Source organism: Arachis stenosperma, chromosome 10 (genome assembly GCF_014773155.1).
Source record: "Arachis stenosperma cultivar V10309 chromosome 10, arast.V10309.gnm1.PFL2, whole genome shotgun sequence".
Lineage (NCBI taxonomy): Eukaryota > Viridiplantae > Streptophyta > Magnoliopsida > Fabales > Fabaceae > Arachis > Arachis stenosperma.
This window is the reverse complement of record NC_080386.1, coordinates 11,582,963-11,655,051: the sequence shown is the minus strand read 5'-3', so window position 1 is coordinate 11,655,051 and position 72,089 is coordinate 11,582,963. Positions and strand designations below refer to the sequence as shown.

Here is a 72,089-nt window from a genome sequence, read left to right as displayed (position 1 = left end):
TTGCAATATTCGAGATCTAATCATAATTAATCAAGAAATTAATATTTGTTCGTGGCTTATTAAAAAAAGAGGCAAAGATAGAAGACAATATAACCTACCATTTATTGATGAGGTTACATGTTTAGTTGCTGGAGATTTTGATTTAAATGAAAAGAAAGAGATATTATTGTGGAAACAAAATCTTGCCAACTTCAATGAATTTCAGAACTCAATCTATCATATTTAATATTATAATATCTTTTACTATTTCCTTATAGTGAACACAGTTGGAGAGACAAACCTCATTGGACGAATTGCCAAAAAATTCCAAAGACGAAACCTCTTACGTTAGCATGGGGGATTTTTTGTTTTTGCATTTAGAATTTAGCATAGACCAAGTTGTGAAGGTGTTCTATTATATTATTGACGACTTTTTTAACAGTTTTTAGTTGATGCATTCTTAATGGTTGAAGCTGCTAGACTTAAATATGTATATTCAAAGCAAAGACAATTTAGAGCTGAAATTTATAAAAGTCTAAAAGATGCAATTCTGACTTATGAAACTGAGGCATCATCACTTAGCAATTGCATTATTTTACCTTTAATATTCATAGGGGAACCATGATATATGATTCAAAACTACTAATATGCAATCTCAATTTTTAGGTCAATTGATTATCCAGATTTGTTTATAATAGCTCCCAACAACCCGCCAATGGGAAGAATTGAAGCATTATTGTAAGGAAACTAACTTAAAACCTGAAGATAAACCAAACATGGTTTGTAGATTCAAGGCAAAGTTGGACAAACTCATAAAAAATATCCAAAAGAATAGAATTTTTGGTAATCAAGGGCAAATAATACTTTGAACTTGCACTTTCATAGAAAAATATTTACTAATTCAATCGATTATAATGCAATTATACTAAATGAATATCTTTTATTACAGTTATATATACTATTGAGTTCTACAAGCATAGATTACCGCATGCACATATGCTAGTATTTCTCACATAAGAGTGTAAGTTTCCTGGTCCTGAGGACATAGACAATATTATCTCAGTGAAAATTCTAGATGAGAATATGGATTCATAATACTATCAGACAGTTAAAGCTTTGATGATACACAAACCCTGTGGAATTGCAAAAAAAGCCACCTTGCATGGAGAATGGTGTTTGCATTTGACATTTTCTTAAAAAATTCATAGTTTATCACCATTGATCAAAATGGATATCCAGTTTTTAGACGTCAAAATAATAGCCAAACTATTCAGGTATCAAGTATTTGGATAATCGGTATGGTGTGCCGCATAATAAGTTCTTATTGACGAAATATGATGCTCATATCAATGTTAAATAGTGTAATCAATCAAGATTGATAAAGTATCTTTTTAATTATGTTAATAAGGGAAGTGACTGAATCACAACTTTTTGTTCAAGTTGAATGCTTTCTAATTCTAGTTCGATTATAAATGAAGTAAAAATGTATTATGTTTGTCGGTATATCTCTCCTTGTGAATCTGCTTGGCAAATGTTTACATTTGATATTCACGATAAAAGACATTCAGTTGAACAGTTAAGCTTTCACTTGCCTGACAAACAAACAATTATTTTTGAAGATCAAGACACTTTGTAAAACACTGTTGAGAAAGCAACAATTAAGTTATTCATGTTCATAGCTTGGTTTCAAGCAAATGCAGAATATGAAGCGCTAGACAATTAACTTATAATGATTTCCTAAGTCAATTTGTTTGGAAACACATCCTTAGAATATGGAACCTTAGGAAAATAAGCACTGTTGTTGGTAGATTATTCTTTATCTCTCCATCACAGGTGAATTATACTACCTAAGAATGTTACTCAATGTTGTTAAAGGGCCCAGAAGTTATGAAGAACTTTGGTCTTTCAATGGTGTTGTTTATCCTACATTCAGAGATGTATGTTGCATGCGTGGGTTACTAGATGATGATCAATAATACATTGATACTATTGAAGAAGCAAGTCACTGGAGTTCTGGACATTATTTGAGAAAGCTATTCGCAACTCTTTTGTGGTTAAATTCAATGATTCAACTTGAAGTTGTTCGGCAAAAATGTTGGACTCTGCTATAAAATGGAATACTACATAACCTATAACCATGTTCAATTTACTAAATTTGAACTAATTTATTCAATTATGTATTTTTTATTTTGCTAAAAGTTTCTTCATCAAATATCCATATGATACCATTTTTACATTTCATAATAATATAAAGGTTGTCCAAACTTTTTAAATATAAATGTCACTGTCTATATTTAAATATCTTAATATTTTATATTATTATTATTTTAATATTAATTTTTAATCATAATTGTAAATTTGGTTTTTATCAGATGATGAATTATCAGAGCTTACTCTAACAGAGATTGAGCTAATACGTAACAGTAATGGCAAAATACTTTGAGAATTTGCAACAATGCCATTTCCTTACATGGATAACATTCACAGTATATGGCGTGGCTCTTTGTAAAATAAATTAATATTGGATGAATTCTGATATAACTGAGTTATGTTGGTTGAGCAACACAAGCAATATTTATCACAAATGACAACAGAACAATATATATATATATATATATATATATATATATATATATATATATATATATATATGACCAAATCCTTTAGGCGGTCAATTCAGATTGGGTGATTGCTCTCATACCCCAATATTTGTGATAAAACTCATACCCTGTATATGTGGACCAATACAATATAGACATGTGGCATCATTAATCCCAATCAATTAATAATTAAATAATTTTAAAAACTTAAAATTTAATGTATTTCAAAAGTATATTAAATATCATTTGTAAACAAATACAAATACATATATACTTTAATCATATATGATTAACTATGGTTAAGTATTTTTGTTTATTAAAATTAATACAAAATTAAAATAAAAAACCTCTTTCCTTTCCCATTAGTGTTCTCTTTCCAAAATACTAGTTATTGTCTTTTGTTCTAAGTCAGACTCCTGAACACCCAACCCCTCAGATCTGAACCTCTCCCACCATCGCCGTTCACCGCCGTCGTTCACCACCGCTCACCGACACCGCCAGATCCCTTTTATCTCTCATGCCTTCGTCTATCTCTATCTCCATCACCGTCTATGCCGTCGTTATCCTCCATGACCCCAATTATAGTTTCCCCTGTTTCTGCCTCCAACAGCAGTGTCGCTGCCGTCTCTCACGTCCTGAGGCTCCGTGACCCTTGTGTTCACCGCCTCCGATCCACCAATGTAGCCGCGTTCTCTATCACCGTCTCTAATGTCCACACTCTTGACATTAGGTTAGGTGTTCACCCTCTGTTCAAACAATGAATTTCATTTTTTTTGTTATCTGGGCTTATTTCAATGGTTGCATGTTAAAACTGTGAGTTTCATTTTGTTGATTTCTTTATGGATCAAATTTGCTACCATGAATACAATTTTTTGAGCTGTATATCTACTATATAGATTGATCCTTTAGATTAATTGCACTATATGTTATGATTGATTCTGAGATCTGAAGTAATCGCTCGCTGTTCCGAGGGCTACCTGAAATTGTAGGTCGATCTAAGATGGGATCGTCTGTGTTGGTCGGAACCGACGTGTCCGGCAGGTGGGTATCGGCCGGAGCTGGTGTGTCCGACTTGTTGGACTTGGAGGTGGTGCTGATCCTTCGTCCCCGGAGGGTGGGGGGTACCTGCAAGAGACTTCGATGCTTAAGTTAGCAAGGGTACTAAGCAGGTATTGAGTAGAATCAGAGTATGAGTTATACCTGGGTGCTCTAGTGTATTTATAATGGTGAGATGTGGCCTCCTGCGGATAAGATAAGTTAGTTATCTTATCTTATCTTTATCTTATCTTTAAGTGAGGTCATCTTTAAGGGAACCGCCTTTATCTCTATGGGCTTGAGCTGCCCTTGGATTTTGGGGCGCGTTCCTCCATTTGGGCCCTTTGTTTGGGCTTTTCTGTGACTTGGCCGAGCTCTCAAAGAAGAGGTCGGGTTGTCCTGACCTGAAGAGGTCGGTCGCTTTGTCTGTAGAACATCCCGGGTCGGACAGCTTGACCCAGGGTATGAACAGTGTCCCTGCTTGAGCTCGGTCTGAGGTCGAGTCCTTGACTTCGGTCCTTCTTTAGTGAAGCCGAACTCAAGCATGTTGTCGATTCCTTTGTAGAAGCTTTTGGATGTAGAACGTTTTTCTTCTTAAGCGCGCGCTTTTATATCGGCGCTTTTGAAACGTGTGAGGGTTTTAATGTCTACATTAATTTTAACATTAATTGCCCCGTTTCCCTTTATTTTGATTTTGAAAACCCAGAAACGGTTTCTCTCCTTCGCCCTTTTCGTAACTTCTTCGCGTTTCTCTCGCTTTCAACTTTTTTCGTGTTGCGGCGTTGTTTGATTTTTCTGAAGCCTCTGCCTGCAGTTCTGCGTTTCAGCCCAGCGACACTGCTTTTGCTCGTGTCTTCCCTTTTACTTTTGAGAGAGCAATTCCAGATTTTCGCCTTTCCTCTTCAACTTCCTCAAAGCCTGCTGCTTTTTCAGGTTGGTACTAACTTTCTTGCTTTCTTCACGGCTTTACTCTTAGTTTTTTGGTGGAGTTTTGATTTTGCATGTTTGAAAGTTTGAACCTTTTCATGATCTTGCGTTTGTTCGTCGCTGTAGACGTGTTTTCCTTGGCTTTCTTTCGTGCGCTCTTTTGACATTTTCCTCGAGGCTTTCTAGGGTTTTGTTGTTGCTTCCGATAGAGAATCTGCATCTTGTTCTTTGCTTTACTTGATCGTTTTTGTTTTTGATTTTGAGAAAGTTCGTACCTTTAGCAATTTCTACTTGGCACGTTTTGACGTTTTGGGAATGCTTTTTTGTTTGGTAAACTGTGATGACTTATGCTTCTGAAAATGCTTGCTTGTTTGAGGTCTTCTTCTTGTTTGAAAAATGCTGGGATGCGAACTTCACACTATTTTTCAGGAAACCTTGCCTTGTTACTGCCTCCAAAGGATGCCCCAGGACTTTGGTTTGAGTCTTGGGGTTTTCCTTTTCTTGCTTTTCATTGCCTGAGAAGTATTGACCGAGTTGTTTTCTCCTTTGTCCGAGATGTTTGTAGTAACCTCATTTTCTTTTCTTACTTGTAGGATTTAGTTGGCCTCATGTCTTCTCGCAATAACATTGTAGAGATGTCTTCCAGAGTTCCCGAGGGGATGTCCGATTGGCTGGACTCCGTTGTTTTGTTGTGTGTTTCCGTTGTGGACGCTGAATTTTACACAGAGCTGAGGAAGCATCATAGGATTTGTGGTAACAATGCTCGCGAGGGGGATTACGAGCTTGTTGCTCCTGATTCCGATGAGAGGGTTTGCTTTCCGACTTCCATTGAGAGGGAGCGTCCCTTCTTTTATGCCTATGAATACTTTTTCAGCCAGTTGAATGTTACTTTTCCTTTTACTGCTTTTGAAACCGACCTGTTGTGGTCGTGTAATATTGCTCCATCCCAGCTTCACCCCAATTCCTGGGGTTTTATTAAAATTTTTCAACTTCTCTGCCGTGAACTAAATGTAACACCTTCCCAGACTCTGTTTCTTTACTTGTTTGTTTCTGCCAAGCCTGGCGGTTCTTCAAAAAAGAAGGCTTCCTGGGTTTCCTTCAGGTCCGCCCAGGGCCACAAAGTTTTTGCTATGTATGATGAGTCTTTTAAGGATTTCAAGAATTACTTCTTTAAGGTTCGTGCTGTCGAGGGGGCCCACCCCTTTTTTCTTGACGAAAATGATGAGCCTTCTTTCCCTCTAGAGTGGCAGAGGGATGTGAGAGTGTCTCGTTACACTTGGGAGATGCTTGATGATGTTGAGCATGCTTTTGTTGTTGTTCTTGAGGATCTATGGGGGAAACCGCCCCATCTTGATACAAAAAGGTTTTTGAATGACCCATCCTTGGTTCGGACTGTTTTGGGTATTTGTCTGACTTGTTTCTATACTTATTTCCTTTTTCTTCCTCTTTTGTAACTCTTTGTCGTGACTGTTTTTGTGTTTTGTAGAGATGTCAAAGAATAACGACTCTATGGAGGCCTTCAAGAGGGCAAAGAAGGCAACTGCTGCTCTGAACATCTCGGCCAAGGTGGCCGGCGAGGGATCTTCACAGGTTCCTCTGAAGCCCCCTGTGCCGAGTTCCCTTGGGCCGAGGAAAGTAATTCCTACTCCCCAGTTTCATCAGGTCGATCCTCCCCAAACTTCTGCTGCTGCTTCTGGTGCCCCACCTTTGAAAAAGCAAAAAACATCTGAACCCTTTAACTTGGATGCTCCGGACTTTGATGCCATTGAATTTGTTGACCAGCAAATTGCCCCCTATGATGGGCTTTCCATGGACGATGTCTCTCTTTTAAAGCATTTGTATTTTATTACCCAAAATAGTATGAAGATGGCCTACATGGGTGCGGCTATTTTTCGAACAATTCAGGGGATTCCGGTTCATGCTACCAAATCTTTTATGGAGGAGGCCAAGTCAGAATTTGATCGAATCAAGGGTCTGAAGGAGGAGTTGGAGGTGAAGTTGGCCAAGGTGGAGAAGGAACTGGAGGGTGAGAAGGCCAGCTCTATTGCCCTTGCTGCTTCTCTGAAGCTGGTCGAAGACATAGCTTTGAAACATAAGGATAGCTATGTCTCGGCTTATAGGAAATTGATGCGTCTTCGGGAGGAGTTGGAAACAGCTCGGGTTAATTATGGTGAGCTTTAGGGTCACCTTGTGGGTAGCGTAACTGCTGCCTCCGAGAACCTGATGGAGCAGTTCCGGGTTGTTGCTCCTGATGCCGACTTGACTCTCATCAGCCTGGATAATGTCGTGAGAGATGGTAAGATTGTCCCTGATGACCAGGATGATGAAGAGACTGATCCTCCCCCTGTGCCTTCCCTTAAGGTGTCGACCTCCTCTGTTCCTCCCGTTACGTCTGATCCGGATTGCTAGATTCTGAACCGGGATGATGGAACCGTAGATGCCGTGCCCCTTCAGACTCGTCCTCCTTCTCCTCATACTGATGCTGCCGGGAAAGCTCCCGATCCTTAGCTGATCTTTTTCTGGATATTTTTGTGTAAATAGCCCGGTTTATGGGCTTTTGAACTTTGTTTTGTTTGACACTTCTAGTTGTCTGTCTTGCAACTCTTTTTGAAAAACAAAAAGTAGCTTCTGAGGTTGGTTTTGTGGTGACCTCTTGAAGCTTTTATCGTATTATGCATGATATCTGTTGAAATTTTGCTGTTCTGGCCTTTTTAGATTGTTTGCGTGCTTTATCGTTTGTAGCTTGGATCCTTTTGAGGCCATGCCTGTGGGAGGGTCTGACTTGTTTCTCGGTTTCCTTACTCTTGTTTGTATTTTTAGCGCCTTATGACCGATTTCTTTATGTTGGTCCCCCTCAAAAGTTATTTTGTGATCCCCTTTTCTGGGCCTTTGCTCGGTCTCTTTCAGGGATTATGTTGATAACTTTTTAGTGGTAGGAGTCCGACTTGGTTATGTCGGTTTTCTTTAAGTTATTTTTCGTAGTCCTCTTTTTTGGATCTTTGTCAGATCTCTTTCAGGGACTACTTGTATAACTTTTTTAATGGTAGAAGTCCAACTTGGTTATGTCGGTCTCCTTTAAGTTATTTTTTGTAGTCCTCTTTTTTGGATCTTTGTTAGATCTCTTTCAGGGACTACTTGTATAACTTTTTTAATGGTAGAAGTCCGACTTGGTTATGTCGGTCTCCTTTAAGTTATTTTTCGTAGTTCTCTTTTTTGGATCTTTGTTAGATCTCTTTCAGGGACTACTTGTATAACGTTTTAATGGTAGAAGTCCGACTTGGTTATGTCGGTCTCCTTTAAGTTATTTCTGTAATCCTCTTTCTTGGATCTTTGTCAGATCTCTTTCAGGGACTACTTTGATAACATTTTAATTTTGGGCTGACTTTGTTATGTCAGGCCCTTCTAAGTTAAAGTAATCCTCTTTAATAGGGTTGGCCAGACCTCTTTCCAGGGTTTACTTATAACTTGGGTTGACTTGGTCCGACTTCTAGTCGTCGGCCATTCTTTAAGTTATTATATTAGCTATCCGTAAGACCTCGTCAGGTTCTTTTTTTTGGATTGCTTTCAATAACTTCTTACATTATTCTGTGTTCATCTTTGCCGATTTGTAGGAAATGGTTGGCGTCTTTAGACCGTCCTTTGGGTGAATCGCGTTTTCACCTTTATCGGACAATTGTCTTTATCGTGGTCGCGCAGTGAATTTATTTTTCACTTTCTGCCGACCTGTTGCTTTATAATCGGACGATGAATACTTTAGATTAATGCGTCTTGGAATCTTTGTAGAATATCTAAATAAACTTTATTCAAAGAAAAAATGCAAATATATACATGTGGGAATTCCCTTGTTCCTAGGTCTCGACATGGTGCCTCATTAAAAAATCTTTTCAGGAAAAAGAGCGCATCCATTTAGTGAGATCCTTTACCTTTTCTAACTGTAGTACCTTCTTAGGTTGCAGGCATGCCATGATCGAGGAAGCTCCCGTCCATCTAGCTCGGACAGTCTGTAGTAGCCCTTCCCCAGTACTTCAATGACTCGGTAAGGTCCTTTCCAGTTTGCTGCCAGCTTTCCTTCTCCGGGTCGAGTTGTTCCAATGTCATTTCTGATTAGGATGAGATCATTCTCTGCGAAACTTCTCGGTACTACCTTTTGATTATATCTGGAGGCCATTCGTCGCTTTAGAGCTTCTTCCCTGACCCGAGCTCTTTCTTGGATTTCGGGTAACAAGTCGAGCTCTTCTCTCTGAAGTTGGGAGTTTGCTTGTTCATTGTAGTGGACTACTCGGGGAGATCCTTCTTCGATTTCTATTGGAATCATTGCCTCCACTCCGTATGCTAGTCGGAATGGTGATTCGTTTGTAGTAGAATGGGGTGTTGTTCGGTATGCCCATAGAACTTGTGGTAGTTCCTCGGCCCAAGCTCCCTTTGCTTTTTGTAGCCTCCGCTTTAATCCGGCCAATATGACTTTGTTGGCCGCTTCGGCTTGTCCGTTGGCTTGGGGATGTTCGACAGAGGTGAACTGGTGTTTTATGTTCAAGTCGGCCACCAGTTTTCTGAAGCCTGCCTCTGTAAATTGGGTACCATTGTCCGTGGTGATGGAGTATGGTACCCCGAATCTCGTAATAATGTTCCTATATAGGAATTTTCAACTTCTTTGAGCGGTGGCATTGGCCAGGGGTTCTGCCTCGATCCATTTTGTGAAATAGTCTATTCCTACTATGAGAAATTTTACTTGTCCCGATCCCTGTGGGAAGGGTCTGAGTAGGTCGAGTCCCCATTTCGCAAATGGCCAGGGTGAGGTCACGCTGATGAGCTTTTCTGGTGGGGCAATGTGAAAGTTGGCATGCTTCTAGCATGGTGGACATGTCTTTACAAATTCTGTAGCCTCCTTTTGTAGAGTTGGCCAATAGAATCCTGCTTGGAGTACCTTTTTGGTGAGAGTTTGTGCTCCGAGATGATTTCCACAAATGCCACTGTGTACTTCCTCCAAGACTTCCTTTGTATTGGAAGTTGGTACGCATTTTAGTAAAGGTGTTGATATCCCCCTTTTGTACAGCGTGTTGTTTATGATAGTGTAGTACTGTGCCTCCCTTTTCAGCCTCTTTGCCTCCTTTTCATCTGTAGGGAGTTCTTCTGTTTTGAGGTAGTTTATTATGGGGGTCATCCATCCTTGATCCCGACCTATTATGGCTAGGATTCTTTCTTCTTTCGCTATTGATGGGTTATGTAATACCTCTTGGATGAGGCTTCTGTTGTTGCCCCCTGGTTTGGTGCTGGCTAATTTTGAAAGGGCGTCAGCTCGGGCATTTTGCTCACGAGGTATGTGGTGGATCCTATATTCCCCGAGTTGTCCGAGCTGTTCTTTGGTTTTATCCAAATATTTTTTCATGGTCGGATCTTTGGCTTGGTAGTTTCCTGTTATTTATGAGATAATGACTTGTGAGTCACTGTAGATGTTGAGCTTCCGGGCTCCAACCTCCCTAGCCAGCTTTAGACCAGCTAATAGTGCTTCGTATTCTGCCTGGTTATTTGAGGCCGGGAATCCGAATTTAAGGGAGAGCTCAAGTGGAGTTCCTTGGATGCTTTCAATTATCACACCCGCACCACTTCCTGTTTTATTCGAGGATCCGTCTACGTATATGTTCCATTCTATGGGGATTTCCGGGATGTCTGTAAATTCTGCGATGAAGTCGGCCAGGTGTTGCGATTTGATTGCTGTACGCGCCTCGTATTGGAGATCGAATTTGGACAACTCGATTGCCCATTGCAGGATTCTTCCTGCTAGATCTATTTTCTGCAATATTCCTTTTATGGGTTGGTTGGTTTGAACTTTAATGGTATGCGCTTGGAAATATAGGCGAAGCCGCCGGGATGTGAGGATCAGAGCGTAGGCAAACTTTTCTATTTTCTGGTAGTTCAGTTCGGATCCCTGTAGTGCTTTGCTAATGAAGTAGACGGGTTTTTGTCCATGTTCGTCTTCTCTGACTAGTGCTGAGGCTATTGCCCGGCTCCCTACTGCGAGATATAATATGAGCGGTTCTCCTTCTCGTGGCCGAGATAGGATAGGTGGCCGTCCTAAGAACTCTTTGAAGTCTAGGAAGGCTTGCTCACATTCTGTTGTCCATTCAAACTGTTTTCCCTTTCTTAAAGTAGCATAGAAGGGAAGAGATCTTATCGCAGCTCCTGCTAAGAATCGAGATAGAGCGGCCAACCTCCCGTTGAGTTGTTGTACTTCTTTGATACAGGTTGGGCTCTTCATGTTGAGTATGGCTTGACACTTGTCTGGATTTGCTTCAATCCCCCTTTGTGTGAGTATGAAGCCCAAGAATTTGCCGGCTTCTACTGCGAAGGTGCATTTTGCGGGATTGAGCCGCATGTTGTGTTTCCTGATAGTAGAAAACACTTGAGTCAGGTCGGATAACAATGTATCTTCGCTTTGTGTCTTTATCAACATATCGTCTACATAAACTTCCATGACTTTTCCGATGTGATCTGCGAAAACTTTATTCATTAGCCTTTGATAAGTAGCTCCTGCGTTCTTGAGACCAAAAGGCATCACGATGTAACAGTAGTTTGCTTTCGGTGTTAGGAACGAGGTTTTTTCTTGATCTGGTGGATACATGGGGATTTGGTTGTACCCTGAATATGCGTCCATGAATGAGAGATACTTATATCCTGATGAAGCATCCACTAGAGCGTCGATGCTTGGGAGTGGATAGGGGTCTTTTGGGCAGGCTTTGTTGAGGTCGGTGTAGTCGGTGCACATTCGCCACTTCCCATTTGACTTTTTCACTAAGACGACGTTTGCTAGCCCTAGCGGATATTTGACTTCCCTTATGAACCCGGCCTCAAGTAGCGCTTGTACTTGCTCTTCTACAGCCTGAGTTCGTTCTGGCCCAAGTTTTCTTCGTCTTTGTTGTACCGGCCGGGATCCCGGATAGACTGCCAATTTGTGGCTCATTAGTTCGGATCAATACCTGGCATGTCGGCAGCTTTCCATGCGAAGAGATCAACATTATCTCGTAGGAACCGTATTAGCGATTCCTTTACGTCTCCTTTCAGGATCGTGCCAATATTAGTTGTTTTATCCGAGGTGTCTCCGATCTGGATTCTTTCTATTTCTCCTTCGGGTTGTGGTCGGAATTCTTCTCGCCTCTGAACTCCACCGAGCTCGATTGTGTGGAACTCTCCTCCTTCACCTCGGAGGTTTAGGCTTTCGTTGTAACAGCGACGTGCCATTTTTTGATCTGCTTTTATCGTAGCTATCCCTTCTGCAGTTGGGAATTTCATACATAGATGTGGGGTTGAAACTATTGCGCCGAGTTAATTTAACGTTGTCCGACCTATTAAGGCATTGTAGGCTGAGCTTACGTTGACCTCGATGTAATCTATCTTGAGTGTTCGGGACTGGTTCCCCTTTCCGAAGGTTGTATGCAGCGATACGTATCCCAGCGGTTGAACTGGGGCATCTCCTAGTCCGAACAGGCTGTTTGGGTATGCTCTTAGCTCTTTTTCTTCTAGACCGAGTTTGTCGAAGGCAGTTTTGAATAAGATGTCTGCAGAGCTTCCCTGGTCAATTAATGTACGGTGAAGGTTGGCGTTTGCCAGTATGATCATAATGACCATGGGGTCGTCGTGTCCTGAGATGATTCCGGATACATCTTCCTTGGTAAACGTGATTGCTGGGATGTCCGGGACTTCCTTTTTTCCTTCGACGTGGTATACTTCTTTGAGGTGTCACTTTTGGGATGATTTGGAGATTCCTCCTCCGGCAAATCCGCCGTGTATTACGTGAACATGTCTTTCCGGTGTGCGAGGTGATCGTTCAGATCGTCCAACATCCTCATCCATTCTTCTTTTTCTTGGTTCGTCATCCCGATTGGCCAAAAATCTATCTAGATTTCCTTCTCTTACTAGTTTTTCTATGACGTTTTTCAAGTCGAAGCATTCATTGGTGGAATGCCCTCGAAGTCGGTGATACTCACAGTATTCATTTCGATTTCCTCCTCCTCTTTTGCCTTTAAGCGGCCGAGCTGGAGGGATTTTCTCTGTATGGCAGACTTCTTTGTAAACATCTACCAAGGATACCGTAAGAGGAGTATAGTTATGATATTTTTTGATTTTCTCTCTGGAGCGATCTTCCTTTTTCTTGGATTCCTTATCTCGGTAGGTAGAGCCGAACCTTGAGGCTTCGACAAGTCGAGAGTTTTCCTCCATGTTGATGTATTTTTGTGCCCGTTCTTGTACTTCGTCTAAGGATGTAGGATATCTCTTTGATATAGATTGGCTGAATGGCCCTTCTCGTAGGCCATTTATAAGGCCCATAATGGCAGCCTCTGTTGGTAGGCTTTGTATGTCCATGCATGTTTTGTTGAATCTTTCCATGTAGTTGCGAAGGCTCTCCCGATCTCCTTGTTTGATCCCTAGGAGGCTAGGTGCATGTTTGGCTTTGTCCTTTTGTATGGAGAATCGGGCCAGGAACTTCTTGGCCAGGTCATCGAAACTCGAGATGGATTTCGGAGGTAGGTTGTCAAACCATTTGATGGCTGTCTTAGTTAGAGTTGTTGGAAAGGCTTTGCAGCGGACTGCATCTGAGGCATCTGTGAGGTACATTCTACTTCTGAAGTTGCTGAGATGATGGTTGGGGTCCGAGGTGCCGTCATATAGAGTCATATCCGGAAGCTTGAAATCTTTTGGAATTTTGGTCTTCATAATTTCTCTGGTGAATGGGTCTTGATCTTTCTGAGAGCTATTTTCTGCGGATGATCGAGTAGCTTTAGTTTTAAGATCGGATTCAAGTTTTACAAGCTTATCTTCTAGTTCTCTGCGCCGCCTTATCTCCCGGCGTAGATCTTCCTCCTTTTCACGTTGATGTTAGGCTTCTTTCTCGAGTTGCTCCAATCGATTTTGAAGTGCTTCTATTATTCCTAGATTTGATGAATTTTTGTCTCCATTGGTTTTTGGAGTATTTTTTAGTATTATGTCCGCGTTTTTATGCGGCGTTCTGTCTTCCAAACCTGAATCGTGGTCGTTGTCATGGTCATCCGCCATGTTAATGGGATGACTTCCAGGTTTCCCGGCAACGTCGCCAATGTTCCGAGGGCTACCTGAAATTGTAGGTCAATCTAAGATGGGATCGTCTGTGTTGGTCGGAACCGACGTGTCCGGCAGGTGGGTATTGGCCAGAGCTGGTGTGTCCGACTTGTTGGACTTGGAGGTGGTGCTGATCCTTCGTCCCCGGAGGGTGGGGGATACCTGCAAGAGACTCCGATGCTTAAGTTAGCAAGGGTACTAAGCAGGTATTGAGTAGAATCAGAGTATGAGTTATATCTGGGTGCTCCAGTGTATTTATAATGGTGAGATGTGGCCTCCTGCGGATAAGATAAGTTAGTTATCTTATCTTATCTTTATCTTATCTTTAAGTGAGGTCATCTTTAAGGGAACCGCCTTTATCTCTATGGGCTTGAGCTGCCCTTGAATTTTGGGGCGCGTTCCTCCATTTGGGCCCTTTGTTTGGGCTTTTCTGTGACTTGGCCGAGCTCTCAAAGAAGAGGTCGGGTTGTCCTGACCTGAAGAGGTCGGTCGCTTTGTCTGTAGAACATCCCGGGTCGGACAGCTTGACCCAGGGTATGAACACTCGCCTAATTGGAATTATCTTTTTAGTTATTGAGCTAGTATAAGTTCATTGTTTAATCCAAAAATTTCTATTTGGATTCTTCTTTAATTATCACTCAAAATTACAGAATAAACAATAAATGATTGTTGTGTGTATACCAATTCCATGAAAAGCATTTGCATTAGTCAAACAGGTTGCTGACTAATTTGCATTTTTTGAAGTAGTCTTCGTATTTTTCATCCATTCACATTTTAAGATTCTGGTTAACAATGAGAATTAAAATATTATCCACAATAAATTATTTTTAATTTAGTATATTAAAGTTTTAGGAAGAAAAGAATGAAGAAAAGAAATTAATAGACCACCTGTTGGAATGGAATTAGATGAAATACACATACAAGTGGCCACATATATATTTGGATCTGACAAAGAAGATAAAATTAATAGGTAGATATGATATCAACCATAAATATAATTTACATTTTTTTAGTGTTTTATAACATTATATATAAGACTTTAAATAATTACATTTTTTATTACAAAACAAATCATAACAGACATGAAATTTTAGCAAGAGGTTCCAAGTTTGATGCAAATAGGGACAGTTTTTTCAACTTAATTCTCAAGGGATGGATTGATGAAGATGTAAGTATTTTTTTCTTAATTATCACTTTTTTAAAAAAAATAAATATAATTATATTAATTTTCATGTTTTGTTGTCTAAAAAAAATGAGCCAATTGAATCTGATCTTTTTGTATTTAGATACTATGTGTGTATGCTCATATGCAAACTAATGAGGAAAGGTTAGATTTGGGGTGTCTAAAACATTAGTATATGCCTACTATATTTTCTGTAAGTAATTAATTATTAATTACATGTAATTAACTTGTTTTATTCTTATATATTATGTTACATATCGTTAATGTATATTTTTACTATTGTTTAGAAACTTGCACTCATGAAAAAAAAAATCCTCCTTCCAAAATGATAGTACAGTATCAAAAATCTTTTATGGGAAAGGTAGAAACTCTTCGTAAGGTAAAAATACTTTAACTTGAACTAAATATAATCTCAATATTCAATACTTACTTTTATTAAAATTTATTTAATTTGATTTTATACTTGGATATTTGTGCTTGTCAATGAGGACAACATTCATTGATATCTTGTTGTGTTTGATATGCACGAACGTCAGATAATTTGGTTGGACTCTAAGCCAAACTATGAAAAAATGGAGAGAAAAGATTTTAATATTAGGAAGCTGGTAATTATTTAAATCTATAACGTTAACATCTATGATTCAATGTAAGCTTTTGTATAGGAGTAGTGTTTATACTAATTTAACTTAACCAATTAACAGGCTATGTACATTGAAGAGTTGCTTTAAGATGACTCATTTTATGATCTTGAAACCACTGTTAGGCCTAAAGTTTCACGTTTCGTTGATCCAAATAAAGCATATAGAAACAGGAGAACAAAAAATTGGCTCGTAATGATCTAATCTTATCTCTATTTTATTTCTCTTAATATTATGTTGTATACTTTCTTATATGTGATTTTTTTTACACTATTAAAATAGTAATGATTGTGGAATTTGGGTAGCAACTTGGATGAAAGATTGTGCTAAAAATGACAATTATTCCATCAAGGTATGCAAACTTTAATATTATTAAATAATTATTAGTTAGTTTTAAATTCATGACTTGTTACTTATTATTTTATATTTCAATTTTAGACTAACGACACAACAAGAATGGGCATAGCTCTTGATTTGGTTATCAAACCATACAATACAAAACAAGGAATCATTTTGAAAGCTGTAGAAAAAAAACTACAAGAAGATTGAAGAGAAAAATAAGAATTTAGTTAAAAAGTATTTTTATTTTTCAAAATTTTTTGGAACAATGTGGTAGAATTGTTGAGATCGTTATGTATAGTTTTTAATATCTATTTTTAGAGTTTGAAATACAAGTTTCCTTACTTTTATATTTTGCAAGTTTTTAATAAATATTTTTTTAGAAATTAAATACTTAATTTGAGTATTACTTTTCATGAGTCATGACTTGTTAATACATGTACGATTTTAATTTCATGATAGACTCATGCATGCGAATGAATTCAATTCAATTAATGACTCAAAATCATGATGGATTCATGTATGAATGCATTCAATTCAATTAATGACTTATTAATATGTGTACAAATTCAATTTCATGATGAGTTAGATAGGCATGCAAATATTAAGAATTTTTAAATCTACTCACACCTTTCTCAAATTATGATTCATACATATTTAGTGGCATAATACAATTGAAGCCATTGTTTTTATGCCCCAAATTAATATCTTTATAATTTTTTTATTTTGGAAATCAACTATTTCGGTATTTCTCTTTAAAGATACATTAATTTAATTTATTGTCTTTAAACATACTTTATTAAATTATTAATACATTACTACTATTATACTTGATTGGTGAGCATAAATGTTAAATAATGATTATTAATCATTATGATGACAATCAGTAATTAATATGATACTAAACAAGTTTAATTCAAATTTTAAAATGTAAATTATTTATTTGTTTCTAGAATACTTTTTCAAAAGAATGATTTAAAAAAAGTAACACTGGTGAGATTATATGATAATTTCTTTTATTAAATATAAAAAATAATATAAATACATAAAAAATATTTGTTAGTAATTACACGTACATTAAAAATATTTGTTGACTATTAGCATCATTATTCAAGTAAATAATATACAATTTAACTTTTCAACCTTGCTTGAAAAAATTCTTAAATGAGATAATATTTTGCTTCACCATTATGCTTAATAATAATGATGACAATAAATGAATAATACGTTACTAATCAGTTTTAAAAGTGAATAACTTCAAATACTTGCTCATTTAAATATGTTACAAAAAAATGATTGATCCCCAATCTCTTCTCTTTCCCCAAATCTAAGTCGTAGCCCACAATGCTCCTTCTGTCTTACATATAGACTAATTCACAAAAATGAGGCAATTTTGGCCGACTGAAAGTGAAACCAGCATTCTTCTGTACAGTACCAAAAAATAAAAGTCAATTTTGCTAACTCTCTCTCCTTTTTATTTGGGTGTGGTTTGTAGATTGGCAATGGAGATGTGATCCATTGAAACCAATAATATCTCTACACAACTCATGATAATCAGAGAAGAGATACCACTTAAACTGAACATGAAATTTTTTAAATGCCTATAGACATAAGAGATGGAAGACGAACACAACCAAATTAAATTAGATAAAAAATTAAGAATAGAAATGATAAAGCTGCCTTCAAACACAAAAAATAACTTAAATTAAATTAGACAGTCATGATTTGTCAAGTTCCGAAACTCTAAACAAAAATGGAAAAAAAGCTTAACCGAGTAGGTCAAATTCCGAAACTTCAAACATAACTCAGCCACATTCAAGGGAAAATTAAATATTAAATTCGCTCTTTAAACTTTTCTTCTTTTCCTTTTCTTCATTCTTTCCTTCCTAAAACTTTAATTTACTAAATTGACAATAATTTATTGTGGATAATGTTTTAATTCTCATTGTTAACCAGAATCTTAAAATGTGAATGGATGAAAAGTACGAAGACTACTTCAAGGAACGTAAAGTAGTCAGCAACCTGTTTGATTAATGCAAATGCTTTTCATGCAATTGGTATTCACACAACCAATCATTTATTGTTTCTGCTGTAATTTGGAGTGATAATTAAAGAAGAATCCAAATAGCAATTTTAGGATTAAATAGTGAACTTATACTGGCTCAACAACTAAAAAAATAATTTCAATTAAGTGAGTGATTACTTCAGATTCCAGAGTCAATCATAACGTATAGTATAATTGATCTAAAAAATCAATCTATATAGTAGATATACAGCTCAAAAAATTGTATTCATGGCAACAAATTTGATCTATAAAGAAATCAACAAAATGAAACTCACGATTTGAACATACAAGCATCGAAACAAGCCTAGATAACAAAAAAAATAAAATTCATTGTTTGAACAGAGGGTGAACACCTAACCTAATGTCAGGGGTGTGGACGTTAGAGACGGTGATGGAGAACGCGGCTACGCTGGTGGATCGGAGGCGGCGAACATAGGGATCATGGCGGCTTGAGAGACAGCAACGACACTACTGTTGGAGGCGAAAACAGGGGGCGTTGTAATCGGGGTCACGGAGGCTAACGATGGTATAGACAGTGATGGAGATGGAGATAGACGAAGGCGTGAGAGATAGAAGGAATCTGGCGGTGTCGGTGAATGGTGGTGAACGGCGGCGGTGAATGGCAATGGTGAGAGAGATTCAGATTTGAGGGGTTGGGTGTTCAGGAATCTAACTTATAACAAAAGACAATAACTAGTGTTTTGGGAAGAGAACATTGATGGGAAAGGGAAGAGGTTTTTCATTTTAATTTTGTATTAATTTTAATAAACAAAAATACTTAACCATAGTTAATCATATATGATTAAAGTATATACGTATTCGTATTTGTATACAAATAATATTTAAAATACTTTTGAAATACATTAAATTTTAAGTTTTTAAAATTATTTAATTATTAATTGACTGAAATTAATGATGCCACATGTCTATATTGTATTAGTCCACATATACAGGGTATGAGTTTTATCATAAATGTTGGGTACGAGAGCAATCATCTTCAGATTGTGGTAAAGTTTTCTTCTTATATGAGTACGGAGGCACAGGAAGGACTTTTGTTTGGAATACCATTTCAGTTTCTCTTAGATCAAAGGGTGAAATCACCTTAACAGTAGCTTCAAACGGAATAGCATCGCTCTTGCTACCTGGAGGAAGAACAGCTCATTCCTGTTTGTAATTCCCCTGACTTTTGATGAATATTCTACCTATAACATAAAAATAAGGAAGCCCATTAGCTGAATAAATTTTGGCAACTAAACTTATTATTTGGAATGAAGCACCAATGATGAATAAATTCTGCTTTGAAGCATTAGATCGAACTATGAGAGACTTGCTTCAGCATACAAACTATTCAAGTTTATTGTTGCCGTTTGGGAAAAAACGGTTGTCTTTGGTTGTAATTTTAGACAAATTATCCCGATAATAACAAAGGGATCTAGATGAAATGTTGTTAATACATCAATTAATTCATCTTATTTATGGCATGAATGTCAGTTATTAACTTCAACCCAAAATATAAGATTAAAGTCTTCAATAGAAGATGAAAGTATTAGAGAACGAAAAGAATTTGCACAATGAATCCTTGATTTGGGAGTTAGAAATGTTGCTCATTCAAAAGATGGATATAGTGTAGTTTCCATACCTCCTGAACTTTTAATTACAAATTTTGATGACTCCATTCATGTCATTTTTGAAGCTATATATAGTGACTATCTAAAGGATCCTACAGTTTTGAGACATTTGTATGGCCGTATTATTTTGACTCTGACAACCAACGCTTGAATAAGTGAATGATTACATGCTTTGAATGAAATGAAAAAAAAAAGTTTATTTCAACTCGGATTCACCTTCCTTTAAAGAAGGAATTAACAACAGTATAGCATCAATTCACACTCCATAATTTTTGACAAGTATTAAATCTCCCAGACTTCCAAATCATGAGCTTTTCTTTAAATAAGGGTGTCCAATGATGCTTATTAGAAATATTGATCATTTAGTAAGCCTTTGTAATGGTAATGAATTAGTTGTCACAGGGATTGGTAACAAAGTTATCGAAACAGAAATCTTATCAGGATGTAACATTGGTGAAAAGGTTTCCACTCTTAGGATGTCATTAACTTCTTCAGATACAAAAATACCCTTTAAGTTTTAACGAAGATAATTCCCTTTAATATTTTTATATGCCATGACCATAAATTAAAGTCAGGAATAATCATTAGATTTATGTTAGGTTGCTCATTAAATAGCCAGTATTTACACATGACCAACTATATATTTGCAGTCTCGAGTTGTTAATAAATATGGATTGAAGATTATTATTTCTCATGATTATTCAAACAATTATACTGAGACCACTAACGTCTTTTATCATGAAATCTTTAAAAATATTTTATGTTGGCATATTGTACTACACATAATTGATAAGAATCATATTCTCAATTCCTCCGAATTCTTCCTTTAAGTGTTTCTTTCTTATTCATGTCTCAAGTTTTTGTTTTTCTCATTTTTACCCTACTTTACCCTTATCATTATACATTTATAACTATAAATTACATACATTAATTTGCAAACTCGCTTCTTCTTTTGAAATTTATTGTAGCATATTTTCAAATTTTGGCGTGAAAAATATGCACTTTTATTTTAAAAACTATTCTTACCATATATTCATATTAATTAGTGTATGCTAGCGCGATGCACGGTTGGTTTTAAGAAATCTATTTTACCTTTTACAGTGTATAAATAACCATGTTTACTAAAACTAATACTAAATTATGGTACCAAACTTAATAAATAGAATTTGAAACTAATAATATTGAATAACTTTTAATATATATGTGGTAACGATATAAAACATATTTTGCGTGTTAATTTTCTTAAAGATTTAACTGAATTTTAATGACCATAAGTTTATTAATTCCTTGTACGATTAATTTCATAAGAATCTTATTAGAGTAATAGCAATCTTAAATTGAATTTACACAATACAATTTAATATTTTTCATAATGATTGATCTGTTGTGTGTGTTGTAACATTTTTTGATAACTATTTACATTAGATTGTATTAACTATTGTATTTAATTTGTTCAAGTTTGGCGCACACATTCTTCTGGACAAATATGATTTATGGATATCAATATTAAAATGTAAATGTATCTTTGCTCGTGCACATTGAAAAAAATTATGGAAAAGTTTTTCTGAGATAAAAGTAAATCAATTTCAATTTTTAATTGAGTTAGTTAGCAAAAAAGACAGTGACATAAACCCAATAAATGTGATCCTATGAGGTGCTATTGTGTATTATTATTATTATTATTATTATTATTAAGAATACCACCTACTACCTCTACTCAAAGCCATTGTCATAAACAATCTTTTTTGCTTTGCAGCAAAAAAAAAAGGAGGATCTGCAAAAATATAGCCAAATGTGTGGTTTCGTCCCCAATTTTTGCTACATCGAATATAGGTGCCATCGTCACTCATTGCGGGTCTTTTAAGTTACATCTATTATCGCCCAGAAAATTGTTAAAAAAGATAATTTGATGAAGGCCTATACACCTTTTAATGTGATTCTGTTTAAAAGTTAAAATAATAATTTTTGTAATTTATAATAGGGAGGTGGTGGTTAGAATAGGCAACTGTTAATAAAATCATGTTTTCATGGAATAGTCATTTGTATGTACGGTGAGAAGTGAGAACTTCTTTACTACTTGATCGGCTCCTTATAGAGGATAGTATGTAAAAATTTATTTCAGATTTAATTTATGAATCATAATAAATATTAAGCTCCCTTAGGCAGATCTTGTTTTTCATTTATGTTTCTATTCCATTAGATAACAACAATTGCTAGAAAAAAAATGGATTTAAGTAGTATCTATGAAGATGGATTCTAAATGTAACATCTTTGGGTAAGAACATAATCATCACAAATATTTTCTTTTCTACCTATATACATTTGTTGTTGATTGGTAAATTTTTATTAGATAATTGATTTAATTTTCTACTTTCTCTTTCGGTTCTTATAATTTGATGCTTGAATGTGATCCGAATTTGGGTAACTCTACACTCTATGAAGTCGATGACTATGAGTGTCATATCGTATATTTATTATAAATCAAATAATGAATGATAATGACACTTCTTTTATGGTTTGGTTTCTTAATTAATTATTACTATTTAACAAATATATCAGGAAGAAATAACCATGTATGCTATTATATTTAATGAAGATTAATACATGTATGGAAATAACTCTGTCTTGTTTTTGTAGTTGTTACAAAATATTAAATATGTTTATGTATAAGTAGGCAACATCAATGATTAAAAGCAAGGTAGCGAAAATTAAGATTTTACATAGAATCGGAAAATTAATTAAAAATCGTAGAGCGTAAAATTGTAAAACGGAACGTAAGATTCTACCAATTATATAAATTTATCAATATCAATTATAAGAGTAATATAATATGATAAAATTAAATAATTTAAATAAAAATGAGAATTTAAATTTGACAAAAGTATCATAAATAATACTATAATGATAAAATAAAGATAAAGTAGCATAAATATATAATAAAATGTAACATTTGTAAAGTTTAAAGATAAAAATATAAACTAACCACAAGTCTAAAATTCAAAATAACAATATGTAACATCACAAATATAAAATAGATAACATAACATCATACTAAAAAATATAAAGACTAAAGCAATTTATTAAAGTCATGATCATGTTCTCCAACATTTTGATTTTCATTAGGAGGAAAGTTGAGAAGCTCATTAAAAGCATCATCATCAAGAAGAGGAATCCCCAAATCAATCAAAGGACCCCCATCTTTACCTCTATCTTCTTGAGGGGCTAAGTTTACATCATTTTGTGTGTCAAATTCTTTCATATTTTCCATCATATTTTCATCTTCCACAATCCATTCTTCATCTGAATCCAAATCTTCAAGGTTATATAATCAGCAGTATTTTTTGATGGCTTCTTTCTTGTCAATCTTGAATTGGTTATCACAAAAACAACATCATTCATTGTGCTTGTCTTCAAACGATTTCTTCTTTTCGTGTGAACCTAATAATATCAAATTTTACAAGTATTTATTTAATATATTAACATATGCTAATTAAAAAAATAGAATTGAATAATTAACTAATTTTATAATTTAAAAAATAAATTCCTAAGTTAATATCAAATTAAAAGTTTACCATCTCAAAAGCACTCCAATTGCGCTCACATCCTGATGAACTACAAGTCAAACTCAAGACACGGATAGCAAACTTTTGACGTTCTGGATGTTCATCCCCATAAGAATCCCACCATTGTGAGGGTGTTTTGGTTTTGAGAGCATTCTTGGCTACATCTCTACCAAAAAATTTAGCCTTACTCTTGAAATCTTCAAGTTGACTATTAATAATTGTAATGAGTGCAGGATCTCCCACAAGTATATCCAAACAATCATAAAGTCCTTTTTTAACATCATACTCAATCTTAAAATTAGGACTATAATGAATTTGTGGATTCAAATAATAGCCTGCAACATGCAAAGGCTTAAAGAGTTTGCTTGTCACATCTTGCATCAATAATATCCCACAAAGGTTTATAACTAAAGAAAAACATATAAATAGTGAATTAGACAATTAGTTAATTAGTAAATAATTAAATGATAAAACTGAGAGAAAAATGTTTACTTATTACTAGTTTTATTACCTTAGTTCAACACTTTGAAAAGTATCTTTAATCTTTTCTTTAGCACGATCAATTTCAGAATACATATATCCCATAGCTGCCTTACCCTCTGAATCCACTATACAAAGCACATAAAGAAGAGGATAAGCACCTCTCAAGCAATGGATAATGTTTCCCCAAAATGTTTTATCCAAAATAATATTTTCAATGTTTTTCCCATCTCTTGTCTTTGAGCACTTGCTTTCCGTCCATTCATCCGAGATGAACATTCTAATTATTGGATTCTTCTTCTCATTAAGACTACCCAAAGTAAGGTAGGATGTAGCAAATCGCGTCATACCTGGTCTCACAAAATCTCTTCCTTTGGTGTGCTATTGCAAAAGGGAAATTAGAGAAGTCCTAGAATATATGTAAGTAGTTAGCTTTCTTCCTTTGGCAATGGTGTCTTTGTGAAGATCTAGCTTCTTCTCAAAATCTTCAAGCATCAAATCAATACAATGAGCAGCACAAGGAGTCCAATAAAGATTTTTTCTCTTTTCCATCAATATTTGTCCTGCCTTTTTATAGTTAGCTGTATTATCAGTTAACAACTTGAACCACATTCTCTTCTCCCACTTCCTTTACAACTTCATCAATCATCTTAAATATCTTTTCAGCTGTTTTGCATATATGAGAAGCATTAATGAATTTCAAGAAAACAATTCCCTTAGGACTATTCACAAGAAAGTTGAGAATAGTTCTCCTTCTTTTATCCGTCCAACCATCTGTCATAATAGTGCATCCAGTTTTCTTCCATTCAACTTTATGTTCTTCTAATGTTAGTTTGGTTGACTCTACCTTCTTCTTCAATAATTTTTCTCTTAACTCATCATAAGAAGGTGGCTTGAATCCTAATCCATGGCGGGCAACCTTCTCAAACATGTTATGGTATTTTTCAGACCTTGCAACATTAAAGGGAATAGCATTATTGTAGATGAACGAAGCAATTTCATCACACGCCTCTTCCCTTAAGCCCTTCTTAAAAATTGAGTTGATTGTTGTTTGAGTGCTCACACCCCTTTTCTTAAAGAGACTTGCTGGTGTCTGTATTTCTTTTCCCTTTCTCTTCTCACCAACTAAGGCATCCCCTTCTTCTTCTACTCCTTCATCCTTACTTTGTATCTTTTCTTCAAATTCTCTTGTCTTCTTAACTAAATTTTTTTGCAAACCAACAACAATATCAAACATATCCTTTTTAACCTCATCAGAAACACCCATGCAAGGTTCAACATCTTTTTTTGTTCCTGCCAAATGATGTTTCAACCTATACACTCCTCCTATCACCACCTTATCACAATACTTGCATTTTATTTTTTTGGCATCTCCATCAACCGAAATTCCATGTTTCCAAGCTTTGTCACTCCTATTTCCTGCAGTATTTTTAGCGATTTTCTTGGATGCACAACCACGATCAATTTCAACTCTAGTATTATTGTTACCATTATCCGCATTTGAAGCCATATTAAACCTAAACAAATAGAAGTACATAATTTATAATCTATAGAATCTAAAATGAGAACACAGTAGCAATAAATTCACATTATTTTTAAAAGAAAATTTTGTAGTACATATCAAATTCACTACACTAAAATAAATAAACTTATAAACAAATATATAATTAACAATGTAAGCATTTAGGTTGTATGTAGCAATTAAAAAACTTAACTAGCAAAGCTTTAATAACAAAAAAATTAAATGAAAAACAAAGTTCCTAAATCCCAATCCAATTATGTTTCGTTGACATTTTCTACTTTTCTTATATTTGAGCACAGTACTATATATGTATTATATTGGTACTCCTTATTTATATTGGAATCTTTGAGATACAAAATTAAGAATGAGAGAGATTTTGGTAAGATATAGCACTACTCACATTCATTAATCACTGTCATATTTTTATTTTATCCTTAAACTATTAACAAAACAAAAGGCATAACAAAAATAGAGAGTAAGCTGAAGTTGATCCATGCCAAAAGAAAATTTTCCTAAACTTTCTTAGTAACAATATCTGAATCACTATCAAGGACAACATCATGTATATCATCAAGACACTCCTGAGTAATCTCCATGCACTTCTCAAGCAAGTCTTCATATAAATAAACAAAAATCAATACCTTCAAATAAAGCATCAATACCTTTATATAGATATTTTAATTCTTGAAAGTTATAAGCTGATATTTTACCTTGAACTATCTTAATATTAATAATCCAAATCATAAGTTTCTTCATCACTCTATCCATGGACTTCGTTGATCACTATTGGTTATTAATGATGGTAACGAAACTAAAACTAATTATATTTTTTAATTGTAAATTTGTAATGATGATAAATCACTAAATATGTTATTAATTTATTATGTACTTACCGGATGAGATTGCACAAGGTATCGCAGGTCCGTAGCGCACAAACATAGAACAGAGATGAATCATGCAGAGGCCACCACACTCATGGAGTCAGTCTCATAAAGCTGTGTTGACAAGAACTGAGAAGACAACAAGCTAATAATAGTAGAAGAAAAGTGTAAAATCATTGAATAAAAACCTCAAAAAAATGCAGAATACCATGGGTCAATGAGAGATTGAGAGTAGTGGAAGAGTGGGAGAGAGTCGAAATTCAAAAAGAATGGCAGAGATAAGTAACCGCTTAGGAAGTGCAACAGAAATCGAAGAGTTTTTAGTGAGATTCGGGTTGGGCCAGTCGGGTCGTCTCAAACCCGCAAATCCTCTTCTTCTGGATTTCCTTTTCTTTGAGGCGGTGGAGACGGCACGATTGCACGATTTCACGATCTTCCGCGGTGATTCCATGAATTTTAGCTTCACCAGGCGCGGAAGTAGAAACAGGAACGGGGATGACCTACGAACTCGTAACATCGTCCGTTTATACGAATAATAACGCGATTTTTGCTACCTTGATTAAAAGTATCTATTAGAGTACTTATTTGTTCCATTATTTGAGCTATTACATAGTATGTTTATCTTTTTAACAAATTTAATATTGGAGAAATCTTGCCCACATTGAATTGAAATATAAAAATAGATAAAATATCTATGTTGAATGTGCATACTAAAATTGGCCCTAAACAATTGCAACAAAAAGGATCATATAATATGTAATGATCTCTATAATTTTGTTGTCTTCTAATTTTATAATTTAAGTGTAGTTAACTATCTCTCAAGTAGTATGACTATTGAGAAAATTCATCTACTTTGCATTTTGGCAACCCATTGTTGGATTATAAATAGTTTTCAATTAAAATTCATGTAGTAACTTTAGCCATGTTGCATTTCGGCAACTCATTATTAGATATATTATGCTTTTGTATGACCTATAGATAAGCTAATTATTAATTACTTTTCTAAGAGCTTCGTATATTGGGTTTAGTGTTTGAATAGTTTTCACTCAACTCCATCATTGGATAAAATTAAATAGATATTATATAAGGTGAGAGAATCTTTATAGCAAATTTAAATTTTAAGAAAAAAGTAAAAAATCTAAAATGAACAGTCCATTTTATCCTATGTGTACGTACCTTTAAAATTACCCATTAGCGGTGGTTAATTCACAGACAAAATACGTGACGATCTAACTACTGATAATAGTGGTTGTGAGAGACTCCTATTACACAGTTTAGTTAACATACTCACAGAAGTTTCTTAGTTTTTCTTATTTTTAAGCCATATTGATTGAGTAGATTTTATGGGTTTATTTTGTGCCTGCAAGTATAATTATGTTCAAATTTCATTAATCATATCACTTATTGGTTAACATATAATATGTAGTAGTATTTTGAATAACTTACTCATAAGACTCACCTTGCATCTCCAACTCTTGAAAACTTGTTTTAACTTTTCGTTTGTTCTTTAATACATAAGAACTTCCTTCCTCTGAAATATCAAATAAAATACCAATTAAGTTGTTAAGATATTCTATTTAGCCAGTTGCTACCTCCCCACAACATAAGATATTTTTCAAACTATTAACTTTAATTTTTTTAAGTAATTATTAATACCACGGTTAGGTGACTATATTAAATGTTGTGGTAGGCTTAGAGAATGGGGGTTGAATCTATGCCTTCCTTTTAAGTTACTGAAAGACCCTTTAAAACAAATTTTCAATTCTGATTCTGTTTGTACTCAGCAGCGGAAATTTATGAGACAATTTATTTTTGTCTAATGAATATAAGAAAACAGAACATAGCAGAGAAGAGAAAAGCTAACACCAACATGTATCCTAGTTCGGTTACCTTGTGCTATGCAACCTACGTCCAGTCTCCTCCACAACAATGGAGGAATTTCCACTATAGTTAAAAGTATTACATACACCAATTCCACAGGATTGACACAATCCTTTCACACTCAAGTTCTAACCTAACTTGACATTGGTTATGATAATACCTAACTCTTTACTCTTAGTGCTGACCCAACTAAGAAAGAGATGCCTTATAGGTACAAGATAGAAGACACAGACATGCCTAAAGAAATCTGAAATAACTCTAGACTTTTCTCTCAAATATATCACTCAGCCTCTTTCCACTCTTGGCTTTTACTTGAGCTCTCTCATTATGCCTTTTCACTCAAAAAATTACAGAAAGATAAACATTGAAAAGTAAATTACAATCTGTAAATCATGAAGGAGATTGACTTTATCAACAGCCTCTTTGCTATGTGATAAATCAGATTTGAAAGCCTCTGATTTAGTTCTTCAATATTGGCCGAATGCTTCTTTGAAAGAAAGCATTATCCAAGTAGAGGAACTTCTTAAGGAAACTCTTCACAGAACAAAACCTCAATAACACTGGTTAACTCTCCTTGGCTACTGAATGAACAGCAAACCTCTTTTATCTTCTTGCATGTTGCTGGGCTGCTCTCCCTAGATCAACTTATTGACCTGTGTGCTTTCAGCTTACCACGTCACTTTTCCAGTTAATCCCCAAATTAGAAATTTGAGTATGACTTTTTCTTGCTTGACCGAAAGCCTCAGGAAAGCAAAGAAAAATATTTTCAATGGTGAACCCAGATCTGAACCCTTGAGATACTTCTTGGTCCCCAAGAAATAATCTTGACCATTGATATACAACAGCGATGAATAGAGATTACTTTCTTTATTTATCCCAAATTAGGGATTTTCAAGCTGTCTCCTTTTTGCTTGACCGAAGACATTTGAGTAGCAAAGAGAAAGTTGTTCAGTGGTAGACCCAAATCCGAACCATTAATAATGTGCTTTGGCTCCAAGAAACTCTGTGAACCATTTATTTACAGCAGCAGATATCAAATACTTCTTTCTTCATTTAACTGAAAATGGAATCACAGAAAGTTGGAGAAGGAGTGAAGAAATTAACATGCATGCAAATGGAAATAAATCACCTTTAACTTTTGACTCAACTTGATGGGTTTGATTTGTGTGATTAAACCATTGCTTTCTTTGATTAAGCTTTCTCTTTCTTTCTTCTTTTATGAAATGGGCAAGAAGAAGAACGAAGCTTTCTCTTTCTTTCTCTCTGAGGTTCTGACCTAAGCAAACTAGTGAGGTGCATTGGAAGGCTTCAACTTAAAAGGAGTAATCTTGGGCTTGTGTCGGATTTAATTCATTTAGCCTAGCTGTTTTCTTGGCATTGTTTTCCATGGGCTTCATTGGTTAGAAAGACCCATCAGCAATATTTTTTGTTTCCTTGCATTTGGGCTGCTGTTTCTTTTTATTTTGGCCTGCATCACTTTATCAAACATAATTAAAAACTAATTGGTTGATTAACCCAATAAAATAATGTTTGTCATCATCAAATTAATTTAGTTAATTTCTTAACTCAACAATCCCCCTTGATGACAAACATAATTAAAACATTAATCAAAAGTAATTGAATTTGAATAAAGTTGTGAAACTTCCGTTTGAGTGATGTTATTTGCTTTTATTTTGCCCCCCTTTCTCTTTCAAGAGTTGCTCCCCCTAAATTTATGCTCTTATCTTCTTTCTTGTTTGTATATACTTATTGGAAACACAATAAAATACTATATACTGTCCATGGATGCAGCAAACAGTAATAGTTTCAAACAGTTATAACATCTCATGAAACAGGACTAAGGGATTTTACAAAAAATAGCCAAAAGTTTAGCCTAAAACTAAATCAAATTATCTCAGCAAAAATAATAATTATCCAGCTCAAGCTTTAACCAAAACAGAGCATCAAGACTAACAAGGGCAAAATAGCAACAGATCATATAAAGCAAAATTTTAAAATCTTCATATGCTACTACTCCTCCTTTTGTCATCAAGGGTGGAACAAAAAGACACAGCAAAACAGTAATGATCAATTCAAGTTCTGATGCCCAAAACTAGAGTACAAGGCAGCTTATCATGTACGACAGATTCATAAACTGAAATTCACTTTCAGAAAATCATATGACAGCACATTCAAAATTCACATGACAACAGCTAATTTAAAAAATATCACAGTAGCAGCAATCAAGATTCACAATAAAAATTCAGCAGCAATCAAAATTCACAATCATGCTACTCATACTCATACAGCCACTCTATCTCTAGATTTTCTGAGAAAGTTTTCATGCTTGGTGGCTAGTTTTCTTTGCTCCTTACTCATAGTCATCATCATCTTCATCAAGAACCACCCTTTCAGAATGAGTGGGTCTTTTTTTTTTTTTGTTTCACTGAACCATCTCCTTTTAGACATGAATGTCTATTTCATATGACTCATTGTTCAAAACAACACAAAAAATATTCAAAAATACAAGTTAAGAACATGCCATAAGGAAGGACTTTATCTTTCTCACTTCGAACAGAATCAAACATTCATCTAACCATTAAATAAGCAAAAGAGATTTCTGTTGTTGTGAGAATAGCATACAAAACTAGAGTATCAGTGTAAGACACCCTTTGATATGAGACACCCTTTCATCCCATTTTCCAAATGTATAAGCGCATGAACCAACATCAGTGTATTTCAAAGAATAGCTGGTGGTTTCATTATTCAGAATTATGTCATTGCCTTTTACATAGAAATGAATAGTCTCCTCATGGTAAGTCATGTTTGCATAAAATTCCTTGACAAAAAAAAAAAGATACACTGGCTTTTTGGTTTTAAAAGTGATTCCAATCCAAAAATTTCAAGTTTTCAACAAAAAAACCTTTCTTTTTCAGATTAGATAAATCAACAATAAAATTTGGACACAAGATGTGATGAGCAATAATCCCTTCATAGAAATCATTATTCAAAAACTTGACCTCACAAGATAAAAGAAAATCAGTTTAGAATTTAAAAATCTTTATTGAACTTAGAGTTAAAATGAAATTAAAGAAAACCTCTTTTGGACATAAACTGAAATACATAAGCCAACAAAAAATAAACATGTAACATTCATATTGGGCCCATAGGTGGTTTGAATTAAGGAAACACATATGACCACCCATGATATGAATTTTGAGGTTGGCCAAGATAAATCTACCTTTGCAACACTTTCAGAACACGCTGATTTGAAGAGAACTAATCTTCACTTGCCTAGAATTGTCTCATACCTGTTTATGAGACAAAAATTCTAACAAACACATCAGCAACCTTTAAACAAATAATCATAACTTAAAATCTCTAGATTAGTCCTAAGTATGTAGAATCTGTCTTCAGCAAGTGGTTTTGTGAAAATATCTGCTAATTACTTCTCCTATTTAACAAATTGAATGCTAATATTTCCCTTTTAAATATATTATTTTATTGAGTGAAATCTCACTTCAATATGTTTAGTCCTAGAGTGTAAAACTGCATTTTTAATTGTGAGAATGATACCTTTACATCTTGAAAAATCATTTCAATAGATTCAATCTCTTTCTCGTTATATTTGATTGAAAATTTTCATATCCTAACAACATACACTTTAAAATGCCCATCAAACTTTTTTGGATTCATATCAGTTACTAAATCATATTGTTCTTCCATTTATTCCAGGTTCGGTAGTAACTTGATAACAAAAAAATTTTTGTGAGGTATCTTCATAAAATGCTTAATTGCTAGGAACGCGGAACAAGCTTTTTAAATGGAATAAACATCCTTTGAGTAACATGTTCTAAATATTTTGAATATTTTAGACTTACTCGAATTGTAAAGTGTTTTTTGTTTATTTACATGACTTTTTTACTTGATCCCTCATAAGTCATGATGCCATTTGACAACCGAATAAATTATATACTTGTCAAATAATATATTTATACACTTGTCAACCAACTAATCATATACTAATTGTTTATTATATATAAACAGATAAATTAAGCATTTTACTTACTGCATAATGCAAAATTACTCGTTATATTATTGTCATCATATTTCTAAACTCAATATATATAAATAACAAAAATATTATTGTACAACTTCTGCGTTTTCTTCATATTTCTATTATTAACTGCATATACTCAATTACTTATTCGTACTCTGGTCGCTAATAAAAATATAAAAAAAATACTATAAAAGTATTAAAATTTATTGTTTTAATTATTATTCAGTTATTAATTTAATTTTTTTAATCTAATAATTTAATATATATTTTATCTTATTTTTTAAATATTTATTTATTTAATAATATAAAATAATAAATTTTTGATGATTTTTTAACTTTTCTCAATTATAAAAATGATTTTTTAAACTCAATTGAAGAGTAGCTTAGGCTTATTGAGCCGCTATTAAAAATAAATACGGGTCTTTATTGTGAAACACCGTTGGACTTGTCATTTCATATTCCTAGCTAGCGCAGTGGTGAGCTAAGCTACCCCGTTGGTTGGACTCGTCGTTTCATATCGCGCAACACTTAAACGGTGGCTGCGCGCCATTGTCCAGCTACGACGGGGACGATGACGGCAGAGATGGTTAGGGTTCGCGTAGTGTTTGAGGAGGGCCACATGCTGAGCAAGTCGAAGAAGAAAGAAGGACTGAAGCGCTGCTGGCTCCTCCTTAAACCCCAATACAAGACCATCTCCGATCTCTCCTCGCATCTCCAAAACGCGTTCAAGCTCCATCGCACTTGCCCTAACGGCATCACTCTCTATGTAATGTTTTCACTCTGGGGACACCACTCTCTATTCTCTCCTTAATATAAACCCTTTGATGGTGATAAATGAGTTTTGTGATCAGGGGTGTAAGTAATGTTTATTTTTGTTAATTGAGTGGTTGAATTATGCTCACATTTATGGTGGCAAAATAAAGGTTTGTATGGTTGGTTTAGATTCTATTACAGTTTGATTGTAAATTTTTGTTTTCAAAGATATTTGAAATGAACTGAATTTGCAACTTTCAAAGTTGTGACTCTGTTTAGGACATGCAAACTGGAATTTGACCATGCTATAACCTAGAGAATGTGTTGTAGAAGTTTTTATCGAAGCTATTTACTTTGATGAGTATCGATTTATGATTTTATCTTTGGTTTTTTACTTTTATTTTTAAATGCAGATGGATGGTTTTGTTTTACCACCTTTTGAGTCTACTAGTATTTTGAAGGATAAGGACATTATCTGGTGAGTTTGTTCTTGATTTTTTCCTAACTCTTTATATTTTTTCTTTGTATTTTTTCATTGCTTTGTAATATTTGTTGTTCCATATGTACATGATAGTGTGAAAAGAAAAGGGAGCATGTTAATTGATAAGCCTGATACACCGATATCTGCACCTAATGAGCATCAATCCATAGAGCTTGCAAAGCTTCTTGCAATTGAGGGGCCTCAAGATAAGGAGGCTGGAAGACATGAAACTGATTCGGAGGAGGATGGCAGCGGCCAATTTGGTGATACAATTTATGCAGAACCTGAAATAGATGGCAATGTAATCTCAAAGAAGAGAAAAGCATCAAAGAAGCTCAAGAGCCCGAGGTCTGTTTCCCTTATCCAAAATTTTTTCATTTTTATTCATACAAGCAGTATACAGATAAGTAAGAGCTAAATAATTCTTTACAAGATATTTTCTTGAAGCTGTAATTGAAATTTGTATGCATTGATTCTGAAACGATGACTTAATTTTTCCATTGTTTTTTTTTCTCTTCAGTCAGAAAAAGATGAAGTTGTCTTCGCCAAATAAGTTGACAGTCACTGAGGTTCATGAGGAGGAAAAGGAAAATGGAACCCCCACTCATAACAAATTGAGTCTTTCCAAGAAGGAGAATGACAAGTCATCTAATTTATCTAGCCAGAAAAAGAAGTCTAAAAACCTTAAATCCCAAAAACAGAGTAATGACAAAAGTGAGCCTATGCATGATGAGAAAAGGTGCATTTTCATTCCAAATTTATCTAGTTAATCAAATATTTAACTGGTTCTTGTGTTTTTTTAGGTCATTAGAGATATTTATGTATTCCATCCAGATTTTGGTTTATTTGTCTAGAGCCCCTTCTTTAAGCCAATTTTGAAACCATCTTCCTATGATGAATGTCTCTGTTTCCATCATATTGGAACTATGATTTTTCTGCTCATTTTTTCTTCTACGTTGTATAGGTTACCTCAACCTCAAGGTGATGGTGGAAGTGGCACTAAGAAGGTACTAACTTATTTCCACGGTTTCAAATTCAGATGCATTGTTTTGTTCCATTGTTAAGACGGATAGGTTTCTGCACTGGTTTGACGAGATGACTCTTGCACATTTGGACAATAGTTATACCTTGCACATCATTGATAGGGCTAATTTGTTTTATTCTTTTTGTTTTTTAAAAAAGAAAAAAATTCCTTAGGCAATATAACAGCATGTCTTTTATTATTAGTTCAAGGAATTATACTGTAGCCATTGTAGATTATTTGGTGTGTAATTATTTAGGAATCTCCCATGTTCATGGATTTCCTCTCCATATACTGATTTATTAATTTTTTCTTTTTATTGTTCGATATTCTGCCGGCCCATCCTGATAAGAGAGAGGGGATAGGAGGAAACTTTATATTAATTTTCACTTTCTCTTAACTCGTTTTTGGTCAGACGCCTAGCAGAAGTGCTCGACGAAAGAAAGCTAAGAGAAAATGGCTGAGGGAACAACTAAAATCAGAGAAGGAGAAGGTAATCTGATCTCGTGATGTTAATGCAGATCTTATTTACTTTTTACATGCAAATAGGAAATGGATTCGTCTTAATTTGAATTGTGTGTGGGAATTCACTTTAGTCCGTAGACCAAGTCTAGTTAGTAAGATAAGCTTCCTAGTTCTTAGTGTTCGGGAATTGGCATCATATGTCAGTTTAGTTGGAGGTCTCTTGTCATATTTGATATTTGCACATGTATTTAGTCTTTCTTTCTGAAAGAAATTATTCTGTTCAAATTTTCAGCTGCATCAGAGTCCAGCAGTTGAGAAAGATGTTCAGAAATTGCCTGCCAAAAATAATAACTGCAGTGTCTCTAATGCACCACAATCTGATGAAGAAAGTGAAGCAGAGGATGACATTGTTCCTGTTGAAATCAGACCAGGGCACATTCGCTTTCAGTCACTTAAGAAAGGTTTTGATGCCGTCTTCCTTCTCCAAAGATATTTTCATGAAGGAGCAGGTGCTTCTTTTTGCTTTAGAATTGCTTCACGATCTGACATATGCTTATTATATGATCTGTTTGATGCAGATCAGGAAGCACCACAGAATCAGATCCCAGTGGTTTGTTCAATTTTCCTCGATAAGACTTGCTGGTTTTGCTGTGTTTTTACCTAACACGAGTCAATATCAATATGTGAAAAGATATATTTAAGTTTGCACAAAATCCATGTTATAGACAATGTTTGCATTTGAACTTCATTTGCTTTATCTATTTGGGTATCTAGACTGTAGTTTTTGATGGAGGTCCATAAATGTCCACTCAAAACTGGCTTGAGATTAATTAAGGGTACAAAATTTCTCAAATAGTTTTTTCTTTGCTTCTAGTTTCTATATTAGGTGTGTTGGATACTCCAGTGTGTTGTATACTCCCTATCTTTTCCCCACTGAATTCGGAACTCCAATCTCCCTTTCCCCCAACTCATGTTCATAGCCTAGTACCAAACTACTTAGTCCCAGCTTTAAGTCCATTGTTTAGGTATCAGGAGATGTGCTGCAATATATTACAGTATTTTGTATTTTATTGATGTGTATACATTATCTGGATGTTTCAGGAAACAAGTCAGTGGAATGGAATTACCAGCAAGAAGAAGGGTCAGAAATGGGGTAAAGAGAGCACCTGGCCTCATAAACAGGATGCATATGCACATTCCAGCCAAGATTATCATACTGTTCAGAATGTTGAAAAGAAACATGCGTCCAAGGCTATCGATTTTGACAAGCTTACACCATATACAAGCTTGCCCAAGGTTTGTTTCTGTTCTTGCTAGTGTGCGATGTTGTCTTGCTAAGCACCTGAGAAAATTAAGCACCAGCATTGGGATGTGGGTCCTTTAAGCTATTTCTAATTATGCCATTCAAAAGTTCAATTTCCTTATTCCACTTTTGTGCTTTTGTTCAGTAAATTCTGTTGTTTTGTCCTCTTGTGGTGCTATTAAGTTGCTTTTCATATGCTGCAGGAAGGTGATGTCATTGCATATCGATTAATTGAATTGTCATCATCTTGGACACCTGAGCTTTCTTCCTTCAGAGTAGGTGTCAACACTGCATTTGGACTATTTATACAAAACCTTACTGTTGGAAGCTTAATATATGATGCATTTATGTCCTCTAGGTTGGGCGCATAACAAAGTACAATGCTAAATCAAACAGAGTTTCTCTGGAACCAGTTTCAGAATATCCGTTTGAGTTTAAGAAGAAAATAGATGACGATGCATCTTCTGTACAGTTTGATCCATCTCCTTATGGAGAAGATGGTTCTCTAGAGGTGAAGTTCTTTCATATGGTCTCTTTGTTTTTCTTTCATATATACACACACACACTCTTTTTGTTTTGGACCAAAAAACCCCACATTTTTCTTCCTTATTCAATTTATAGTTATGAGTAGTTGGTTTTTTTTTTATCAACCACATTAATCACTACTTTAACTTTTCTCTGTTACTTATTAATCTCTCTCCATTATTTTTTCTTTACTTGAATATTATTTTCTATTTTCGTGTATTGAAATAACTTATAAGTGATTAAAAACCTTAATAATAATTATCAATAAATTTAAGTAATATTGTCAAAAGTTTTGTAATATATAGTTAATTAATGTTAATTCACATGTTTAATAATACTTGAAATCATAAGGATCCACATTTTTACCAAACTATTGGAGATGCCTGGTTTATTTGAATGTGATATGTTGATCAAACTATATATACAAAGAAAACTAATCTAAAGAAATATTGCACCATTTGGAGGATGAATATGTTGCGGCCCATGTATACATTTAATTTTATTCTTGTTCATGGCATGACATAAAACCTAGAAAATGAGTGATTAAAAATCTTGTCAACAGCTGCTTCTGCTACTTATTTGAATGAAAATGACCAATCATTTTCTTCTACAGATAGATTATTTATCACTTGCTGAAGTTCGTATGGTTAGTCATGGCAACAACTCGAATTCATCAGCCATAGCTGGTTCTAATAATGATTGGGATCATCTTACAAAACCATCTAATGGTAGCATTAACAAAAAATGTTCGGGTGATCAAACTGCTGTGGGAAGCTCTGAACCGGTGAACAGAGGTCATACCTCTGCTAAAGGTAATGTCCACTGATGAACTTTTGGTGTATAGAAATATAAAAACATTCTTGAATTCTTGATTAACTAAAGTTAGCTTGTGCTATCTTTACAGAAAATGGAGCAGTAAATGTGTGGGATGAAATTAACGAGGCATTAACAGCAAAGAAGGTGAAACTGTCACAGGCAAATTGCTGGCGCAAAGAAGAAAGTTCAAGCTCACAGTCATGGTCCCAAAGAGCCTTGAGATGCAGTGCACTAGGTCCAACAATGGCGATGCTAAGATCCCAGAATGGACTTAATTAACAGCCTACATCTCGGCCGATTTCTGCAGGGCTGGCGTCGGATTTCTATGGAAATACATTTTTTATTTTGGTATATATGGACAACTTTTCTACATTACCATCTACAACACTGTTGCATGTCCTGTTTTCTGCATTATGATGGGGATGAATTTTGAACACTTAATCTTTTAATCCGTCTTTTGGATGTTAATACATGCAATCCTCCTGAAAAAGCAGCAGAAAATTGAATCAACTGCTCAATTTCTAAGGTACCTCGTTTTTAAATTTTAACCATATATAAAAAACTAACACATAAAATTGTTGGCAAATCAAGTTTTATTTATTTATTGGAATAGGTTTGGCTGTAAATAATCAAATGAAAATAATGGTTCTAAAGCTTAATCTCTGTTTATTAGCAGAAGCAATGAACAAACAAGGATCTTAAGTTTTGATCACAATTTAGCCATATCAACAAAGTTTGCATAAATTCAATGTTCTCCCTCTTTGTTCTATAGAGTGATAAGACAAGATGATGGGTTTTGGCGGGTTTTGAATGAGTAGATGAAGATGATTCATGCTATCACTGGTTAAATGAATTAAAATAAACAAGATCTTCAGAATGAGTAATCGCTTAAGATTCAGCTATATTGAATAATTTATAGAAATTTACACAGGATGAAAGTGAAGTGCTAATCAGTTAGTCTCTCTCACAAATCTCACTGAGGTTCAACATCTGAATTTATGGTATCAGCATTTGATGTTACACAATCAGACTGTCTGCAACTATAATCGTCCTTCACATTATCAATTTATTATCTAAGTCAGGCAAACAAAAGGACTGTGATCTTACCAGGTTCTTGTGGAGCTGAGATGATTCATTAATGGACGATAGCAGCACCCGAGGTAGCGGATTACTCCCCCGACGCTCTGCTATTGAGAGGGAGGATCCTTCCATCTCGAACCAGGAGCTCGCCCCTCCCAAACCATCGTTAGCCAATAATGTTTCCGGCATTGAGGAGACTTCTTTGTGAAGTAACGAGGAGCTCTCGGCGAAAGGCACGTCTTCGGTTGATTCCATGCCAGAAGGTGATGGCTGCCTAGATGACACAAATGATAAATCAGACCAATTCCCTGAGGAAGGTGAAAATGTGAAAGAACTTGCATAATCGGAGCTTGAAGGCGAAAGCGTTGGCGATTTGTTCCACGGAAAAGGATTCGAAGCAACACCAGAAATAGATGACAGTGATGAGTCTGTGGCTTTAGGAGTATCCTCCACAACTATTGCGTCTGAATTGTTATTATTATTCAAATAACATTCAAAGGAATGATTAGATGACGGTGACAAAGGCTCAATCTCAGAGTTTCGCTTCTCTTCTTCGCCGTCTTCGATATTCACACATTTGGGAGAACTAAGCAACTCTCTCATGACTCCTGTAGCAAGCTTCTGCCTCAGTATTCCCCATCCGTGCTCCTTCGCCGGCACACAAGTCTCCGACCCTGCACAGTCGGCAACTGCCTTGTAAAAGATCTCAAAATCCAAATCATACGCCCCAACTTTTCTTGCACCAATATCGGCAGCCTTGCCAATTTCCACCCCTTCTTTCTCGGAATCACCCGAAGACAGAGCAATCCAAAACTGAGGTGTTTCCTCACCTTCATGGATCGTCAAAATAGGTCCCTTAGCCCTCTCATACCGGACTACCTGAAGCGCTGCGCCTCGCGCGTTGGAGGACATCACCGGGCTGCAGTTTTTGCCAATCCAAACATAGATTGTAGAGGGAACATGGACAACGAAAGAGCCACGAGAATCGAGCGCTTTCGCGCCCGGCTGATTAACCGTCTTTGGTACCAAATGAAGAGGATCGTATGGCGAATGAGGCGCCATTCGGTACATCCTTTGAATAGAATTGGGGCTAGCAGGCAGAGCGTGGACCCTTTTTTGACACTGAAGAAGCTGACATGCAAAACCCATGTTTGGATTTGTCACTCCCCTTGCATTCTTGACATACTGGAAAGCATCTTCAAAGCTTTGTCCCTCCCTCCACATGAGGTAGGCAATGACGAGAGAGGACGACCGCGAAACGCCTTGACAGCAATGGACGAGAACGCGGCCGCCCTGCTCTCGAACATCTTCAAAATAGTCGAACACATCATACAGAATACTTGTTATATCCTCCGAAGGACTGTCCTGTAACCAGAGTGTTTTGTAAACAAAGTCGCTTTTGAAATACTCCGCGCAAACGTAACCAACGCAGTTCAGCACATGAGTGATTCCATTCTGCCTAAGGAGCTCATGGTTCTTGGCAACCGTGTCGCTTCCTAAGTATATATGCTCCGCGATTCTAGAACATTCTTTGTCATAGAAGGCCAGTTTGTCTCTCTTGAACTGAAAATCTTTGGTGGGTTGACTGGAGTCCAACTGTCTTATAGACCCTCTTGGTGTCTGGGGAACTGGCCAAACGCCAAGATCGTCGGATCCTGCGCTTGGCCATTCCTCGACACTGGGCTTTCTTATGGAAAGAGGCTGAAGAGGTGGCAAAAATGGCCTTGGCTTTGTGTTTGGTGGTTGTGGTGGTGCCTTGTGGCGGCTGCTCGGAGACCTATCCGTCCATGAAACCGAACGGGAATAGGTTCTCCGAGCAAGAGTGCCGCTACCAGAGGGCTTGTTTATTTTTCCTTCTTCTCCTAACATCTCCAAAAGGGTACTACTAACTACTAACTATTATATATGCTATCTTGGTGACAAAAGATAGAAACTTGATTCACACTCATGAATGAATTTCCACAGAATAGAATACGAGAGAGAGAAAAAAAAAAAAACTAGGAAAATGGTGGGTGTTTCAAAATCATGGTAAAATGGTAGGTAGTTGCAGTTTTTGAGTCTACAACCTTGTGTTCCATATTTCCCACCTAAACCCCTTGACTATGTCTCTATCTCTGAGGAGGCAACTACCCCGATAAACCATTGGTGATTATATATAGACCCATTCTGTAGTCTATTTTTGTCCATATTTTGACGTCTAATTTTTATTTACTTTATTCTTTATAATAAATTTTAAATATTTATATTGACAATTAGATACTAAATTTTTAAATATTATAACAACTATATATATATATATATATATATGGATAATATAATAGTAATGGGATCACGTAACGACGTGTTTGGTATGTTAGATTATTCTATAGCGGTTATGTGTATAACTTGACTGGTTGAGCTTCGACATGTCTCCCTTGTGGACCACCAAGTTATAAAATTTGCATCTTCTTCCATCGCCACCCTTTTTTGACCCTTTGCTATTGTATGTGTTTTTCGTATGCTTATTTTAATGTATATTCTTTCTTATTATAATATCCTTAGTCACAGCCATCCTTTCTTTGACCACAACGGAAACGGCAACATCTTTTACATGTTCCACATGACAGAAACTTTCTTAGCTGTTTATGTAATACTACAGTGGAACTTGGAAATATGACAATAGTAAAAAATAATAAATAATAATTCGGCAACTAAGCCGATATTGAATTTAAAACATTTTCGTTAAACTAAAAATCAGCTACAAGCCTACAAAAGTAATTATCATGTATTTTTACATTTATATATATGTTAAATTTATATTTTTTTCAACTAAATAATTAAATTTTTAGAAAAATCAAATAGACGAATAATTAAACATTTATAATAATAAAATAAGTTTTTTTTATGAAATATCAGATTCGTATTCCGTATGACAGTAGTTAATTTTTAGTGCATATAGCATAATTAATTAAATTATTAATTGACAAACAAAGAAAATACTGAAAGTAGTACTCAGCCTATCCATTCAACGTACGGTAAAAGGCAGACAAAGTACTACTGTACTAGCAATTACTATTACTATTTTTATTTACAATTTGGTTAGGTAATCAATAAAGATTTAGCTAGAAATTGATAAGTATTTTTGAATTTTATTTTATATTAATTAATTATTATTAATTAATAATTATTTAAATTTTAGTTTTTAAAAAATATAAAATTAATAATTATTAATTATAGTTATTTAAAATTAGTTAATTAAAAATTATTTATTTATATTTTTTTATTATTAACACCTTGTGCTATATGCGGGATTATTTTTTTATTAACATTATTATATAATTAAAATAATATATGAATAATGAATTTATTAAATGAAAAAAAATTGTAGCTTTAGTCACAAAATAATTTTAAGAAAAGTAAAAAAAAATTAAGAAAAATCATTATCATAAATCACAATTGTTTCTATTCATAATATTTTTACTCTTTTGAATTTAAAAATTTTCTGAACAAAATTATAGAGAGTAGTTTAGAGACACGATGTTACTGCTATCCTCCTATTTTGAGTTCATAATATCCGAATTTGTTATTTCTAATCGAGATGTTTCTGCAAGAATTTTGATACTCAAATTAACATAATTCTCAAGAAGAATTAAGTTAAAAATCATACCTTAATGCATGTATTTAGAATAATAGTGCATAATATTGTAAGGTTGTGATGTCATGAGTTCCTCTTCTTATATTCTTTAGAGACTATGAGTTTCTTTTAGGTTAAGTTGATCTAGAAGAATGAGTTACTATTCTCTTGACTTGTTTGATACTTTGTTGTGGTATCATATATTCCTATGATACTTTTATAGGTCTATATGTAGTTGATGTTGTAACCTTTTTTTAATAATAGAATGATGGTTACAAAGTAATAATTAACCTCATAAAATTGAGTTATTAGGTACTATATTGAGTAATGAGGAGTTAGTGTTCTCTTTGTAACGTCTTCTTTGGATTCCGAGAGAATACTTCATCATCAAACCGGTTCATTGAAACTTCTCATATTCTTGAACCTGGTTCCTTGGATTGGGCTTATAGAAATATTCTAGAATAGATCTCCAAATTCAGTATATCTATCTTTCTTTTGAGAAAGATTTTCAAAATTTCAAGTCTCAACCTAAGCGTCTCATCTTTTAAAGTAAAATTTTTTATTTTCCTTACTTTTCTTATAAAGTTTGAACTCTGATAATAACTTCTATCAATCATAGGTTACCTACCACCTATGACTTTTGGGAGTTAGACTTTTTTTTTTAAATTAAAATTTGCATATTATAATTCTAGGATCAAGAGTCGATGTTTTTATTCCTTGAATGTTAGATTGATATTTTCTTCATTTTTCGATTTTTTTGGTTTCATAGATTTTCTGTAATGGGTTCTCCCAACTTGTAACTTGTAAGCTTGAGCATCTGAATTTTTAAGATTCCGACGAAGGTATCAAAATAAATTCAAGTTGTCATCATTAATACTTATTAAATTTATTACGCATGAAATAGTAACTTAATCATGAAAATGTTGAGTTTAAAATAAAAAATTATTTCTCTTAAACAATTACATAAAAAAATTTTCATTTAAATGCAATCTATCTGAATGAAATTCTTTCTAATCTAAAGCAATTATTTGGACAATTGAATAATGAGATTTTTCAATTTTGATTAGTTGATTCATGAATTTTTTTTATAAACAATTGTTCAGAAATTATTTCTTTATTTATACCACAAATTTTCATATTATTTTTAAATAATAATATGCTCTAAAATATTTCGTAAAATTTGAATAAAATAAATCATGCCTTTACATGTCTAAATATGAATGTGATTTGCTTTCAAGGAGTTTAATTAGGATTTTAACATTTTTTTTCGTTAGTAGAGAACGAGTTTCCATCTTCCAGCTTTGTAAACTTCAATCTCTAGACATTAAGTTGTGCTTTGTGGTAAATTTATAATGTAAAATCTAATCTTTGGTGCTGTCTATGGAGATCCTACACAGTTGGTATCATGGCTAATTACAAGATACAATTGATGAGGGAAGATCGATTCCACACAAACTCACCGACAAGTGTACCGGATCGTATCAAGTAGTAAAACTCACAAAAGTGAGGTCCATCCCACAGGGATTGATGGATTAAGCAACTTTAGTATGATGATGAATTTAGTTAAACTAATATTTGGTGATTTGAGTGAAATTTAGTTAACAAAAAGTGAATTGCAAGAAAACTAAAGTGCAGAATGTAAATTAACAAAAAAAGTAAATGGCAGAAAGCTTAAATGACTAAAACTTAAAGTGCAAGAAATGTGAATAACTGAATCTTAAAGAGTAAGAAATTTAAATTGCAGAATCTAAATTGCAAGAAAACTTAAATTGCATGAATAATAAAGGGAATTGGGTGCAGTAAATCAAAACAGACTTGAACAAAGTAAATTACAGTGAAATCAGAGAACTCTAAGGTGAAGAAATTCAAAGAAAATGATTCATCGGGGATTGGAGATATCATAATCCATCATGAATCAATTGGTTCTCAACTCCTTTCTCAATCATATGAGTAGATCTATAGCAGATTAAAATTGATTGGATCCCAATTCCTTGGCGATCCAATCTCTCTAATCACAATCAATATTGCCAATTCCTTGATCTAATTGTCATGAGAAGAGTTTAAGTGCAAATCTCTCATCCATAAGCCACACTAACTGTCAAGATCTCAATTCCTCCCGAATGGTATTGATCAAGAGAGTAGTGAAGGATAGAGCTCCAGTTCTAATGAAGGTGATTCCCCTTCCGAGGCTCACACCCACATTCACAGATTCAAACCCCTTCTAGAGTGCATGAATCATCAATCAAAGCAGAAGATACCCAATAGCTACAAAAATGAATTGAGAAGAAGAAGAAGAATTTTATTGATTCATTAGAATTATAATAAAGCTCCTCCCCCTGATGAAATTGGGGTTTAGTTCATCATTGCTCAAGTACCAAAACAGAAAAGAAAATGCAGAAGGAGATGAAGAATAGAAAGGAAAATAAATTCAGATATTCAAATTCTAAAGAAAAGCTAAAAGAAAAGGTAAAAAGAAAATCCAAAGCAAAAGCCCCTAATGAAATCAAATTTTCTTCTATTTATACACTTTTCAATTCAGTCATCAAGTACTTGAAGTGGGTCAGGATTGGTACTTAGTTGCAGCTCCAAGATAACGTAGCGTTCTGAAAGTGAGCAGAGCGTTCATTCATCGACGCGTATGCGTTCTCTGTGCGTGCGCGTCCCTTGCGGTTTTGCACCATCGACGCGTGAGCATAACACATGCATGCACGTCGATACTATTTTTAGTCTCAGCCATGCTTGCGCGTATCCTGCATGCATGCGCGTCCCTTGGCAGCGTTCATTAACTAAACGCTACGTTTGCGCCATGAACGCTCCTCACGCGTGCGCGTAGATGGTAAAATATCACTTCTGCGCTCCAGCATCATGTACGCGTTTGCGCCAACCACCACTATCGTCACATCGACGCGTGCACGTCATGCACGCGTGCGCGTCGGTGACCAAATTAAAATTCCAATTCTGAAAGTATCGCAGGCGCTCATTCAAAGTGAACGTAGCGTTCATTGCTGGTGAACGCTGATCCTCCTTCCACGCGTGCGCACCATGCATGCGTACGCGTGGATCTCCAAAAGTGTCATCCTGCGCATAAGCACCTTGTACGCGTGCGCATCACTTGTGAACGTAGCATTCTCATGCACTTCTTCCTTCTTTGTTTCTTCCTTTTATTTTTTCACATGTCATCAATCAAACATGCCATCAAAGTCTCACCAAAATCATAAAGTTTTGTATCATTCATAATAATTAACTAAATTGTGCATAAATCTTATGATTTTGTATAAAATTAATAATGTTTGATTGAGTCAAGATAAACATGAAATTCCATTCCAATCACTTATTTATTGTGCAAGAAAGTGCATAAAACCTAATAGAAACAAGTAAAAAATGCTACTAAAACTAGTATAAGATGACTTGTCATCAACAATCAATCATTAATCCTGACACCGCTCACAAAGAACAACCACATGATGATGCACATGAAACTGATGTTACCCTAAGCAACAATGAGGGTCAACAGCATCAAGTTCTCCTAGGTTCTAAACAACGAGAAGTTTAAAACACTAATGGTCATCATTTCGTTGGATTAGGAGAGGATTATATTCATTCGAGATAGGAAATGCATCATAAAGTACAAGAACTGAAACGACAGTTGGCAGAACGGTCAATGTCACGCAATCTCGCTCATGACATAGGACGTCAAGGGATCGGCGAGATAGTTGCGACAGGAGGACCCCAGATCGAGGCCATAAACAACATCAGAAAGATGATCGTTGTCGTTCTCCATCACCTCAAAGGAACATAAGAGAGTCCTCCAATATGAAGAACTACATCGTGAGCTAGAAAAAGGGAAAGGACTGACTCCCGTTTAGCTTAGTCTAAAAGGAAATGGAGTCCGCAAAGGAGCCCAAGTCCTAAAAGGCATAGGGATACTCGGGAGCATGTCATCATCGGACAAACTCTATTTTCTCTGCATGTCCTTCAAGTCTTCTTGCCAAAGCATTTTGATAAACCAACAAACTTGAAGTATGAGGGAAAGTTGGATCCTCAGGAGTAAATAGATGTTTTTTAGGAAAGAATTAATTTGGAGAAGTTGGGGATGCTATAAGATGTAAAGCTTTTCTAGTTATATTATCTAGACCAGCAATGACGTTGTTCAATACCTTGCCTTCTGGCTCCATATCATCCTTAGCTGATATCAAGACAAAGTTCCTTGCACGTTCACTAACAGAAGAACTCAAGCCAAATATCCGATCTTTTTACTCAGCGTGAATTAGAGAGTTGGAGAAAGTATCCGAGATTACTTGGATCGCACCAATAAGGCATTGTTGGAAGTTAATACGTGAACTCCCGAAGTTGTGTGTTTATGTTTAATTACTGGTGTAACACCCTAATTAGCCTAAGCCTTACCTCGCGTCGTAAAGCCAAGGTCAATCAGAGATTACGACAGTTCTAAACTCATACATAATATATATATATATATATTATATAGAAAGAATAGTATAATCTAGAAGACCGATGAAAGATATAGCTCAAAAACAGAATTTCGAAGCACAAACGTACTAACGGAGCTACTAGCTTAAGGCATAAGAAACAGAGAAGATATAACAAAAGATAAGTATATAATATCATAGGGAACTAGTCACGACTCGCGGAGTTTAAGCCCGCTAGCCATATACTGATATACAAAACCATACAGTGAAAACAACTTATACAAGTTTTGTTCTCTCAAATACATGCCTCTAGGCAAAACAAAATATAAAAGGAGAGATGTATAAACAAAATAAACCAAAAAGAACTCCAAAATGATCCAAGATTCTTCGCTCCTGTCACCAACCAAAGTAACTCACCGAGGTGGGTTGCGACCTGCATCTGAAAGCACAACAACAATATGGTATGAGAACCGGCGGTTCTCAGTATGGTAACAGTTCCCAGTGATATAGGATATAAGACCCCGGGATGCCAAAGGCAATCCTAAGCTTTATATCCATCACAAGATTCAACTTAAAGCATTCTAAAACATTTAAGCATAATATACCAACTTGACTTAAATAAACCAGGTTATCTATCTTAAGGGATTTTTATTCTAACCAAACACTGCTGTCCCACAGCCTTCACCAACCGATCCTCCACGCGATCCCATCGCCACCGCCTTCCGAACCTCCTCAATCCCAGCAGAAAACACAGATAATGTTCAAATCAAGTAAAGAACAAGTAGTAACATATATGGCAAATAATTCAGATAGCAATTAAGCATGTTATTCAATTAGGCAAACCATTACAATTAGACAAAGCATACAAGCAGATAGGAAATGCATATGATGAATGCCTGCCCTACTGGCTGTGATATCACATTGTCGGTTCAACTGCCAACCCGACTGGTGCACGAAATTGCAATCACACTTTTGCACTCCCGCACAACTAACCAGCAAGTGCACTGGGTCGTCCAAGTAATACCTTACGTGAGTAAGGGTCGATCCCACGGAGATTGTCGGCTTGAAGCAAGCTATGGTTATCTTGTAACTCTTAGTCAGGATATCAATTATTATCAGGGTTGATTGTAAAAAGCAAAAGAACATGAAATAAGTACGTGTTTTGCAGTAATGGGAAACAGGTTGAGGTCTTGGAGATGCTCTGTCTTCTGAACCTCTACTTTCCTACCGTCTTCTTCTTCAAACACGCAAGGCTCCTTCCATGGCAGGCTGTATGTAGGGTTTCACCGTTGTCAATGGCTACCTCCCATCCTCTCAGTGAAAATGTTCAACGCACTCTGTCACAGCACGGCTAATCATCTGTCGGTTCTTAATCGGGTTGGAATAGAATCCAGTGATTCTTTTGCGTCTGTCACTAACGCCCAGCCCTCAGGAGTTTGAAGCTCATCACAGTCATTCAATCCTTGAATCCTACTCAGAATACCACAGACAAGGTTTAGACCTTCCAGATTCTCTTGAATGCCGCCATCAATTCTAGCTTATACCACGAAGATTCTGATTAAGGAATCCAAGAGATATCTACTCAATCTAAGGTTGAACGGAGGTGGTTGTTAGGCACACATTCATAGTTGAGAATGATGATGAGTGTCACGGATCATCACATTCATCAGGTTTAGGAACAAGTGATATCTTAGAATGGAAGCAAGCATGATTGAATGAAAAACAGTAGTAATTGCATTAATCCATCAAGACACAGCAGAGCTCCTCACCCCCAACCATGGGGTTTAGAGACTCATGCCGTAGAAGATACAATGAGAAACGTGTAAAGTGTCATGAGGTACAGATAAAATATCAAAAGGTCCTATTAATAGTGAACTAGTAACCTAGGGTATACAGAAATGAGTAAATGACGTAAAAATCCACTTCCGGGGTCCACTTGGTGTGTGCTTGGGCTGAGCATTGAAGCTTTCATGTGTAGAGACTTTTTCTGGAGTTAAACGCCAGCTTTTATGCCAGTTTGGGCATTTAACTCCAATTTCTATGCCAGTTCCGGCGTTAAACGCTGGGAATTCTGAAGCTGATTTGCAACGCCGGTTTGGGCCATCAAATCTCGGGCAAAGTATGAACTATTATACATTGCTGGAAAGCCCAGGATGTCTACTTTCCAACGCCGTTGAGAGCGCGCCAATTGGGCGTCTGTAGCTCCAGAAAATCCACTTCGAGTGCAGGAAGGTCAGAATCCAACAGCATCTGCAGTCCTTTTCAGCCTCTGAATCAGATTTTTGCTCAGGACCCTCAATTTCAGCCAGAAAATACCTGAAATCACAGAAAAACACACAAACTCATAGTAAAGTCCAGAAAAGTTAATTTTAACTAAAAAATAATAAAAACTAACTAAAATATACTAAAAACATACCAAAAATAATGCCAAAAAGCGTATAAATTATCCGCTCATCACAACACCAAACTTAAATTGTTGCTTGTCCCCAAGCAACTGAAAATCAAAATAGAATAAAAAGAAGAGAATATACTATAGACTCCAAAATATCAAAGAAACTTAGCTCCAATTAGATGAGCGGGACTAGTAGCTTTTTTGCTTCTGAACAGTTTTGGCATCTCACTTTATCCTTTGAAGTTTAGAATGATTGGCATCCATAGGAACTCAGAACTCAGATAGTGTTATTGATTCTCCTAGTTAAGTATGATGATTCTTGAATATAGCTACTTTATGAGTCTTGGCTGTGGCCCAAAGCACTCTGTCTTCCAGTATTACCACCGGATACATACATGCCACAGACACATACTTGGGTGAACCTTTTCAGATTGTGACTCAGCTTTGCTAGAGTCCCCAATTAGAGGTGTCCAGGGTTCTTAAGCACACTCTTTTTTGCCTTGGATCACAACTTTATTATTATTTTATTTTATTTTTATTTTTTTATTTATTTTATTTATTTTTATTTTTTTTGAATTTTGTATTCACTGTTTTTTCTTGCTTCAAGAATCAATTTGATGATTTTTCAGATCCTCAATAACAGTTCTCCTTTTTCATCATTCTTTCAAGAGCCAACAATTTTAACATTCTTAAAACAACAAATTCAAAAGACATATGCATTGTTCAAGCATTCATTCAGAAAACAGAAAGTGTTGTCACCATATCAAACTAATTCAACTAGTTTCAAAGATGAATTCGAAATCCTGTACTTCTTGTTCTTTTGTGATTAAAGCATTTTTCATTTAAGAGAGGTGATGGATTCATAGGACATTCATAGCTTTAAGACATGAACTTTAAATTTTATTAATCATAAATTAAGAACAAGACTCAAAAATAGATGTAAGATAAGACTAATAGTAATAGAAAACAAAAATTTAAATAGGCTCCTAATGATAGAGGTTATCACAGAGTTAGGACTCAACAACCTTGGTTTTGAGAAGTGGATGCTCCCTCAACTTGAGGGGAGAGCTTTTGGCGTTTCAACTCTTGAAGTTCACGCCCCTATTTCTCTTGTTCCTTCAGCAATTTGTAGAGCATGCAGTTCTGATTCTGCTGTTCTTCCTTAAGTTGTTTCATAGTTTCTTGCAACTTGGTGATAGATGCTTCTAGGCTGGCCCAGTAGTCAATTTCAGGAAATTCAGGGAGGAACTCCTGCGCCCTCTTTTTGATAGAGTTGTCTTGCATTTGTCCTTCCATTGACTTCTTGGTGATTGGATGTTCAATGGGTATGAATTCATCTACTCCCATCTTCACCCCAGCCTCTTTATAGAGCAAGGAGATTAAGCTTGGGTAAGCCAGTTTGGCTTCAGTGGAATTCTTATTTGCAATTGTGTAGATCTCACAAGCAATCAGATGATGAACCTCCACTTCTTTTCCAAGCATAATGCAATGAATCATCACTGCTCTCTTGATAGTGACCTCAAAACGATTGCTAGTGGGCAATATGGAACGCCCAATAAAGTCTAGCCAGCCTCTTGCAATTGGTTTGAGGTCTCCCCTCTTGAGTTGGTTTGGGACACCTTTTGAATTGGTTATCCACTTAGTTCTAGGGAGGCAAATGTCCTCTAGAACTTGATCCAACCCCTTATCTGCTCTCACCATTCTCCTATTAAAGGATTCAGGATCATCTTGCAGTTGAGGCAATTTGAAGACCTCTCTTATTTTGTCCAGATGGAAGTAAATAACTTTCCCTCTGACCATGGTTCTGTAAGTATGGAAAGCAGTTCCAGTCATTCTCTGATTATCTGTCAGCCACAGATTTGAGTAGAATTCCTGAACCATATTTCTTCCAACCTTTATCTCAGGATTGGTTAGAACTTCCCATCCTCTATTTCGAATTTGCTCTTGGATCCCCGGATATTCATCTTCTTTTAGATCGAATTTGACTTCCGGGATCACTGACCTCAGACCCATTATTTTGTGATAATGGTCTTCATGTTCTTTGGTTAAGAACTTCTCTTGATTCCAAAGACTCTTTGGATTATTCTCTTTCTTGCCTCTTAAGTTGGTTTGTTTTCCCTTAGGAGCCATGATCTTGATGAATCTTGGCTTAGTGATCAAGGAAAAGCACACCAAACTTAGAGGTTTGCTTGTCCTCAAGCAAAAGAAAGGAAAGAGGGGAGAGAGGAGGAGAGAAAATTCGAATGGTGGGGAGAAAGGGGTGGCCGAACATGTATTCATAAGGAAGGGGGAGAGATTTCGAAAATTTTGAAGGAGATTTGAGAAGATATGGAAAGAATTTGAAAAATATTTGAGTTTTTGAAGAAGATTTGGGAAGGATTTGAGAGAGATTTGAAGAATGATTTTAATTTTTGAAAATTTGAAGGTGGATGATGAAAGTTTGAAATGTGTTTATGTAGAAAATTATGGATCAAAAAAGGAAAGTTTGAAAAAATTTTAATCAGAAAGCAAAATCTCTGTCCCCCACCTTTCTGGCGTTAAACGCCCAGAATGGCATCCATTCTGGCGTTTAACGCCCAATTGTTGGCCATTGTGGGCGTTTAACGCCCAGCCAGGTGCCCTGGCTGGTGTTAAACGCCAGAATTTCCTTCATCACTGGGCGTTTTGCTAAACGCCCAGAATGCTGCACACCTGGCGTTAAACGCCCAGAATGGTGCCCATTCTGGCGTTTAACGCCCAAAGTACCCTTTACTGGCGTTTCTTCACCAGCAAGCTCTTTTTCTCTGCTTTTTGCACTGAATCCTTCTGTAACTCTGTGAATTCCTTCAATTTTGATATTTGCCCTTTGAGAATATGGATTGAACCTTGATTAAACAAAACAGATAACCTGCTGATGACTGGGTTGCCTCCCAGCAAGCGCTTCTTTATTGTCTTTAGCTGGACCTTCATTGAGAATCACTCAAGTCTCAGTTTTGAGCATTCTTGCTCAAAATTGCTTTCAAGATAATGCTTGATCCTCTGTCCATTAACAATGAACTTCTTGTTAGAATCAGTATCCTGAAGCTCAACATATCCATATGGTGATACTCCTGTAATCACATACGGACCCCTCCAGCGGGATTTAAGTTTTCCTGGGAACAATCTGAACCTAGAGTTGAAGAGCAGGACTTTTTGTCCTGGCTCAAAGACTCTGGATGACAACTTCTTGTCATGCCACTTCTTTGCCTTTTCCTTATAAATTTTAGCATTTTCAAAGGCACTGAGTCTAAATTCATCTAGCTCATTTAGCTGGAGCAATCTTTTTTCACCAGCTAACTTAGCATCCAGGTTTAGGAATCTGGTTGCCCAGTAGGCTTTATGTTCCAGTTCCACGGGCAGATGACAGGCCTTGCCATACACAAGTTGGTATGGAGAGGTTCCTATTGGAGTCTTGAATGCTGTTCTATATGCCCACAGAGCATCATCCAAGCTCTTTGCCCAATCCTTTCTACGGGCAATTACAGTCCGTTCTAGGATTCTTTTTAGCTCTCTGTTAGAGACTTTAGCTTGCCCATTTGTCTGTGGATGATACGGGGTTGCCACTTTGTGGCTAATTCCATATCGGACTATAGCAGAGTACAGCTGTTTATTACAGAAATGAGTACCCCATCACTGATTAGTACTCTGGAAACACCAAACCTGCTGAAGATGTGTTTCTGGAGGAATTTCAGCACGGTCTTAGTATCATTAGTGGGTGTAGCAATTGCTTCTACCCATTTAGATACATAGTCCACTGCCACCAGAATGTAAGTGTTTGAGTATGATGGTGGGAATGGACCCATAAAGTCAATTCCCCATACATCAAACAATTCAATCTCTAGGATCCCTTGTTGAGGCATGGCGTATCCATAAGGCAGGTTACCAGCTCTTTGGCAACTGTCACAGTTACGCACAAACTCCCGGGCATCTCTATAGAGAGTAGGCCAGTAGAAGCCACATTGGAGGACCTTAGTGGCTGTTCGCTCACTTCCGAAATGTCCCCCATACTGTGCTCCATGGCAATGCCACAGGATCCTTTGTACTTCTTCTCTGGGTACACATCTGCGGATCATTCCGTCTGCACATCTCTTAAAGAGATATGGCTCATCCCATAGGTAGTACTTGGCATCTGAAATTAATTTCTTTCTTTGCACCCTGCTGTACTCCTGTGGTATGAACCTCACAGCTTTATAATTTGCAATATCTGCAAACCATGGAGCTTCCTGAATGGCAAAGAGTTGCTCATCTGGGAAAGTCTCAGAGATCTCAGTAGAAGGGAGAGACGCCCCAGCTACTGGTTCTATTCGGGACAGATGATCAGCTACTTGGTTCTCTGTCCCTTTTCTGTCTCTTATTTCTATATCAAACTCTTGCAAAAGCAACACCCATCTTATGAGCCTGGGTTTTGAATCCCGCTTTGTGAGTAAGTACTTAAGAGCAGCATGGTCAGTGTACACAATCACTTTTGATCCTACTAGATAGGATCTAAACTTGTCAATGGCATAGACCACTGCAAGTAACTCTTTTTCTGTGGTTGTGTAATTCTTCTATGCATCATTTAGAACACGGCTGGCATAATAAATGACATGCAAAAGCTTGTTATGCCTCTGTCCCAACACTACACCAATGGCATGATCACTGGCATCACACATTAGTTCGAATGGCAATGTCCAGTCTGGTGCAGAGATGACTGGTGCTGTGACCAGCTTAGCTTTCAGGGTCTCAAATGCCTGCAGACACTGTGTGTCAAACACAAATGGTGTGTCAGCAGCTAGCAGGTTGCTCAGAGGTTTTGCAATTTTTGAAAAATCCTTTATAAACCTTCTGTAGAATCCTGCATGCCCCAGAAAGCTTCTGATTGCCTTAACATTGGCAGGTGGTGGTAATTTTTCAATTACCTCTACCTTTGCCTTATCCACCTCTATTCCTTTGCTTGAAATTTTGTGTCCAAGGACAATTCCTTCAGTCACCATAAAGTGACATTTCTCCCAGTTTAAAACCAAGTTAGTCTCTTGGCACCTTTTCAGAACAAGTGCTAGGTGGTTAAGACATGAGCTGAATGAGTCTCCATATACTGAGAGGTCATCCATGAAGACTTCCAGGAATTTCTCCACCATATCAGAGAAGATGGATAGCATGCATCTCTGAAAGGTTGCAGGAGCATTACACAGACCAAAAGGCATCCTCCTGTAGGCAAACACGCCAGAAGGGCAAGTAAATGTTATTTTCTCTTAGTCTTGAGGATCTACTGCAATTTGGTTGTAACCTGAATAGCCATCCAAAAAGCAGTAATAATCATGACCAGCTAGTCTTTCTAGCATTTGGTCTATGAATGGTAAAGAAAAATGATCCTTTCTGGTGGCTGTATTGAGCCTTCTGTAGTCAATACACATACGCCACCCTGTGACTGTTCTTGTAGGAACCAGTTCATTTTTTTCATTATGAATTACTGTCATGCCTCCCTTCTTGGGGACAACTTGGACAGGGCTCACCCAGGGGCTATCAGAAATAGGATAAATAATCACAGCCTCTAGTAATTTAGTGACCTCTTTCTGCACCACCTCCTTCATGGCTGGATTTAGCCGCCTTTGTGGTTGGACCACTGGTTTGGCATTATCCTCCAATAGGATCTTGTGCATGCATCTTGCTGGGCTAATGCCCTTAAGATCACTTATGGACCACCCAAGAGCTGTCTTGTGTGTCCTTAGCACTTGAATCAGTGCCTCCTCTTCCTGTGGATTTAGAGCAGAGCTTATGATTACAGGAAAGGTATCACCTTCTCCCAGAAATGCATATTTCAGGGATGGTGGTAATGGTTTGAGCTCGGGTTTGGGAGGTTTCTCCTCTTCCTGAGGGATTTTTAGAGGTTCTATTATTCTCTCTGATTCCTCCAAATCAGGCTGAACATCTTTAAAGATGTCCTCTAGCTCTGATTCGAGACTCTCAGTCATATTGATCTCTTCCACCAAAGAGTCAATAATGTCAGCGCCCATGCAGTCATTTGATGTGTCTGGATGCTGCATAGCTTTTACAGCATTCAACTTGAACTCATCCTCATTGACTCTCAGGGTTACTTTCCCGTTTTGTACATCAATGAGAGTTTGTCCAGTTGCTAGGAAAGGTCTTCTTAGAATAAGAGTTGCACTCTTGTGCTCCTCCATTTCCAGCACTACAAAGTCAGTTGGAAAGGCGAATGGCCCAACCTTGACAATCATGTCCTCAATTATGCCTGATGGATATTTAATGGAGCCATCAGCAAGTTGGAGGCATATCCGGGTTGGTTTGACTTCTTCAGTCAACCCAAGCTTTCTGATAGTGGATGCAGGTATTAGATTGATGCTTGCTCCAAGGTCACACAGGGCTGTCTTGGTGCAAGCACCTTCTAATGTGCATGGTATCATAAAGCTTCCTGGATCTTGAAGCTTTTCTGGTAAGCTTTTCAGAATGACTGCACTGCACTCTTCAGTGAGAAATACTTTTTCCGTTTCTCTCCAATCCTTCTTATGACTTAAGATCTCTTTCATGAACTTAGCATAAGAAGGTATTTGCTCAAGTGCCTCTGCAAATGGAATCTTTATTTCAAGAGTCCTTAGATAGTCTGCAAAGCGGGCAAATTGCTTATCCTGCTCCGCTTGGCGGAGTTTCTGAGGATAAGGCATCTTGGCTTTATATTCCTCATCCTTAGTTGCTGCAGGTTTATTCCTTACGGAAGTGGTTGGAGAAGTCTTTTTAGAGGGGTTACTATCAGCACTCTCAGGTGTCTGATTCCCCATTGGTGTTTGAACGCCAGAATTGGGTGAAAAATGGGCGTTTAACGCCAACTTTTCCCCCTTTTCTGGCGTTTGAACGCCAGAACTGGGCAGGGAATGGGCGTTTAACGCCAACTTTCCCCCCTTTTCTGGCGTTTGAACGCCAAGAGTATTCCTCTCTGGGCTCTTACTATCCTCAGAGGGATTTTGGATAGTGGTTTGGTTATCCTCTGTCAATTGTTCCTTTATTGGCTTTTTGCTACTTTGAGCAGTGTTATTCAATGTCTTTCCACTCCTCAGTTGAACTGCTTGGCATTCTTCTGTTATCTGTTTAGATAGCTGCTGTTTTGCCTGATTCAACTGTGATTCTATGTTCTTGTTAGCAATTTTAGTTTCTTGGAGCATCTCTTTAAATTCTGCTAACTGTTTTGTCATCAGGTGTAATTGCTGATTAAGCTCAATCATCTGTTCTTGAGGATTAGGATCAGTGGCTACTGCCATAACTTCTTCTTTTGTGGAGAACTCATTGCTAGAGTACAAATGTTGATTTCTAGCAACAGTATCTATAAGCTCTTGAGCCTCCTCAATCGACTTCCTCATGTGTATAGATCCACCTGCTGAGTGGTCTAGAGACATCTGAGCTTTTTCTGTAAGCCCATAGTAGAAGGTGTCTAACTGTACCCACTCTGAAAATATTTCAGAGGGGCATTTTCTTAGCATACCTCTATACCTCTCCCAGGCATTATAAAGGGATTCATTATCCTCTTGTTTAAATCCTTGGATGTCCAGCCTTAGCTGTGTCATCCTTTTTGGAGGGTAAAATTGATTCAGGAATTTGTCTGATAACTGTTTCCATGTCTTTATGCTTGCTGTAGGTTGGTTATTCAACCACTTCTTAGCTTGATCTTTTACAGCAAATGGAAACAGTAATAATCTGTAGACATCCTGATCCACCTCTTTATCACGTACTGTGTCAGCAAGTTGTAGGAATTGTGCCAGAAACTCAGTAGGTTCTTCCTGTGGAAGACCGGAATACTGACAATTTTGCTGCACCATGATAATGAGTTGAGGATTTAGCTCAAAGCTGCTTGCTTTAATGGGAGGTATACAGATGCTACTCCCATATGCAGCTGTAATGGGGTTAGCATATGACCCCAGAGTCCTTCTGGACTGTTCAATTCCACTTAAGTCCATGATGGAGAAAGGGAATATGATGTGAATTTACAAGTAAAGTAAAATATTTTTTTAACTAAAAGTGACCGAAAAAATAAAACAAAATAAATGGAAAATAAATAAATTTCGAAAACTAAAAGAAAATAAGATCAAAGCAAATTGAAAACTAAATACATTAGTTAATTAAAAAGATTTTGAAATTAGCAATTGGAGAGATATGATTGAAAATTATTTTGAAAAAGATTTGATTGTTGAAAGAGAAAAACAACAAAATGACACCAAACTTAAAATTTTTAGAAGATCACACACAAATTTTCGAAAATTTTAAAGGAAAAACACAAAGAAGACACCAAACTTAGAATTTTTAAAGAACAAGAAAGGACTAAGAACATGCAAATTCGAAAAATTAAAAGAAAACAAAAGCATGCAATTGACACCAAACTTAAAATATGAAACCAAACTCAAATAAAAGACTCTAAACCAACAAAAATAAAATAGTCCTAATCTAAGCAACAAGATAGACCGTCAGTTGTCCAAACTCGAACAATCCCCGGCAACGGCGCCAAAAGCTTGGTGCACGAAATTGCAATCACACTTTTGCAGTCCCACACAACTAACCAGCAAGTGCACTGGGTCGTCCAAGTAATACCTTACGTGAGTAAGGGTCGATCCCACGGAGATTGTCAGCTTGAAGCAAGCTATGGTTATCTTGTAACTCTTAGTCAGGATATCAATAATTATCAGGGTTGATTGTAAAAAGCAAAAGAACATGAAATAAGTACTTGTTTTGCAGTAATGGGAAACAGGTTGAGGTCTTGGAGATGCTCTGTCTTCTGAACCTCTGCTTTCCTACTGTCTTCTTCTTCAAACACGCAAGGCTCCTTCCATGGCAGGCTGTATGTAGGGGTTCACCGTTGTCAATGGCTACCTCCCATCCTCTCAGTGAAAATGTTCAACGCACTCTGTCACAGCACGGCTAATCATCTGTCGGTTCTCAATCGGGTTGGAATAGAATCTAGTGATTCTTTTGTGTCTGTCACTAACGCCCAGCCCTCAGGAGTTTGAAGCTTGTCACAGTCATTCAATCCTTGAATCCTACTCAGAATACCACAGACAAGGTTTAGACCTTCCGGATTCTCTTGAATGCCGCCATCAATTCTAGCTTATACCACGAAGATTCTGATTAAGGAATCCAAGAGATATCTACTCAATCTAAGGTTGAACGGAGGTGGTTGTCAGGCACACGTTCATAGTTGAGAATAATGATGAGTGTCACGGATCATCACATTCATCAGGTTTAGGAACAAGTGATATCTTAGAATGGAAGCAAGCATGATTGAATGAAAAATAGTAGTAATTGCATTAATCCATCAAGACACAGCAGAGCTCCTCACCCCCAACCATGGGGTTTAGAGACTCATGCCATAGAAGATACAATGAGAAATGTGTAAAGTGTCATGAGGTACAGATACAATATCAAAAGGTCCTATTAATAGTGAACTAGTAACCTAGGGTATACAGAAATGAGTAAATGACGTAAAAATCCACTTTCGGGGTCCACTTGGTGTGTGCTTGGGCTGAGCATTGAAGCTTTCATGTGTAGAGACTTTTTCTGGAGTTAAACGCCAGCTTTTATGCCAGTTTGGGCGTTTAACTCCAATTTTTATGCCAGTTCCGGCGTTAAACGCTGGGAATTCTGAAGCTGATTTGCAATGCAAGTTTGGGCCATCAAATTTCGGGCAAAGTATGGACTATTATAAATTGATGGAAAGCCCAGGATGTCTACTTTCCAACTCCGTTGAGAGCGCACCAATTGGGCTTCTGTAGCTTCAGAAAATCCACTTCGAATGCAGAGAGGTCAGAATCCAACAGCATCTGCAGTCCTTTTCAGCCTCTGAATCAGATTTTTGCTCAGGACCCTCAATTTCAACCAGAAAATACCTGAAATCACAGAAAAACACACAAACTCATAGTAAAGTCCATAAAAGTGAATTTTAACTAAAAACTAATAAAAATATAATAAAAACTAACTAAAATATACTAAAAACATACCAAAAATAATGCCAAAAAGCGTATAAATTATCCGCCCATCACCGACACATCTCCATGGAGACGTCGCCCTTCGGATTTCTCATATGGGAACCCCCAAGATATAGTGCCCGGATCACTGTCCAGGTACCGGCGCCTGCTCGCCCTATAGATCCGAAGGGATGTGAGCGGGATATTCTTGCCTCAGACCTCACATCTCAACGTAAGCGGGATTAACCACCGTCCTTATGCCGCCGCCGCTACCTCGACAGGCGGGATTAACCACCATCCCTGCCAGGCGCATAGCGTCTCAAAATATCATGTAAAAATATTATTTCAATGGTTTTCAAAAGTATTTTCAGCATACATAGATCCATCACTTCAATTCGAGTCCCCGACTCATCTCAACCACTGTCCCTTTATAACTCAGTTTCCAAATACCAAAAGTCTATCATTACTCATCTCATATACCAATCATCCTTCACCTAACGTCAAACCATTCTCAGCACGCCAGAAACCTAGGCCTCCGTTTTCTAATTTACCTTAAAATCATGTACTAGAGCCCTTAATTTATATCCCATGTTCTAATACTCAAAACTAGGCCCAAACGTCTTAAAATGCTGTTATAGAAGCTTACAACCTTGTTGGAAAGGCAAAATAGTTGAAAACAAATAAATTTTTTAGAAACAGGACGTGTGCACCCGCACATATCAGAAGTAATGAAATTCTGCAACTTTGGAAAATTTCATATTTTTAACACCAACTTGGAATGATCATAACTTTCTCTACCAAATTCCAATTTTTTACAAACTTTATATCGATTCGAACAGTTTTCAATGAGCTTTAATGCTAAACTAATTTCAATAGATTTTGAAAACCAAGGCATAAGTTATGATTAGATAAAGTTCACCAAAAGTCAACTTTTACCAAGACTCACAAGAATCTCAATTTACCAACTTTCATAACCCAATCCAACCAAAACCACATCAATTCTATCACATATCAGAATTTACCATTTTCCATATCCAATTTACCACTCCACCATATATAATCATCAATTCTCACTATCAAATACATAATAATACCCTTACTAACCATCATCATTATTAATTTCAACATCAAACTCCAACATCATACTGTCAACATCAATATAACCATTTATCAACAATCCCAACACTCACCTTCAATTACCAAAAATATCAATATTTATCATCCATTATCAACCACATCAACAAACCCTCATCAACAACAATAAATCATACATCCCTCATCAACCTGTATAATCATCAAATTCCAACAACATCATTATTCATCATCAATCATTAAATACCAACAACCTCATCAACAACACTAATCATCAATACTCATTAACACCAACAATTCTCCATAATCATCCTTAATCACAATATTCCAAGGATACCAACAATTAACATCAATTTACATATAATCATTCATACACCTACAATATTCAATCCTATCTTAGGGTCAACTAGCCTAAGTGTCCATGAATATTATATACTACATAGAGGAAACCGAAACCATACCTTGGCCGATTCCCTTTATGCACCCAAACTCAAAATGAGCACCAACAAGCTTCTAACCACAATCCAAGCTTTCAAATCCACTCCAACAAGCACAAATAAGTTCCAAAAGTTCCCAAAGCCACAATAATCAAACTATATACATATAAATCACCACAAATCAACCTAGGGTTCAACATAAGCATAATCTCATAAGGGTTTAAGAGCTTTTACCTTTCCCAACAGATTTGATAACACAAATCCAAAGCTAAGCAAGGATTAGAGCAAACCTAAACATCCAAAATCACAAAAACCCATTTAACCCAAAACTCTAATAAAACCCGAAATTTTGAAGAGCAGAACTGGAAGGATTTCGAGCTTACCTCTAGAGCTTCTTGGATGGGTTTTGTAGAGCTCTCCACGAAGAACGCGTAGCCGCAAACGGTGCGGCGATCGGAGCTCTCTAGCTCAAGATATGAGCTTTGAAAGATTGAGATGAATAGTGCTCAATCTCTTCTCCTCTTCTCCTTTCAATTTCTGATTGTGTGTGCTTGTTAGTGTGTTGTGATGCTGTTTAGTTCATTAATTGAGCCTTTTATATGTTGGACTTGGGCCCAACTTGGGCTCGGTCCAACTCGTTAGCGTTTTTAGCCCGTTTGACCCAACTTCGGGCCAAATCTTTAAAATTAAAGCCCGATTTTCCATTTCTAATGTTTTTCTAAGGTTTTTTGACGGTTTTCACTTTTCTCGTGCGGTACCAGGCAGACTTGAACCGGTTCAACTGTCGGTTTGCGATTTTTCACGGTTTTTCGTAGAAAGCACATTTTTTGACTCAGAAAGACTCACTGAGTCCAAAAATCACCTTTAAATCCCCAAATTCTCTCTCTAACATTTTGGAATCTAATTTGGGCAATTAATCACTTAATTAACCGGTTTATTAGTTACGATTCTTACATTCTCCCCACCAAATAAGAAATTTTGCCTTCAAACTTTGAATTACCTGAGAAAAGTTCGGGATAATCCTTTCGCATCTCAGACTCCAATTCCCAAGTGTGCTCTTCTACTCCTGCTCGCTCCCAAGCAGCTTTAACCAATGGGACATCCTTTCCTCGCAGCTTCTTCACACTAGTGTCATCGATCCTCACTGGTGTCACTTGGAGAGTCAAGTTCTCTTTCAACTTGACCGATTCAGGCTCCAACACATGAGCCGCATCTGACGTATATTTACGGAGCTGTGACACGTGGAATACGTCATGCAAGTTAGACAGATGAGATGGCAAAGCTACTTGATATGCCACTGGACCGAATCTCTTCAAAACCTCAAACGGTCCTATATATCTTGGGTTCAACTTCTTGGTCTTGATTGCTCTTCCAATCCCAGTTGTCGGTGTAACTCTAAGGAATACATGTTCTCCCACTTCAAACTCTAAGGGTTTCCTTCTCTGATCTGCATAACTCTTCTGTCGACTTTGGGCAGTTAAAATCCTTGCACGAATCTTCTTAATGTTCTCAGTAGTCTCTGCTATCAAATCTGGATCCAAAACACTTACTTCTCCAAATTCATACCAACAAAGTGGAGACTGACACTTCCGTCCATACAAAGCCTCATACGGAGCCATCCCAATGCTTGCATGAAAACTGTTGTTATATGCGAACTCCACCAATGGCATGTAACGATCCCAACTCCTGGGTTGATCCAACACACATGCTCTCAGCATATCTTCCAACGTTTGAATAGTCCTTTCCAATTATCCATCTATTTGTGGATGATACGCCGTACTAAGACATAGCTTCGTACCGAAAGCTCTTTGGAAAGCTCCCCAAAACCTTGATGTTAATCGGGGATCACGGTTCGATACTATGCTTGACGGCACACCATGCAACCTCACTATCTCCTTGATGTATAATCTTGCCAATTCCACCATAGAACAGTTTAGTCGGATAGGAAGAAAATGAGCGGATTTGGTTAAGCGATCTACGATCACCCAAATCGCATCAAACCTCGACCTAGTCCTCGGTAAACCGGTAACAAAATCCATAGCAATTCCTTCCCACTTCCACTGAGGAATCTCAAGTGGTTGTAGCATTCCTGACGGTTTTTGATGCTCTATCTTTACTTTCTGGCAGGTCAAACATTTGGATACCACTGTAGCTACATCACCCTTCATCCCCGACCACCAGAACATCTTCTTTAAGTCATAATACATCTTCGTGCTCCCGGGATGAATAGAAAACCCACTGTTGTGAGCCTCCAACAGCAAGTCTCGCCTCAAACTCCCAACATCTGGTATGCAAATCCTTCCCTTGTATCTCCATAACCCTTTATCATCCTTAGTGAATTCTTCGCGTCTCTTATCACCAACTGGTTGAAACAATTGCTGAAACTTCTGCTCATCTTGCTGAGCCCTTTGTATTTCTGATTTAAACGTGCTTGAAATCTGTAACTGGTTCAAACAAGCTCTTCCGGCAACTTCACTAATATCCAGCTTAAGATCTACAAACTTATCCACTAGTTCTTCTTCCTTGATTCTCATCCAAGCAATTGTTAAAGATTTCCGACTCAAAGCGTTTGCTACCACGTTTGCCTTTCCAGGGTGATAACTCAACTCGAAATCATAATCTTTAAGCAACTCCATCCACCTTCTCTGGCGCATATTTAGCTCTTTCTGATCAAAGATGTACTTGAGACTCTTATGATCAGAAAAGACACTAAACCTTACTCCGTATAAGTGGTGTCTCCAAATCTTCAATGCAAACACAATTGCCGCTAATTCCAAGTCATGAGTGGGGTAATTCACCTCATGCGGTCTCAGCTGACGCGATGCGTAAGCCACCACATTCCGGTGTTGCATCAACACACAACCCAAACCCTTCAAAGAAGCATCACAATATACCTCAAATGGTTCATGCGGTTCCGGTAGGATTAGAACAGGTGCTGAAGTTAATCTCTGCTTTAACGTTTGAAAACTTTCTTCGCACTTCGACGTCCACTCGAACAGCACTTCTTTCCTTGTCAACTTTGTCATTGGTAGTGCAATCCGGGAAAATCCTTCGATAAATCTCCGGTAATATCCGGCTAAACCCAAAAAGCTTCTGACTTCCGTCACAGTCGTCGGTCTTTCCCATTCCATCACCCCTTCTACTTTAGAAGGATCTACAACTATTCCTCCCTTACTCACCACGTGGCCTAAGAACTTTACTTCCTCCTTCCAGAACTCGCACTTTGACATCTTAGCGTACAACTTCCGCTCCTTTAAGATTTGCAGTACAATCCTCAAGTGTTCCTCATGCTCCTTTACCATCTTAGAGTAAACTAAGATGTCATCTATGAAAACCACCACGAATTTGTCCAAAAAGGGACGAAACACTCTGTTCATGTAATCCATGAAGACAGCAGGTGCATTCGTTAACCCAAAAGACATTACCGCAAACTTGTAGTGTCCATAGCGTGTTCTAAAGGCAGTCTTAGGGATATCATCTTCCTTCACTCTTATCTGGTGGTAACCGGATCTCAAATCAATCTTGGAAAATACTCCAGCTCCTTGCAATTGATCCATCAAGTCATCTATCCTTGGCGGCGGGTACTTGTTCTTCACTGTCACTTTATTTAACTGTCGGTAATCCACACACAAATGCATCCCTCCATCTTTCTTCTTTACCAATAAAACTGGCGCTCCCCACGGTGATACACTCGGTCGAATGAACCTCTTATTCAGAAGCTCTTCCAACTGAGTCTTTAGCTCTGCCAGCTCTATAGGAGCCATTCTATACGGTGCAATCGATACTGGTCCGGCTCCTGGCACCAATTCAATCGCAAACTCAATTTTCCTTTGAGGTGGGAACTCAGGGATATCTTTCGGGAACACTTCTGGAAAATTTCTAACCACCGAAATTTGATCTAAGTTCTGGGCATCGCCCAACGCATTAGCAGCCAACAGAATATAACCCTGACACTCCTCCCCACTATAATGCACTATTACAGAGTTCAGGTAATACCCTGTAGCTACCACTGCTCCATTTTCTCCTTCCAGCATAAACCGAATTGTCCGTTCAAAGAAATCCAACAAAATCCGGTTCTTCGACAACCAATCAAACCCCAAAATCATCTCCAGCCCCACCATTGGTAAACAGATCAAATCGTGTACAAAGTCTCTACCCTCAAGCTTGAAACCTACTTGTCTACAGCCTGACCTAGTCATAATTGTTTAATGCGGAGTATGTGCATGTAGATCAAAAGGTAACTCTGATACTTTCAAGCCTAATTCCTCAACTTTAGCAAATGAAATAAACGAATGCGAAGCTCCAGTATCATATAATGCAACTAAGGATTTATCACCAATTAGACATATACCTTTCATCAAAGGATCCGCCTTGGAAGCATCCTTGGCATTCACAGCAAAGACTCGACCTTGATGCTGACTCTGGCCCGAATTCTGATTCCTCCCACGAGAGCAATCCCTCGCAATGTGGCCAGGTAACCCACACTTGAAGCAACCACCTAAACCAATCTTACATGAGTCATAAGGGTGAAAACGTCCACAACGATCACAAGCTAAATCCAGAGAACTCTTACTTTGATTTCCTCTTCCTTTAGCATACTGAAACTGATTCTGATTGTTCTTTCTGAAGCCCCCTTGGCCTTGAGGAGTATATCCCCCTCTTTTGAAGCTTTGTCCTCTAGGATGAAAATACTTGCCATGCCCACGACTAGAGCTCCCTCCATGAGTGTCCTTAGATGTCGCCACTGTCTTGGCATACTCCTCCACTACCCTTGCTTTGTTCACCAAGTCGGAGAAGACACGGATCTTCATAGGAGCTACAGCAGTCATAATGTTGTCCTTCAAGCCCCTTTGGTACTTAATGCACCTCCAGCTCTCGAAAGTCTCTGGGTCACCCTGACATACCCGAGAAAACCTACAAAGCTCTTCGAACTTGTTGGTGTACTCTGCCACAGACATGGAACCTTGCTTCAGCTGCATTAGCTCCATCTCCTTTGCTTCCCTTGCAAACTCAGAAAAGTATTTCTTGTAGAAAGCCATTTGGAACACCTCCCATGGAATGTTGGTGTTCTGAAGCTGTAGCAAATGACACTCAGCTTGCCACCAGGGCTGGGCCTCTCCCGTTAGCTGATAAGCGGCAAACTCTACATATTGATTGAGAGGAACATGCTGCGCCTGTAAAGCACGCTCCATAGCTTGGAACCAGTGGTCCGCTTCAATAGGATCTGTGGATCCTCGGAAAGTTGGCGGATGAACCTTGAGGAACGTCGCCAAGGTCATCGGAACTCCTCCTGTGTTATCGCCGTTACCCTCAGCATTATCATTGGTATTCCCTTCGCCATTCTCATTTTCGTTGCCATTCCCAGTCGGTTGGCCCAATCTCTGCACTGCTTGCAGAGTCGCAGCAGCATTAGCTTCCATGGTGTTAGCGAGATTCGCCATCACCGCCATGAATTCGGCGTGATTGTCAGCTGGTTGCTCATTCCTACTTCCTCGCGTACGCGTTCGACCTCGCCCACGAGTAGCCATGTAGGATTCTTGTCTACACCAAACAATAGATATCAAGGTGATCAGTCTCAATATCAAAAGTCTAGTGCTTCAATTATCCCAAACAGGCACTCACAAACAAGCATGCTATGCATATATCAAACAGATAACCTAACAGCATCAAAGAAAAGACACACAGAGTATACAATGAAGCACAATCGGTCCATCCCTCAGGCTCACGAGGACGAACCGCTCTGATACCACTAAATGTAACACCCTAATTAGCCTAAGCCTTACCTCTCGTCGTAAAACCAAGGTCAATCAGAGATTACGACAGTTCTAAACTCATACATAATATATATATATATATATATATATATATATATATATATATATATATATATATATAGAAAGAATAGTATAATCTAGAAGCCCGATGAAAGATATAGCTCAAAAATAGAATTTCGAAGCACAAACGTACTAACGGAGCTACTGGCTTAAGGCATAAGAAACAGAGAAGATATAACAAAAGATAAGTATATAATATCATAGGGAACTAGTCACGACTCGCGGAGTTTAAGCCCGCTAGCCATATACTGATATACAACCATACAGTGAAAACAGCTTATACAAGTTTTGTTCTCTCAAATACATGCCTCTAGGCAAAACAAAATACAAAAGGAGAGATGTATAAACAAAATAAGCCAAAAAGAACTCCAAAATGATCCAAGATTCTCCGCTCCTATCACCAACCAAAGCAACTCACCGAGGTGGGTTGCGACCTGCATCTGAAAACACAACAACAATATGGTATGAGAACCGGCGGTTCTCAGTATGGTAACAGTTCCCAGTGATATAGGATATAAGACCCCAGGACGCCAAAGGCAATCCTAAGCTTCATATCCATCACAAGATTCAACTTAAAGCATTCTAAAACATTTAAGCATAATATACCAACTTGACTTAAATAAACCAGGTTATCTATCTTAAGGGATTTCTATTCTAACCAAACACCGCTGTCCCACAGCCTTCACCAACCGATCTTCCATGCGATCCCATCACCACCGCCTTCCGAACCTCCTCAATCCCAGCAGAAAACACAGATAATGTTCAAAGCAAGTAAAGCACATGTAGTAACATATATGGCAAATAATTTAGATAGCAAGTAAGCATGTTATTCAATTAGGCAAACCATTACAAGTAGACAAAGCATACAAGCAGATAGGAAACGCATATGATGAATGCCTGCCCTACTGACTGTGATATCACATTGTCGGTTCAACTGCCAACCCGACACATCTCCATGGAGACGTCGCCCTTCGGATTTCTCATATGGGAACCCCCGAGATATAGTGCACGGATCAATGTCCAGGTACCGGCGCCTGCTCGCCCTATAGATCCGAAGGGATGCGAGCGGGATATTCTTGCCTCAGACCTCACATCTCAACGTAAGCGGGATTAACCATCGTCCTTACGCCGCCGCCGCTACCTCAACAGGCGGGATTAACCACCGTCCCTGCCAGGCGCATAGCGTCTCAAAATATCATGTAAAAGTATTATTTCAATGGTTTTCAAAAGTATTTTCAGCATACATAGATCCATCACTTCAATTCGAGTCTCCGACTCATCTCAACCACTGTCCCTTTATAACTCAGCTTCCAAATACCAAAAGTCTATCATTCCTCATCTCATATACCAATCATCCTTCACCTAACGTCAAACCATTCTCAGCACGCCAGAAACCTAGGCCTCCGTTTTCTAATTTACCTTAAAATCATGTACTAGAACCCTTAATTTATATCCCATGTTCTAATACTCAAAACTAGGCCCAAACGTCTTAAAATGTTGTTATAGAAGCTTACAACCTTGTTGGAAAGGCAAAATAGTTGAAAACAAATAAATTTTTGAGAAACAGGACGTGTGCACCCGCACATATCAGAAGTAATGAAATTCTGCAACTTTGGAAAATTTTAGATTTTTAACACTAACTTTGAATGATCATAACTTCCTCTACCAAATTCCAATTTTTTACAAACTTTATATCGATTCGAACAGTTTTCAATAAGCTTTAATGCTAAACTAATTTCAATAGATTTTGAAAACCAAGGCATAAGTTATGATTAGACAAAGTTCACCAAAAGTTAACTTTTACCAAGACTCACAAGAATCTCAATTTACCAACTTTCATAACACAATCCAACCAAAACCACATCAATTCTATCGCATATCAGAATTTACCATTTTCCATATCCAATTTACCACTCCACCATATATAATCATCAATTCTCACTATCAAATACATAATAATACCCTTACTAACCATCATCATTATTAATTTCAACATCAAACTCCAACATCATACTGTCAACATCAATATAACCATTTATCAACAATCCCAACACTCACCTTCAATTACCAAAAATATCAATATTTATCATCCATTATCAACCACATCAACAAACCCTCATCAACAACAATAAATCATACATCCCTCATCAACCTGTATAATCATTAAATTCCAACAACATCATTATTCATCATCAATCATTAAATACCAACAACCTCATCAACAACACTAATCATCAATACTCATTAACACCAACAATTCTCCATAATCATCCTTAATCACAATATTCCAAGGATACCAACAATTAACATCAATTTACATATAATCATTCATACACCTACAACATTCAATCCTATCTTAGGGTCAACTAGCCTAAGTGTCCATGAATATTATATACTACATAGAGGAAACCGAAACCATACCTTGGCCGATTCCCTTTATGCACCCAAACTCAAAATGAGCACCAACAAGCTTCCAACCATAATCCAAGCTTTCAAATCCACTCCAACAAGCACAAATAAGTTCCAAAAGCTCCCAAAGCCACAATAATCAAACTATATACATATAAATCACCACAAATCAACATAAGGTTCAACATAAGCATAATCTCACAAGGTTTTAAGAGCTTTTACCTTTTCCAACAGATTTGATAACTCAAATCCAAAGCTAAGCAAGGATTAGAGCAAACCTAAATATCCAAAATCACAAAAACCCATTTAACCCAAAACTCTAATAAAACCCAAAATTTTGAAGAGCAGAACTGGAAGGATTTCGAGCTTACCTCTAGAGCTTCTTGAATGGGTTTTGTAGAGCTCTCCACGAGGAACGCGTAGCCGCAAACGGTGCGGACTATCGGAGCTCTCTAGCTCAAGATATGAGCTTTGAAAGATTGAGATGAATAGTGCTCAATCTCTTCTCCTCTTCTCCTTTCAATTTCTGATTGTGTGTGCTTGTTAGTGTGTTGTGATGCTGATTGGTTCATTAATTGAGCCTTTTATATGTTGGACTTGGGCCCAACTTGGGCCCAGTCCAACTCGTTAGCGTTTTTAGCCCGTTTGGCCCAACTTCGGGCCAAATCTTTAAAATTAAAGCCCGGTTTTCCATTTTTAATATTTTTCTAAGGTTTTTTGACGGTTTTCACTTTTCTCGTGCGGTACCAGGCAGACTTGAACCGGTTCAACTGCCGGTTCGTGATTTTTTACGGTTTTTCGTAGAAAGCACATTTTCTAACTCAGAAAGACTCACTGAGTCCAAAAATCACCTTTAAATCCCCAAATTATCTATCTAACTTTTTGGAATCTAATTTGGGCAATTAATTACTTAATTAACCAGTTGATTAGTTACGGTTCTTACAACTGCTTACTTGAAAGAGATTTCAAACAACATTTGACGTCTAAAGATGTCAAATCTGTGGAGGAGATTCATTAAAATTCTCTGGAATATATCCAAGACCAGGATGTTTCAAAAGTGATATTCACTAAACGAACCTAGCTCCATCACCTAATAAGGCCAGAAACTCAGGGCAATCATCCGCACCAAAAGTGTTGACACCAGGAGTTGGCAAGTTCTAGACATATACATCATTGGTGGCTTCACTGCCTGAATCTACCAGAAAGTACCACAAAGAGGACTACTTCCCAAGCCAAAGTAGATTCGACCTAGGGTATCTTTGAACAACTTACAGGATTGAGGATTGTATCGATCTGAAGGATGCCTTGGAACAAGCAATTCAAGATGGAAAATTCTTGAATTATTTTAGCACGTTAGGCCGCTAAGATGGCGTAATGATGAAGATCGGGAAGCCAGAAATTCAAGAAATGCCAAGCCCATTGAAATTTAAGATGATACTACACAAGTTATGGTAAACGTGGTTGTAGGCAAGAATGGGTTGGCAAAATTCAACAACGTAGTTAAAAGAGATGTCAAAACTGAAAGTTCAAGTTTCGAAGTTTTTAATGTGACCAATATCCCAATTGTGCAATTCATTGAAGAGGATCTCAAATATGCCACATCTAATGATGATAAGCCATTGGTGATTACAGCTAAGTTGGGAAATGGAATTGTTAAAAGAATTTTGGTTGATACTCGAAAAAATTCAAATTTGCTTTTTAGAAATGCTTATGATACTTTGGGATTAAAGGATTAGCACCCAAAATCACACCTTCTAGAGGTAATGGATTTAGGAGATAATTTTATCAAGTCTAATAGGGCTATTGATCTCTTTTTCATAGTGGGAGAAGGTAATAAAATACGTGCGGTACAAACTAAATTTGTTGCCTTAAAGGATTCCACAGCATGCAATATGATCTTTGGAAGGAAAATAATAAATAACCTTTGTGTCTCCTGATGAACCCCATTTGTAGGGTTTATCTTGTATTGATTTTAGGGGATTTTATCACATTTTACCCACATTTATTCAATGAAATAGCATGGTTTGTGATTCTCCCTCATTTAGTGCTTAAATGTGAAAACATGCTTTTAGACCTTTAATTTGATGATTTTAATTCACCGTTGATTCCACTAGATGCCTTGATTTATTTATTAAGTGATTTCAAGTTGAAAATGCTAGGAAGGGAACAAAGGAGTGAAGAGGAAAGCATGCAAAGTGGAGAACACATGAAAAAGCCAAAGATTTGAGATGCATCATCCATGCGCACGCGCACTGTACGCGCACGCGTGGATCGTGAAAACTCAAGGGACGCACACGTGCATTGTACACGTACGCATCGGTGGCCACACGTGATTTTTAAATAGAAAACGTGCCCAACAAATTCTGAGAAGCTGTGGGGCCCAGTTGCAACCAACTTTGGCGCCAGAAATGCATAAAAGGACCAAGGCTTGAAGAAAATTGAGACCTTTTGATCTTTTGTTCATTCACACACATGAGGATTAGGAGTAGTTAGTTTTTAGAGAGAGAAGCTCTCACTTCTCTCTAGGATTAGAATTAGGTTAGGTTTAGGTCAATAATCTTAGATCTAGGATTTAATTCATGTTTTCATCTTCTTCTACCTTTCAATTCTTTGTTGTTACATTCATCATTCTTCTATTCTTTTGTTGTAATTTCCTTTATGTTGCTTCTATGCTTTGTTGTAGATCTACTCTTGTTCCTTCTATTTTCTTTTAATTCAATTTGAGGTAATTCATAATAATTGTGTTCCTTTTGATTGTTATTGTTTAAATTCTTTGTAATATCGTTGTTAGATTCTACTCTTGTTGTCAATTTTGCTATGCTTACCTTTTGTGCCTTCCAAGTGTTTGATGAAGTGCTTGGAATGATGTTAGAGTAGAATTTTGTATCCTTGGCTTGGAAAGGTAACTTAGGAACTCTTGAGTTACTAATATCCAAGTAATTGATGATTGGGAGCTATTAACTCTAGTTCTCACTAATTGGATTAGTGGAGAGTTAGGACTTATGGACTTGGATTGATATAGCTCATTTGACTTTCCTTTACTAGTTAGAGGATGATTTAATGGGATTGATTCTTGCCAATTCTTATGTTGTGGTTAGTGATAGGGATAGAGATCCTTGACCACCAACCCTTGCCAAGACCTTTTTGTTATTTGAATTTCCTTGCCATTTACAATTCTTATCTCTCATCTCAAAACCCTAAAATATACCTCATGACCAATAACAAGACACTTTATTGTAATTCCTAGGGAGAACGACCCGAGGTTTGAATACTTCGGTTATTAATTTTAGGGGTGTGTTACTTGTGACAAACAAATTTTTGTATGAAAAGGATTATTGTTGGTTTAGAAACTATACTTGCAACGAGATTTCATTAGTGAAATTCTATACCATCAATAATCCGCTCATCACCTCCATTTCAGCAAAATTTTCAATGATGAAGTTTTTGACCTCCGAATGTTGTGTAGCCACTATCCGAAGAGATCGGATAGTTGCGATAAAATGCAACAAGACAAGTTTGACCTTGAGAGATAAGGCTAAATATTCAACTAATATATTTTTGGTAGACTTGGATTCTCAGGCTCAAGAAAGGCCCAAACCAGAACCCAATGGAAATCTAGAGAAGTTCCAAAT

General features: G+C 36.8%; 3 protein-coding genes and 1 pseudogene across 3 annotated transcripts; 1 reads left to right on the top strand and 3 right to left on the bottom strand.

Annotated features, from left to right (window-relative positions):
• Positions 1-22,551: 22,551 nt before the first annotated feature.
• LOC130956762 (uncharacterized) lies at positions 22,552-25,037 on the bottom strand (annotated as a pseudogene).
• A 7,245-nt stretch (positions 25,038-32,282) lies between these two features.
• On the top strand, positions 32,283-37,724 carry LOC130955241 (coilin). The gene is made up of 13 exons (XM_057882057.1): positions 32,283-32,616; positions 33,017-33,081; positions 33,178-33,432; positions 33,605-33,823; positions 34,049-34,091; positions 34,521-34,598; positions 34,863-35,031; positions 35,149-35,180; positions 35,672-35,866; positions 36,077-36,148; positions 36,232-36,384; positions 37,012-37,210; positions 37,303-37,724. The coding sequence occupies exons 1-13, from the start codon at positions 32,422-32,424 to the stop codon at positions 37,491-37,493; spliced, it is 1,866 nt and encodes a 621-aa protein (XP_057738040.1). The 5' UTR covers positions 32,283-32,421; the 3' UTR covers positions 37,494-37,724.
• Positions 37,043-40,423, bottom strand: LOC130955240 (protein-tyrosine-phosphatase MKP1-like). The gene is made up of 2 exons (XM_057882056.1): positions 38,322-40,423; positions 37,043-37,696 (listed from the first exon to the last, which is right to left on the bottom strand). Exons 1-2 carry the CDS (start codon positions 40,161-40,163, stop codon positions 37,679-37,681), a joined length of 1,860 nt encoding a protein of 619 aa, XP_057738039.1. The 5' UTR covers positions 40,164-40,423; the 3' UTR covers positions 37,043-37,678.
• Positions 40,424-64,419: 23,996 nt separating this feature from the next.
• LOC130956761 (uncharacterized) lies at positions 64,420-65,664 on the bottom strand. Its single transcript, XM_057883753.1, has one exon. The coding sequence runs from the start codon at positions 65,662-65,664 to the stop codon at positions 64,420-64,422; it is 1,245 nt and encodes a 414-aa protein (XP_057739736.1).
• Between the last annotated feature and the right edge of the window lie 6,425 nt (positions 65,665-72,089).

Bases quoted from the DNA above. Each gene is read 5' to 3' on its own strand.
- LOC130955241 (XM_057882057.1), top strand. From the start codon at position 32,422: ATGACGGCAGAGATGGTTAGGGTTCGCGTAGTGTTTGAGGAGGGCCAC. The intron at 34,599-34,862 runs GTAATCTGATCT...TCAAATTTTCAG, and splicing joins TAAAATCAGAGAAGGAGAAG to CTGCATCAGAGTCCAGCAGT. The intron at 36,149-36,231 runs GTAGGTGTCAAC...TATGTCCTCTAG, and splicing joins CTGAGCTTTCTTCCTTCAGA to GTTGGGCGCATAACAAAGTA.
- LOC130955240 (XM_057882056.1), bottom strand. From the start codon at position 40,163: ATGTTAGGAGAAGAAGGAAAAATAAACAAGCCCTCTGGTAGCGGCACT.
- LOC130956761 (XM_057883753.1), bottom strand. From the start codon at position 65,664: ATGGCGGTGATGGCGAATCTCGCTAACACCATGGAAGCTAATGCTGCT.